Source organism: Heterodontus francisci, chromosome 6 (assembly GCF_036365525.1).
Source record: "Heterodontus francisci isolate sHetFra1 chromosome 6, sHetFra1.hap1, whole genome shotgun sequence".
Classification (NCBI taxonomy): domain Eukaryota; kingdom Metazoa; phylum Chordata; class Chondrichthyes; order Heterodontiformes; family Heterodontidae; genus Heterodontus; species Heterodontus francisci.
The window spans coordinates 107,917,503-107,989,591 of record NC_090376.1 but is presented as its reverse complement, the minus strand read 5'-3'; the positions used below and the strand labels follow the sequence as shown (position 1 = coordinate 107,989,591).

General features: G+C 45.2%; 1 long non-coding RNA gene across 1 annotated transcript; it reads left to right on the top strand.

The window, feature by feature from the left end:
• Positions 1-16,002: 16,002 nt before the first annotated feature.
• On the top strand, positions 16,003-41,592 carry LOC137371003 (uncharacterized). Its single transcript, XR_010975161.1, has 3 exons — positions 16,003-16,371; positions 37,855-38,009; positions 39,390-41,592. It is a non-coding gene; the product is annotated as an uncharacterized lncRNA (long non-coding RNA).
• Positions 41,593-72,089: the final 30,497 nt, after the last annotated feature.

Below are 72,089 nucleotides of genomic sequence, written 5' to 3'. Positions count from 1 at the left end.
TTCCTGTTGTTGTAGGTGGCTGGCTGCTTCGTGGGAGCCTTGATGGCCATATGCATGCAGTCTGTCACACATTGCACCTGGGGGAATACAGCGATGGCCCCAAATCCATTTGCCTTTTTGGCCTGACATCCAGGGTCGGTCCAGCAGCGCACATTAGTCGCCAACCCTCTTGAAGCAGCATTTATCGCCTTATGGATGCAGCAGTGGGCAGCTGTCTGCGATATGCCACACATGTCCCCGGTGGATCCTTGGAATGTTCCAAAATATGTAAAGGTTGAGTGCTACAGTGATCTTCAAGGCCACAGGTATAGGGTGACCACCAAATCCCACAGGTCCCAACACGTCCTGCAGCATGGTGCATAAGTCAGTGATCGCCTCTCTGGAAAGCCGTAGTCTTCACTGATGGGGCTGCTCAGACATTTGGAGATAGCTGCCCAGGATTTTTTTGAACTCATGGCGATCAAGCCTTTTAGGTTATGTAACACTGATGTCCTAGGAGTGGTTCTAGCACTTAAACAGCAGGTACACTTTTACCCATGGTGAGCATAATTACAACATATGCTATGGAGGCTAGACAAAATAACAGCCTCGAGTTTGCACAGTAAAGGTCACTAATGGATAGCAGTCTTTTCATCTGTACTTGAGCACTTCAGTACAAGATGTGAAGTGCTGAGTAAAACACCTTGTGAGGACTCAGGGTAGGCACATGACCAGCACTGCATTGGGGAAGAGGGATGATCGGAGGTCATTGTTGGATGAGTCCGGTACTCTCTCTGGCGCAGATGAGCCATTCTTGTCATGGCCAGCTGCTGTCGCTCTCATCGTGGAGCTTCACAGGCAGGCACTGCTACCTTTTGACCCTCCCTCCATCAGAGGCGCTGCATCATGCTGGGGGGGTCCAAAAAGACAGGGTGTATGAAACCCATGCCAAGGGATCAGTAGGCCTCCAGAGTGTTGTCCCTGCAGAGAGGACCCTGTCTTGACAGCTTTTCCTTTGCTACTTCTCTCAACAGACTCGCTATTGGCCCTGATAGCCAACCCTTTCACCCAGCAGTATGGGCACCCGATCCTCTCATCCAATAGTTTGGGCACCTGATACTGCCATGCAACATTATGGGCAACCGGTACTGTCACCCAAAATGCAGCCCACCCAGTCAGAACACCTAAGCTGAAGGTCACCTAGTACTGCCACCCGAAACCCAACTCACCCAGCACTGCCATCCGAAACCCAACTCGCCCAGCACTGCCATCCGAAACCCAACTCGCCCAGCACTGCCATCCGAAACCCAACTCACCCAGTACTGCCACCTGAAACCCAACTCACCCATGCAGACCACACAGCACGACAGTCCAACAATGGCGTCCGATCACCCCTCTTCCCCATGCAGCGCTGGTCATGGCTGCACTGAGTCCTCACCAGTTGTTTTACTCAGCACTTCACATCTTGTACTGAAGTGCTCAAGTACAGATGAAAAGACTGCTATCCATTAGTGACCTTTACTGTGCAAACTCGAGGCTGTTATTTTGCCCAGCCTCCATAGCATATGTTGTAATTATGCTCGCCATGGGTAAAAGTGTACCTGCTGTTTAAGTGCTAGAACCACTCCTAAGACATCAGTTTTAAGTAGCCTAAAAGGCTTGATCGCCATGAGTTCAAAAAGGTTCTGGGCAGCCGTTTTCAGGAAATGATCCCAATGCTAGCTTCATAAAATGTAATTGATGACTTATCTATCATTAAGTTCAATTAAGTCTCGGGGAAAAAATAAAATTCCATCTGCATGCAGGGAAAGGAGGGGTGGGATTGGTGGGGGGCGGTGGGGTGGTGACAATCAGCCTTTGATTGTTTGTTGTCTACTTTGGAGAAACACATTGTTTTTGCAATATTTCAATCTGAAGCACTTTAAATTATGGCAGAGCACAATAATGGCCAGAATTTAACGTTGGGCGGGAGGCCATGCCCAACAGCCGAAAAGTTGGTGGCAAGTCCACCTCCGCTGGATCTGGAGAGCCAGACCGGGATTGAGCTGGCAGCTCACTGGGAATGGTGGCCACTGCTGGGACTACAGCCAGCCATCGGATGCTAGAGGAGGGATGGCCCCAGAACTCAGGTAAATATTTTGGGGTCTCGCTGGGGACAATTGGCTGGGCCCCAGCGAGGCAAGGGGTTTGGTTGAAGGTTGGTGAGTGTTATGCGTTGGAGGTGGTTGGGGCTTCGGGTGCGGCCCTCTGTGGGGCACAGGGTGCCCGATCATGTGGGTCACCCCTCCCCAGCCTGCAGGAACGCTGCCAGCTTTTACCTGCCGTTGTTCTAGGGGCCTTTGCTGCTCACCCACCGTGGGTAAAGTGCCTGTGGCAGCAGGAGGAGGCCCTTAACTGGCAGCTAATTGGCTACTTAAGGGCTTTGATTGGCCTGGGGCGGGCGGGCGGTTTCTTGCCTCCGCCGCCTCGTGTAAAATTGCAGCTGAGACGGGAAGGTATCAGGAACGGCAGCCCCCGCCTCCCACTCAAATATTCAGCACCCCCATAGACCCCTCCTCCCCCCCACCACCACCAGCTCACTCATTTGGGGGTCATAAAATTCCAGCCAAAGTTAGCAAAAAATAGGAAATAGTATAATGAGATACTGACTGCAAGTTCACTCCAGTTATGTGTTTTGTAATTATTTCAGTATATGTTGGATTTGCATTCCTGTGGAGCTGAGATACAACTGCAGAAGCAATCGTCAGATGACCATTTTGAGCCCCATTAATGCATAGATTAGCAGAGGGCCGATTTTACGGAGGCATTAACAGCAGGGAACCATGCCCGTTGTCTGTACATCATGGGAAATTACACTTTTACGTCCATTAAGAACCAGCTCTAATCAATGGGAGCAAATGCTGAAAGGCAGAACTTGGCTGAAAGTGGAAAATATCTTTTGGCTTGGCTGTCTGGATTTGATTACAGGGAAAGATGTGATTTTAATTTTTGAAGTCAGAAATTAGAGCATCATTTTAAATGAGAATGAAAGCCGAGCCAAAAAGAATACATTTTGGTAGTTTCACGAGTTGTGCAGCAATACTGCAGGCGATTTTAAATGGATTGTTTATTGGCTGAAAAATGGGCAGCCAGCAAGTGACAACTGGGTGGGGGGCGGTGGATGGGTGCCAGCTGATTTCTCATCTTTCTAGAACTGGCGAGCTGCCATGAGCACCCATTTTGTGCTTATAGCTTGTTGGCAGCCTATTAATGAGGCACTGGCCTGATGTTGGCACCAATGGGTGGGTGGAACAGTTGCTCTGCTGACTTCGTTCCCAGTTTGAATGATGCATGAAAATCACCCTCCACCCCCTTTTTTTATACTCCTCCTTCATTAAACAACTATAATGATATCATCTTATCCTATCCTTTGTTGTACAGGTACTTATTTATTAAAAATTACCAATTGAAAAAGGAACCAATGAAATTTTAATACATTCTAGAATACAATTAATGGATAAACGAAGGAATGTTTAGTAATTTTGAATAAACAGGTTAATTCTGCAATTAAAATAGCATCCCAATGTATCAAATGCAGAATCAGCTTGACATTCACTCTTAAACATCAGCACTTGTCTATGAAATTCAAATGAATAATGCATTTCTGCATGCTATTTGGTGCTTCAATAGAGAATACATGAACGACTCATCCAGAATACGTTACCAAGTGGCTCCTACAGATAACTGACGTGGAGACCAGTGTGAGCTATAGATCAAGGGTGTAATTTTAGGAGTGCCATGCCGTTCCCGATGGCAGGACCGGAAGTTGTCGTAACTTCTGCTTCCAATTCACGTTTCCCACGCGATTTTGTATGTAAAACAGCTGCACAGCGACGGGCACGGGGCACACGTGGGATCATGCAGCTGAGGTGGCCTTTCATTGGTGGAACCCGCCGTCACTGCCCCAAGCACCATGAACGCCACAGATATAAAACATTCTGTGCTTTCAGCCTCAAGGATCAGCAGCCTTCCTTTCATGTAAGTAAGTTCAGATTGACAAATTGAAGCTTTTACATAAATCAAAATGTTTTTGCCTCCCTTATTTTGTGAAACTCACCACCAACTTCACATCATTTATTTTACCTGAAGCCAAAGTGAATGACATGGCAGCCAGCAGGCAGCGACCCACCCCACGGTTCAGTGATGCCTCTCTGCAGGTTCTACTCCAGGCTGCCATGGAAAGGTGGGAGGTCCTCTTCCCTGCAAGTGGAGTGCAAAGACCCTCCCGCTTCACCCAGGCAGCCTGGATGGAGGTCACGGAAGAGATCTCGAACTGTGGAGTAACTTGAAGAACATGGGTGCAGTGCCGCAAGTGCATCAATGACTTGCTCAGATCAGCGATAGTAAGTGGTTCTGGTGAAGCAGCTCTATTGTTTTCTTCCATGGCTCCATGTCTTTAAGGCAGAGGGTACTCAAGGAATGCAGCAGCCTTGGTGCCATTCACTAAATTATGTTGTGCCATGATGAAGATTGGCATTGTTGATGTGATTGGATGTGTCGTGCGAAAGCCAGTGCAGAATTAGTGATGTTGATGCATGTATGCAATGGTTGTGATACATCATTTGCCATGTCATTCAATCGGCACTGCCTGCTGCAGGATAAACGAAGCCACAACCAGCGTTTGTGAGCATGCTAGAACGGGAGAAGGGGTCCCTGACATAAAGCTGCTGACCACGGCTGAGGAGGAGGCATCTGAGATCACGAGAGAGGAGGAAGGCAGGATGAGAGGAGATGGTGAGGCAGGAGCCACAAGGCATAACAGTGAAGTGTCAGCTCTACTCCTGCAGCGAAATGTGGAAACTAAAGGAAATTGTGTGATTTCATGTGAAGCCCATGCTTAGAGTGCCTGTTTGTGTCTTCACTGTAGGTGCCCAAACTCAACTCACAGAATAGCAGGTGGTCCAAGAATCATTTTCTGGGAAGGAAGAAGAAGCCAATGCCCCAGAGGGCGCTCCAACACCCGCCTCTTCTTCCATCTCCACCAGTGCAGATACATCCGCATGCTCCACGGGGGGTTTAAGATTAGAATCTGGGTCATACTCTGGTGGGTACAACACAGACATGTTCCAACAGCTGAGTGAGCATGTGCCAGCCAGGTCCCTTGACAATCGGAGGACTGCTGGAGGAGTCCATGCAAGCCATGATGTCAGGCATTTGAGCATATGGCTTCCTCAGTTGAGAGCTTGGTGAGCTCCGTGGCGAGTCTGGTTGAGCATTCAAGCCATATGCGATCTGACCTGCACTCCATCGCTGTTGCTGTGGGCTCCATGCAGCAGAGTCTAAGTGAGAGGGGGCTGAGGAACCTGAACCTCCCTCCAGGTGCTCCTTCCCCTCAGGGAGACAGGAAGGTGTCATCTTGCACAAGATAGAGGAAGAGCGTGTGACAGCTGCCCCGGGGCCTTCCTCTCATGACAGCAGCTCCCCACCCCCGCCAGGGGTAAGTGGTGTCTCGTCCTCCCCAGCAACGTTGACCTCCTTACCTCCAGCAGATAAGTGCACGAGAGATACTCATATACCATTGCTGCAGCCCCCCAGTAGGATGGAGCCATTAAGACCCGTTCCTCCAGAGGATGCCCACCACGGTCATCCATGTTAGGGTCTGTCAATGAATGTTAATTCTAGATAATAGGATGAACAGGTATTGGATGTTAATTAGTCAGTTGTATTCAATTATGTATATATAAAGAAGAGCCAGCCAGCACTGGCTGGTAGGTGTTGTTTGGAGAGCTGAAGTAAGCCCTGTGGCAAGCAATAAACAATCTCCACCAAAGCATCCTAGTCTCAGTGTTTTCTTCACAAACAGGCTTGGAAGTTTCTCTAACATTGGTAGCAGTGAAGTGAAGATTGGAGACTAAGCTTTGTTTTCAGACAAGAGATTAGGATTGGAGTTTTTTTTTTGAGAAAGCTGTATTTGGAGTGTCTTTTTTTAAGAAAGATGACTGAAACCAAGTTTAAGGTGTCAGGATATGATTTACCACTGTTGTTTTGTGAAGCCGAGCCTTATGATCAATGGAAGAATGAAGTTGCTATTTGGACACGGGTTACGTCCTTACCTAAAAGGAAGCAAGGAATGGCCCTTGCACTTTAACTTCCCATCAGAAGCAGGATCAGGAGCATCTGATGGGTTCTGATGAAGGGTCACTGACCTGAAACGTTAACTCTGCTTCTTTCTCCATAGATGCTGCCAGACCTGCTGAGTGTTTCCAGAATTTCTTGTTTTTATTTTGGGCGCAAAGTGTTCTCAAAGCTCAAGGTTCATCATTTGGACAATGAGGAAGGTTTGGACAATCTCTTACAATTTATGAATAAAATTTATATGAAAGATGACTTATTGAGTGCCTATAAGGCGTGGTCAGACTTTGATAGATTTAGAAAAATGGATGGTTTTTCCATAAAAGAATATATTATGGAGTTTAACAGACTATATGCAAGGTTGCAACAATTCTGCTTGGAAATTCCTAGTTCAGTACTTACCTTCAAATTGTTGGATTGTGCTAGAATATCGATCATGGATAGGCTCTTGGTATTAGCCGGAGTTAGAGTCAACAAAAAAGATACGCTGTTTGATCAGATGTCTGATGCCCTAAAAAACTTTTGGGAAAACATTCCTTTCTGGCCATTTTCATGGCGCAGATGGGCTCTTTAGCGGTGACACCGAAGGTGGAGGATACAATGCTGGCAGCATTTTGAGGTTAAAGTATGGGACCCAAGCGTCAGTACGAAAGGAGAAACATACACAAAATGAATGAGGATAGAGACCCTTATGGCAGTTATAACAGACAGCAGGAATTGGGCAATTATGGCAGAAGGATGAACCCCAGGAATAAGCAAGGAGTGGTCAACAGGCGTTTCCAATGTGATTCAAAGGATCATTATGCGTTGCATTGTCCAAAAAGGAACATCAGGATTTTTGAGATGACACATGATGTGGAAGGTTTGGAAGGCAAGGATGATGCTACCGATCAATAAGAAGGAATCGTACTGGTCATGAGAAGCTTCAGTCCAGTAATGAGTGCCCTAGTCGCAGATTCGTTCAGTTGTGCAGTACTAGACAGTGGGTGTATGTCCACAGTATGTGGAGTGCACTGGTTAAGGTGTTACATGGATTCTTTAAGTAAGGAAGACTGAAATGAGGTTAAAGAATACAACAGTTCTACCTGTTTCAGGTTTAGGGATAACCACATGTTGAAATCACTAAAAGGAGTGTTAATTCCATATAAAATAGCATAGGTAAACCATTTTGTTCGTACGGATGTAGTATCCAGTGACATACCTTTGCTGTTAAGGAAACCGTCTATGAAAAAGGCTCAAATAAAATTAGATATGGAACATGATAAGATGATTGTCTTTGGGAAATCTGTAGCTTTGCAGTTTACACAGTCGGGACATTATTGTATTCCTTTAGCGAGATCTAACATCTCTAAGTAGCATATTAAAGAAGCATTAATGGCATCCGGGGTAGGGATTTAAAGGAGAAAAGGCAAATTATTTCAAAACTACATCGACAGTTTGCACATCCATCTTGTCATAGGTTGAAGATTCTGGTACAAGATGTGGAGGTAATAGATGATGACTACAGTAAACTTATCAAAGATTTCAATGAAAAATGTGATATCTGTAAAAAATACAGGAGGACGCCATTGCAACCCATAGTGAGTCTCCCATTAGCAAGGGACTTTAATGAAACCGTAGCGATGGACATTAAAGTATGGGATAAAGAAAAAAACATTTTTTTTCTACACTTTATAGATGTGGCGGCTAGATTCAGTCTGTTGATAGTAATTTATAGTAAAGACAAAAAGGTAATAGAGGGGACCCCATGGCAACACCATCTATTTGGGCATACATACAAAAGCAAGTTACAAAAATGCTTGTTGGATTTGTGTAAGGGTTCACATTGTGGCTCACTTATATTTGCTAGAAGTTACATTTATTCATGCGCAGGGACCTGCCCTCTGCAGGCAAAAGGAACATGTCCAGGCACTATGTCTTTTATGAATTTAACAAAAGCTTGGAGGACAGTAGTTCCTTGGTGCAGTCTCCATGGCAATGTCTCGACCAATCAGAGTTGACTTGCCATCCAATCAGCACCCTCTTCTCATGCAGTATAAATTATTTCTCCCTTTGCAATTTGGAATTCTTGCATTTGTCCTGATGTGTGCAAGATGAAAATCTTTGACAGCAGGTAATTTCTTTCGGCAATGCAAGTACTAACAAGTACATCTGCCATACTTACAACAGCATGGAAGTCTCTGTGTGAGTGATTCTGCCACAGTGTAGGCATTGTCATGCCGGCTCCCACCAGCCAAGAATGAGGCACACAGATATTTTACCACATGGACATTAAATTTTAAAATTTTTGCTGGGAAGAATAGAAGGCTTTTCTACAAGGGGTTGCCAAGTCCCTGACGGGAAAGACATTTGCATAGTAACAGACAGTACTTGGAACCGACAAAGGGGCCACTCCCTGCTCCAATTTAATCCACAGTGGACTTTTGATTACCAGACGTTGAAGGTGGAGATGCTAGCATTCCTGAACTCAAAGCTGTTTGCTCCTCTACTGAAAAGACCTCTCTCCTGTCTGCTCTCATCTCACTCTCACCAGCTTTGGAAACCATTCAAGACACATGAACCCCAAGAGAGAAAAGTTTCCTACAGTGAACAAGGTTTAAGAAGAATACTGGGCACCAACGAAAAGCAAGATACCCACAAGCAAGGACTACAGTGAGCTCGAAGTACAGTAACAAGAAACTCGTCAGATATTGCCTCAAATCTCTCTACTTTATTTTTCTTCTGCTATTTTCTGTCTCTATTTGCATGTGTGTATCGTGTATGCATGCGAGTGTGGGGTACGGCATGTATCTGTAGGCATTTACCGAATTAGAGTTTAAGTTTTAATAAATTTCTTTTTTCTTCTTTAAACCTAAGAAAGCCTGTTTGTGCTCATTTCTTGCCTTATAATTGCAAAGCAGTGAACAAGGATTCACCAAGGGGGAGTTCAAAACACAGTGTGTTTAAAAACATAAAGCTTGTTGCAGTAAGCCCAGGTGAAGGCTAAAAGGGACCTCCAGACACCTTTCTCACCTGGTCATAACAGCATCCATTACAAAGCAGATCTGTGTGGTCGGGACACTACACCTTGTTTCAATAGGCAGGCGTCGGGTCCCAGTAAAACAACTGCAAATCAGGGGACCGTAAGTCTGAGTCTAACTGCTGCAGCAGCTTGCGCAGCAAGAATTGTTGGAGAACAGACTCCGTGAGGTGTGGCACAGGGCAGGGCCCCATTAACGGGAGCAACTACTTCTCTCACTGGCCACCAGATTGGGAGCACGTGGGGAGGGTGGGGTGGGGGCGACCAAGCGTTCGTGATAGCGCCAGGCAAAAGAGTCCGTCAAGCAGAAGCCTCCAACAGCTTCAAGAAGGCTGAACAAGATCTTCATCACCATTAAACAATTCCTTTCGGCGTCAGGCCAAGAGGAAGGCTTACTAGGCCACCCATGTGTGGGAGCAAGTTATTTGTGAAGAAACTTTGAAGTCAATAGGTAGCTACTTCAGCACCCAACCTACCACTCCCTGTAGAGAAGTAAAACTTGAAACAACTATCAAATGCACCCATAGGGCTGAATTTTATAAGCCCCCTGATGTTGGGGGTCATGGTGGGGGCCCAGAAAATACTTCCGGGAGAAGCATGCCACGAGCCCCGACGCCGGGAAGGTCCCGCCGCATTTTACCGGTGGCAGTGAGGCCTCGAGTGGTCCCCCCCACCACACGGTGGTGGAGCCTTCATTTAAATATTTAAATAAATCTAAATACATGCGAAAGCACTTATCTTGTCTCGACGGCCATCCCATGCCGATATTCCGGCCAGTGGCCAGAACTCCCGTGCCTTTGGATGTCCGTTCGGAGATCCGTGGCGTGACACTGGTGGGGAGGGAGAGGAGTCAATTTTTCAAGGTGGGTGGGGGGAGCAACTAAAACAAATGTGATTTGTTGCTCGGATAGTGGGAAGGGGTTGAGGGTCAAAGGGAATAAAGCTCGGCGGGGGGGTGGATAGTTCAGGATATGAATAAAAGATTTTCTGGGGGATAGGGAAATTCATGCAGAGATCACTCATTGGGGAGTGGGAGATGAGAGTCAAATTTGTAATAAAATGTAATTTTTATTTCCCGGAGACTGGGACTGTTAAAAATTAAATTGTCGCTGAGGGGCTTTAAGGGGCCTTTAAAAATGGTGACAGCACCTGTGTGGTGGCGCTAGATGCCGTTGTCAGGGATGGAGTAGCTGCCCCCTCTACGTCATTGGGGCAGTTGTTCCACCCCCTCCGTGTAAATGAGCCGCCAAGCGAAATAACGCGGCGGCTCAGCGGCGCACAAGTCAGGCGTGCACCACGCCTTTTTTTGATCGAGCTTTCAAAATTCATCCCATAATGTGTAAAATTGCAGAATCAGCCAGAAGAAATAAACCAGCAACTAACCTGTAGATAGTTCATGTTCCTTTTAAATAGCACTGACCCTGTGTGTGCATGTGTGTGTGTTTGTCTGTAGAGGGGTGGTGCAGGGAAGGGTCCTTCTTGCTGCTTAAAGCCCTGTTGAGCTGTATGAGGTTAAGAGAAGGTGTTGGCAGGAGCATGTCGTTCCAAAATGGCAATGCTGTCATTATATCAGTATTGCACACTGATTATCATTTACTGCCTGCTTTGCATGCTGTTGGCAGATATAATGGGCTCATGTGCTAACTCCCTTAGCAATATGACATCTAGCACACTTTGCACCAGAGGTGTGCATGCTTGCCCAAAACAGCATTTTGGAACCTTAAAGGTACCAGTGGGCACTACTTTCAATAAAGATGTGCAGCCTTCCCCTAAACCTAAGTATTCCCCATGAAATGACCCAATATCTGACTTACTCTAAGCAATGTCACTGTATAAGATATATACAACTCTTTGTTTTTTGCCAGAAATTTATTTTGCATAAACAAATGATCCTTGGTATTTATTCTGTGAGTGGAATGTATGTGATCTAACATTTATACTTTGTAATTCAAAGTAGTATCCAGCATATTAGTAAGCAGTAATGAGCAGTAAGTGCTTCCAGTGCACAACAAATTGAATGGTGGGGTATTGCATTTTTCTGGAGTTGCAGTTTTGAGGTGGAGCATGGAATATGAGACTACCTCAAATGTTTTCTAAATATCTGCCAATAATGATTTTATCTTTTTGTGAGAGTTTACATTGCAAGTTATTCGAAACCCAATAACAATGCAAATTATGCAAATTGCAACAAAAGGTTGAGCAGTTTAAGGTTTGGCAGGTGTTGTACTTTTACATGAAACAGCAGTTATACCAACAGGTGGGAAATTGTTTAAAGAAAAAACACAATTCTGCCAGTAGCTCTTTCCAGGCACTATAAACTCAACACTTATTTTACAATAATTCTTTATTCACATTCCACATTTTTTTGTCTGACTCCTTGTCATTAAACACTCCCCTGTGGCACTCGTTGCCTTTCTCTCACAGCTGAATGGAATGCTTTGCTCTGCTCCCTGGTAGTTATATTTGTGTACCAATAAATAGGTTCCAGGTGAATGGTATTAGTCAAAGTACTCAGCGACCAAATACTTTTAAAGATAATGAGACAGAATAATTTTGGCTAATGTTTCCCACCTGGAAACTATTTATTGCTCACAAATATGGCAATTAAAGAGCAAAACTTTTCCTGCACTATTAATTCAGCCTATTTGTGGAAAGACAAACAAATCAGAGGGAAATACCAGTTCATTGATATAGGATAGTAAATCAGATGCTAAGTAGGGAGATTAAACTTATAGGGTTGTATTTTAAAGCCTCTCTGACGCTGGGAACGGTGGCAAGGGGGCAATGAAGGAGGCCCGCCACTGACCGCGATGCCAGCAGGCCCCGTGCCGATCTCAGTGGCGGTGAGGGCTCATGCGGCCGCCCTGCCGCTTGGCCACAGGACCCATATTAAAATATGTAATTGGCTAGTTTACCATGCAGGCTGCAGCAATTCTGCCAGCAGATTGGTATCTTAGTTCTGGCGGCCTTCGAATCCTCGTTTGGGGAAATGAGGCGCAACATCTGTGGGGAGGGGGGAGGAGGTTATTTTCTCTGCGCAGGAGGGAGCGAACAGGAAGACAACGCTTCGGACTGGTTAAGGGAAGCGGTGATGGGAAGGGGTAAAGGACAAAGGTTCCGAACTTTGGGCAGGGCAACAATCCAATTTTCAAGGTAGGTATTCCAGGGGTGAAAAGGGCAGGAATGATGTGTAACGCCATTGGGGGGGGGTGGGGTGGGAGAGTGCATGGAAAGGTTATTTTATTCATTTTTGGAATCTTTAACGTAACTGTCCCTTTAAAATCTAAACGCTCAGTGATGGCTCTAATTAAAAATGGCGGCGTCGCCTGCGCCTTGGTGCCTGATGCCATTGCCAGTGACGGCGCGCCTGCCCCCTCGATGTCATCGACGTGGGCCCGGTGCATGAGGGTCACATTTTTTCCGCCCGTTGCCTATTCCAGCGGTGGGCTGCTAAAATGCAGCCCAAAGTTTTTGTCTATCAGTCTAACTATTTTTCCAGCTGCTAATCTGTCTGTCTGTCTGTCTGTCTATCTGTCTAGCTCATCCATCTGTCTGTCTGGTATACTCTGGATAACGGTGATCAATGACTACTGCTTCATGTGCTCTTTGGTTTGATTGACATCTTTCGGCAAAATACTTTTTATTGGGATGGATTTAATTTTTTGTTCCTATCGCTATGAATGATATCAATTGCTGGGAACAGAGTATTTTTCAAATTTTTTTATGCACCTAAAGTCATCTTAAACGAGTTCCAGGTCAGCTTTAGCACAGGTTATGTATATATGTATCTCCCTATTTATCTCTCTATCCATCTTTCTATCTATGTATATATTTATATTTCTCCCTCCTTCTCCCTAACTAATCCATCCATTGATCCACATTCATCTCTCTAGCGATCGAAAGGGTACTTGAAGGACTGATGTGTTAGAAAAGCAATAAGACCACAAGGACCGACAGTAATGGAAATAGAAGTATAATGCTGATACAACTATTAGGCACATTGTTTGTGTAGTTTAGATGATTATTTATCTAATGCTGAGCTTGTGACCTAGGACTTCTTCAAGGTAATATTAAATAAACAGAAATTGGAAAATACTCTGATCCCAGGAATGGCCATTGCTAACAGTAATATGAACAAAAAATTAAAACCATCTCATAAAATCCATTTTGCAGCAATGTGTTTTTTTTATTCTTTCCTGGGATGTGGGCATCACCGGCAAGGCCAGGATTTGTTGCCCATCCCTAACTTCCCGTGAACTGAGTGACTTGCTAGGCCATTTCAGAGAGCATTTATGAGTCAACCACATTGCTGTGGGTTTGGAGTCACATGTAAGCCACACCAGAAAAGGACCACAGATTTCCTTCCCTAAAGGACATTAGTGAACCTGATGGGTTTTTACAACAATCATTGATAATTTCATGGCTCCATTACTAAGTCTAGCTTTCAATTCCAGATTTTTATTAATTAATTGAATTTAAATTCCACCAGCTGTTGTGGTGGGATTTGACCCAATATCCCCATAACATTAGCTTGACCCTTTGCATCACTAATCCAGTGACATTACCACTACATCACCATCTCCCCAAGCTAAAGCAGCTATGATTAGTCACTGTTCGCTATCACCCAAACAACACTAGATAGAGGTAAAGCATTGGCATTTAAGTGCAGTAAACTGGGTTATTTCCAATGCAGCCAAAGGGTTGTGTAAACTATTATAAATATAACAATTATTTAAATACAAAGGAGATTAAACACTCATTGAGATAGGGATTATAGTCACTAGATGGCTGCTTTTTAATTTGTATGTTGTTATCTTAAGGGTACTCAATCATGCAAGCCTCTGATGAGCCTAGTTAAATGACATGTATCGATATAAGTAGTAAACATTGATTAATAGTGACTGCACTATATAAGCATATACTTCAGCGGTACAAAATAATTGCAGTGACTTTATAAGCATTTGAAATAATACAGAATTGATGATTTCAACCACAAGTTGGGTGGTAAGAGTTCTGAGTTGTATAAACTTGCATAGAGAGACAAATATACTTCAATGCTTGTTTAACTAGGGAACGAATGGAACTATGCCTGGCAATTATTTAAAGAAACACATAAGTTTGATATGCTGCTGGTATGTACCTTCATGTTGAGTTGAACTTGTCACACCTACTATGCAGTGTTCACAAGTCATGGGTGGACTGAAAATAATATAGAGGTGACCACTGCTGATGCTGCAAAGCAAAGGAGAGGGTGCCTTCATGTTGAGGCATCCTCGAAGGGTGGGTGAGAATTTGTTTTCAATGTTCTGGGGCCAGGCAGGCAGGCCCCAGCCATCAGAGGGGTGAACCCTCCAGCAGCGGTGCCAGAGCCATAGGGGTGGCCATTGGCATCGGGGGCAGGTCCCTCCAGGGGCTATGGAGTGGCCAGAAAGGAAAGCCCCCACCCAGGAAGCTGTTGGGATGCCGCCTCGATGTGCTTGGTGACCTCTCACATGGCAGGGGGCCCATCCTGAGGCTGGTAAATTGCCGGTGGGGGCAGAAAGTGGCTGCTAATTTGCCAATTAATTGAATTAATTGGCTGCCCGCCTCCAGTTGGCTTCCTTCCTGATGCCTTCCACTGCCATTTTACGAGCTCTCCCACCTCCAAGTTCGTCTTCAGAGGGCTGGTAAGATTCCAGCCGTGCTGTCTCAACCATTGTTAAAAGAGACTTTCTGTGGAAGTGCATAGTCTGTACCACAAATCAGTACTTTCTGTTCTGAAATCTGAGCTAGGAAAGATGATGAGATTTGCTCAGTAAGAAAGAGACACCATGATATTCATGCAGGTGGTTCTCACAGAAGGAGGCTAACTCATTGCAATTCAAGAATGCAGAAGCTTGGGGGATACTTAGCAATTCATCACAGTGGGGGTGTGTTTGCATTTTCTCCTCCGAAAAAGATATTGGGCTTGTATAACCTTTTGCACTTTTCAAATTCTACTTATACGCTGCACTTCTTCATTGCTTTTATGATCTGTGGACTAACACTTCAATGTTCTATTTGCACTGCAGTGTAAGGTCAACCATGGAATGTTATATTCTTTGTGTAAAATGTGTAAAATTCCCATTGTCAATGCCACTGCTTATGATCTGATCCTGATGTCTTTTACCTGGGAGAAGGTCAGAAGCTCTGTGATTTGATTGATGACCATGCCGGTTGGCTCAACATCCATCCATGTTTTTAATTGCTTACAGAGGTATTGAGCTCAGAACAGACAGCGGGTTGGTGTAACAAGGCTGCACATTTTGCTGAGGAATAATTGAAAAAGCTTTCCATGAAAACAGACAACACTAAGATGCAATCCAGTGTGCCTTGCTTAGAAAGAATACAATATAATTTTACAGCAAAGATGGGTCACACATCCTCACATTCTGTTCAATTTTATTAAAGCACAACACAACTGAAGGAGCAGACTTGCTCCACATTTAAACATGTCAAAATAATTTTATAAAATACTCTGAGCAAGGCTGAACAAGCTCTACACGTTTATTTTTCTTTAAATAAATGCAGCCATTACTTCCAATTTCAACAATTACAGTATAGGTTGGGGTATGAGGATTTCCAGCCTGGACCGTGTGCACATTCTCGAGTCTGTAGATTTCAATCACATTGCAGCTCAGCAACAGAGGGGAGAAAAACTTATTTCCGAGCAGTTGTAACACTTGACGCCCACACTTTTCCTGCAAAGAAAAAGACTCTCTGGTGATTTACACCCGCAGAAAAGTTTTTGCATAAGAAATTATTTGTAATTGGGAATCAGGGACTGTAATATCTTCATTAACACCTTGCACATAAGTAATTTATGTGAATCGACCAGCTCCATTGCGAGGTGGCAGCATGAGAATTATGTTATAGAGAATGCTTGGTAAAGATTGCAGTGGCTAATAAAGGTCTAGTCTGAGGAGAGCAAGACATGCGATACATGCAGGATGTGGCTGATTACTGTTGTCAGATCACTTTTTCTTTGAAGAGCAGAACCGTTTGCTGCGGCTGTCAAGCACCAGGTTTTTCATCTCCAAAATGGAGTCAAGTGCCATTTCTGTTCCTGCTGTCAAAGGAACAGTTTCACTGCACAGCTACTCATCATTATCTACCATCTGTGCGACTGCTCCTCATAATTACTTACATACAGTGCGTTTGATCTGCTTTATTCCTGATAAATAGAAAATAAAATTAAGCCATCAAAGTCTATCAGTCACAAAGGAGATTGGAGTCTTAGTGAGGTAATAATTTTTTTCTTTATGTGTATCCTTTAAGAACTTGCTAAACATTTCCTGTTACAAATGGAAATCTGTTTGATGGTTCTTTTATTAAAACTTGATAAAGAATCAAAATGATGCTAAGCATGGCACACTATTTTTATGATAAGTTAGTGGCAAATTATTATTCTGAATATAAAAGATCATTTCGGCAAACCTGTTGTGAAAACATTGTGAAAATGTCACGAGAAAAATATTTTAGTTGTTATATTATTTAACATGATTACTTTCAATTTTGAAAAAAAAACATTGATTTGCAGATTCTTTAACACTTAAGTAATAGTTTCAAATACTTTATAAAAGAGGAATTCACTTTTCATTCAGAAGCATCAACTGTGAAATTGCACCAAGGGACAGAGTGTACAAATTTTTGTGTGAAATTATTGTGTCTGCTCTCTTAGTATCGATATTAAGCCATTTATTTTAAACAAGTTAACACCTTTGTCAAAATGGTGGAGGAAAGAATTTTATTAGAATATTTGTTTGTTCATATCACACAGTGAATTTTTAAGGTCATTGTGAATAAACCAATTTTTTTTGTAAAGTGATCACAATACTCACTAAAATTATATCTTAGGAAGTCAAAACTCTTTAAAATGATGGAATGAACTGCTAACATAGCAGATATCAGGATCTGTCACACACTTATCATTGAACCACTTTCAAGTGTCCTTTCATGATCTCACTATAAATATGCTCAGATATTCACAATTTACTGAAAGCTTCAGAACAAACTGAACATTGCAGAACATTGGGATCTCTGGAGACTGCACAGAAAACGTTCTTTAACAGACTGTGTTAAGCAGGACTGCTCTTTGTGACACAAGATGATTGAGGAAATATCTACTAGATAGTGAAAGAAAGCACATTAACCTATTTCTCACAGTTTCAAATTGGACATTTAGCTTCTGACGTTTTAGGCTTTTGTTTTGAACAGACTGTTTTCAGTATTCTTGTGCTTTATTGTTCCTCTGACAAGAAATTAAACGGGTTCTGTCAACCCTTGGTACACAAAGCCATAGACGATTACAGCACAGAAGGAGGCCATTTGGCCCATTGTGTCTGTGCTGCCTTTTTGCTGTAGCAATCCAGAACAAATCTCACGATCCTAATCTCTCCCCACGTCTTCCCCTGGTTAAAATATTTATCAGTTTTTCCTTTAAAAGATCTAATGTTGTCTGCCTCAACTAATCCTGTGAGCAATTTGTCCATTCTACAACACTCTCCATTAAAAAAGTATCAGCTTTAGCTCAGTGGGCAGCACTTTCATCCCGTGTTGAGAAAGTTGTTTGTTCAAGTTCCACTCTGCAAACTTGAGCACATAACCTTGGCTAACACTCCAGTTCAATACAGCTCCTATCAAAGTTACAAATAACATCCTATGTAACTGTGCCAAAGGTAAATATTTCCTTCTCGACCTGTCTGCAGCCTTTGACATAGTTGACACCGTCCTTCTCCAGCTGCTCTCGAAAATCGTCCAGCTGGGTGGGATTGCTCTCACCATTCATATCTATCTAATCGTAGTCAGAGAATCACTTGCAATGGCTTATCTTCCTGCTCCCGCACCGTTACTTCTGGTGTCCTCCAAGGATCTGTCCTTGGCCGCCTACTATTTCTCATCTACATGCTGCCCCTCAGCAACAGCATCTGAAAGCATGGTATTAGTTTTCAAATGTACGCTGGCAGTGCTCAGCTCTACCTCATCACCACCTCTCTCGATTCTTCCACTGTTGCTGAATTATCAGCCAATTTATCTGACATCCAGTACTGGATGAGTAGAAATGTCCTCCAATTAATTTGGGAAGATTGAAGCCATTGTTTTCAGTCTCTGCTGCAAACTCCATTCCCTAGCTACCAATGCCATCCCTCTCCCTGGCAACAGTCTGAGATTATGTCAGTCTGTTTGCAAACTTTGTATCACATTTGACCCGGAGATGAGCTTCCGCCCTTATATTGGTGCCAACACTAAGACTGCTTATTTCCACCTCTGTAACATCACTCAACTTTGTCCCTGTCTCAGTTCATCTGCTGCTGAAATCCTCATTCATGCCTTTATTATCTCTAAACTTGATTATTCCACTGCACTCCTGGCTGCTCTCCCACATTCTACTCTCCCTAAACTTGATCATCCAAAACGTTGCTGCCCATGTTTTAACTCGCACCAAGTTCCATTCCCCTATCACCCCTTTGCTCGCTGACCTACATTAGCTCCCAGTCAAGCAACATCTTGATTTTAAAGTTCTTATCCTTGTTTTCAAATCCCTCCATGGCTTCACTCCTTTCTATCTCTGTAATTTCCTCCAGCCCGACAACCCTCCTAGGTATCTGCACTCCTCTTCTGACCTCTTGTGCATCCCTGATTTCAATAACTCCACCATTGGTGGCCGCGTCTTCAGTTGCTTAGACAAAAAGCAACAAACTAAACATCAGATACTCAATTTTAAGTGTTGGTTGAGGGATAAATGTTGGCTAGGAAACTGGGAAGAACACTCCTGCTGTTCTTCAAATAGTGCCATGGAAACTTTTACATCCACCTGAGAGGGAAGCCACAGCTTCAGGTTCACATCTCATCTGAAAGATAGCACGTCCAACAGTGCAGGACTCAGCAACATGAAGAGGTTATGTTTATATGGTGCCTTTAAGGTAATATAATGTCCCAATACACTCAGACTTTTGTGTTCCGTGTCAGTGCACCATTTTCCTACACTCTTTTGGCCAGTCTGGACATAGCAGTGGAAGCCTTTCCCAAGTGCTTGTTGATTTCTGCATCGAGACACAGGTTACTGGTGTGTGGGAAAATGGCGCACTGACACGGAACACAAACGTCCGAGTGCATCAAGCCTGTGTCCTCAGTACCTTGCTCTACGGCAGCGAGGCCTGGACAACGTATGTCAGCCAACAGCAACGTCTCAATTCATTGCATCTTGGCTGCCTCCGGAGAACCCTTGGCATCAGGTGGCAGGACCATATCTCCAACACAGAAGTCCTTGAGGTGGCCAACATCCCCAGCATATACACCCTACTGAGCCAGCGGCGCTTGAGATGGCTTGGCCATGTGAGCCGCATGGAAGATGGCAGGATCCACAAGGACAAATTGTACAGCGAGCTCGTCACTGGTATCAGACCCACCGGCCATCCATGTTGCCGCTTTAAAGACGTCTGCAAACACGACATGAAGTCCTGTGACATTGATCACAAGTCGTGGGAGTCAGTTGCCAGCGATCGCCAGAACTGGCGGATGGCCATAAGGGCGGGGCTAAAGTGTAGCGAGTCAAAGAGACTTAGCAGTTGGCAGGAAAAAAGACAGAAGTGCAAGGGGAGAGCCAACTGTGTAACAGCCCCGACAACCAATTTTATCTGCAGCACCTGTGAAAGAGTCTGTCACTCTAGAATTGGCCTTTATAGCCACTCCAGGCGCTGCTCCACAAACCACTGACCACCTCCAGGCACTTACCCATTGTCTCTCGAGACAAAGAGGCCAAAGAAGAAGAAGAATGCCCCGAGGTGCTTCACAGGAGCATTATAAACAAAGTGTGACACTGAGCCACAAAATGAGATATTGGGCTGAATTTTATTAGTGTGCTGCACATCGCGGCAGTGCCCTTCGAAATCGGCAGCCTGCCAGCGCACATCGGCTGCCGTTGAGTCCCCACCATAGTACGCGCGTGGGGGCTCATTTAAATGGAGGTGGCAGAGCATCCATCCCCAATGACGTAGAGGGGGCGACTGCTCCATCCCCGGCAGCAGCGTCCGGCGCCACCACGCAGGCGCCAGTAACATTTTTAAAGGGCTTCAAGCCCTTAGAAGTAATTTTAATTTTAAAAGTGAAATTGTGGTGAATTGTGTGTAAAAATTAAATAAATGCTGGAGGCCCTTTCTCACCGCCCCCACCCCCACAATGTTTGTTTACAGGGTCCTGATAGTTTAGGTCCTCCCCACTCCCCACCAGTGTCTTGCCTTGGAAATCCAAACTGCGTTCCTAAGGCGCACGAGTTGCGGCTGGCGGCCGTAAAATCGGTGTGGGGCAGTCGCTGGGACCAGGTAGGTTTATTTGCATCTTGTTCAAATTGATTTTAATATTCAAATGAAGGCCCCGCCGCCAAGCAGTTGGGGGGGGCCGCACCGAGACCTCACCGCCGCCAATAAAATTAGCCAGGGCCTTCTCGGTGTCATGAGTTGTGGGAGACCTGTCCCACAAGTATTTTATTGGCCCCCAGCCACGAGCCCCAACAACGAGGGGCTGGTAAAATTCAGCCCATTAGGTCAGATCACTAAAAGCTTTAAGGTTTTAAGGAGCATGTTAAAGGAGGAAAGTGAGGAGGAGAGGTGGAAGGAGGGTATCAGGAAAAGTCTTTCTTTAAATTGAGAGAAAATAGAATCCCTTTGGGCGTGTCATCTACCCTGTTCAATGTTCCTCTATCCAACTACACCCAAAATGATTCAACAGTTAAATCTGCCCACTGGACCTGAGTGCAAAATTTAGGTTGGTCCCGCAATGAGAGAGTGCTGCATTGTTAGCAGTGCTGATACTAACTTGCCTGTCAGCTCAAGAGGGCATACCCATGACACTATTTGAAGGACAATGAGGTTGCATTATGTTCTGAACAAAATTCCTCCCTGAACCAAAAACAGATTAACTGGTTCTTCATCTCATTTACTACTTCTGGGATCTCACAGATTGGTTGCTGTGTTCACATTCCTAATAATGATGCTTGCACTTCAGAAATAATGCATTGGGGTGGTGTGGGGATGTGATTAGCCACAATAGAAATGCAAGTTAATTCCTTGACTAAATATTCTGTTTGAAATCTTTTTAGACTGCAAAATATTATCTTATAAAGCTAGTCCTCCTTCAATCTTCCCCAATTTACTTATTTGTTTCTTTTAATGGAAGTTAATTTATTCTGTTCAAATAATTTTAACTAAAAGAAAGATTGCAATGTAAGAGTGACTAATACAGAATTATTTTTATCCAGAATTAAATTCCATTCACATTCTGCCATATTCACTTTATCCTAATGAGCCAAAGATAATTCAAGTCTTGCTAACATTGTCGTCTAAGTGCAAAAAATGGTTACAAGTAGACATGATTTCCATTTTAAATTAGCACGCTGCATTAAGAGTGGTCATATTTTAAATGCAGCTGTCAGGTATAAACAATAATGGATCCAGAATCTATGATGAGTACAGAGGTGAGGCTAGCCGTGTTATTCTCATTGCAAATTCTGGACCATTGTTGTTTATATCTAACAGCTGCATTTAAAATGAGTGAAAAAGTTAGGGCTGGTGCATTCAGGAGTAAATTAATTTTAATGGCAGGATAGGTGATAATTATTGCTGAATAACCTCTCTGTCTTTGGAAAATTAATTCTACAAATGTGGAGTCTCATTCCCTCTGATGAAAATTACTGTTGGAGATTTTTTAAAAATATATATTAGTTAAACATTTTCTGTTCTTTTATCTCTCTCACTTAATCTCATCTGTCTTTTCCACTCTTTATTTTCCTTACTCTACATCATTTAAATATAATTCCTGCTTTATCCTTCTTGGTTTGAACTGTGTGTCTCAATGAGAATTCTTCAATCTGATTGGTTGAAGAGCCTTGCTGTTGAGTGTCCTGCTGACATTCCACACATCCCCTGTAGAAGCGCCACACTAAAAAAAAAACAGATTAGAGAAAATCTTCACTGACAAGCCTGGGAAAAGTCTGTGGGCAGCTGTCAGCAAGGTGAATGGCGAGCACTGTTCCTTTGCACAGAGAGCAAAATCCAGGTCAGGGTAAATGTGTTTTAGCGTTATACATAATTCATTGATGTGTTGTACAGAAGCTGTAATCTTTAAGGACCATCTCACCCCATTAATGATATCAATTGTGGATATTGGTGTGCAGACCGTGAGGGAAAATTACTTGTTGAGTCCACTATTAATTTTTCTAATGTTCAGGAATTTATAAAATGAGCATCTGCTTGGCTCAAGTGGTTGCACGCTTGCTTCCAAATCAGAATGTCTTGGGTTGGAGCCTCACTCAAGAGCTTGTGCACCTATTTCAGCTGACACTCTTGCCCAGTACCAAAAGTGTGATACCCTGTCAGAGGTGCTATCGCTCAGATGGGACGAACCTAAAGGCCTGTCTGCCTGTTCAGGTGGACGTAAACAATTTCAGAGCTCTTTTTGAAGAATAACTGCACATTCATCATGTCCTGGCTTGGCAGCACCAGCCAAAAGCAAATCCTCTGGTCATTAATTAATTCATTGCTTGTGGGATCTTGCTTTGCATTCCCCTAATGTGTGTAGACTTCAAAAAGTAATTAATTACCTGTAAAGCACTTTTGGATATTGTGAGGCTGTAAAAAGAATCTACATAAATGGAATTTTGTTCATTTTTTTTCTTTATTTTATTGCATGTTAAGTGCTGTGAGCTGCATATTAAGCAGTATTAATGCAAATCTTTTTTTCCCTTCTATTATTCAGTAACCACTGCACAGAAATGTTTCCACTCATAAAATTATGGTCATTGAGATACCTGTCTACATGAACCTATTTCTGGGAGGAAAGTCAGAATCAGTAGCATGAAGCAATTTTTTTTTTTAATTGAGAACCCTTGTCAAAAGTCCTGAATGCAGGAGACCATCAAGATTAAAAACAGTAAATGGTGCATACAAAGTGAGTCAGGAGGTAATGATTAGGTAAAACCAAGCTAGTTTTCCTAAAGCCTATAGGTTATAGAACAAATGGAAAACTGAGTGCCATTGTTTTAAGGTTCTGGAGTAGGATACGTTAGATAAGGAGATGGAGCTGTAAGTCTTCATTTCAAAATAGTAAGGATGCAAGAAGGAGGAAGAGTGTGGAACTGTAGTTCTGCTCTAATGGTGAAATGTCATCTGGACTGACTGACATTTTAATCTCGGAATCAATAAAACGGCTTCAAATTCTTTGACATATTCAGATGAATAATCAAATGATATTCTAAATAAGCTGTTTTCATAAACTAAATTTCTTGCAAAAAAAGGCTACTCTGTATGTAAATTTAGACAGGTAGTGCATAATTAAGATGTAGTCTCTTGGTCTGTTTTTTATCAGTTGATAGAATGAGGTCTGCCAAGTTCAATAAACAATTGCATGTATTTAATCCTGTGTGTTTTGAACAGATCAACATTTTTATAAGTGCAGCAACATAATAATAAATGGTTAAACTGTGTTTCGGGAATGCGGGCAGACCCGATGTACCCCAAGATCTGTCATCAATGTACCTGATGTCCCTAAACACAGTAGAATTATAATCATATATTTATGACATATTCTATTATTAATATTTTCAACTTTTCAGTTGTAAAATTACTTGCTTCAAAAATAATTATTTGATTGTTCGATGAAAGAGTTGCAAGGGAGGGGGTGGGTATAGTATTATTTTATTTTTGCATTGAAACTAGGATTGTGAATACACTATGGAGAATGAAAAAAAAAGAAAAAATGTCTATTTTTTCCTGTGGCTTCATGCTGCTCTAGTTTGTTCATAACAAAATATGTTTTAATTCTTACAGCTTTTTCTTATTTAGTTTGATTGCTGTTGCCAAGCCACAAGGGTGCAACTGGCTATAGTAACACTGCTCCTCGTGGCTTTTCCAGAGTTATGACTCAAGTGAATTAGATGTAAATAGCTCTTTGTCTATGAGGTAGAGTATGTTGAAGTTGTTTTCTAGTGGTGCCAACAGTTACAGATCAAATAAAAAATATAGCCATTTAATTTCTGAGGTAGATGTGACTTGGATCCAACGTGGGTGCATGGGGAACATTTGTTTCATTCGAATTTCATAGAAATTCCAACATCGAAATGGACCAGTGTGCCCAACATGTTTGTGTTGCAGTTTATACCTTACATAGTTCGTGGTCCTAATCTCATGTGCCCATTCCATTCCCATATTCCTTGATTCCTCATTCTTTCAACTGCCTTTCTCACCTGTTCTTAAATGATGACATGGGCTGTGCTTCAATCACTAACTTGGAATGTGCATTCCAGAATGACTATTTTCTTTTCCTGCTCCCAGTCCTACGTCTCTAACATTTAATCTTAAATCTATATGCCCTCACTTCAGAACCCTGTTTCCATCTACTCTGACCCATCCCTTCACAATGTTGTGTTTTCTTCTCCTTGTTTTAGTGTTGACTATACACAAGTACCAACTACGCATAAATTGGTTAAACAGAACATGGGTTCCTTATTGATGACTATTCTGCACATGTACAATTAATTAGAAGTAATCTCACATAGGTCTGGTCTGGATGACTACTCTCTACAGACTCACACATAGAGTAGAAATCATATGGTACACTACATCATTTCCCTTACACTGCTGTACATCGAAAACATAACCACACCTTTTGAAAGGTGTACCTCAACACATAATTTTGAACACTTCTATCAAATCAGCCCATAATGTCCCCCGTTCAAGCAAAAACAAACTCAACTTTTTAAGTCTTTTTTTGTATATTTTCCTTATACCTGGTGGCCCATCTTCACTGTATCCTGTCCACTGGGCTAGATTTTACTGTGGGCTTGGGGACCCAGACATTGGCATAAAATAGGGGTCCCGAGTCCACACTTGCCTGAAGCAAGCCAGCTGGTGCAATCATCTGGGAGTCAGCCTCCTAATCGGCCACCTCCGCACGAACCATTCTATTAAGGACAGCAGGTGGACTCTCAATGCTGTTGGCTAGCACCTGTTAAGGTGGGAGCTTCTGAGGCAGGTGGGGGCACCCTTGGAGGCATTCATAAAATTAAAAACTGAGGTGGATCGAGGCTGGTAAGGCCCCTCCGAGTGGAGGATTAGTTTGGACGTATGTGTGCCCTTTCATGCCTGCAGCCCTGTCTATGGGGCAAGGAGCTTCCATCTCTAATGACCCCCAGCCTGCTGCAGGGAATCTGCCTCCATTGAGCTGGCAGCTTCCGCACGGCGGTTGGGGGGGGTTGCCCCCCTGGTGGCAAAATGCTGGCAAGGCCACAAAATTGCCCCTACCTGGGGCCTTAACCATCTTAATTGGCTATCTGCCTCTGTGGTGCAGGCAGCTGATCCAATTCCACTCCCAAATCTAGCCCATTGTGTCTGTGTTTATCTGAAGTATTAGATTAGATTGTTGTCATCTATCCTCAGTGACCTATCAACCATCTAGTAGGAAGGTAGCAGTGAAAAGGGGGAACTATATTTCCACTTGTATGGTGTTACCTCAGAAATCCGAACCCATTCCAAATCAATAAACCTACCATTTTCTTGGCAGAAAAAAAATCAACAAGTATTAAACTTACTACAGGTACGTATAAATAGAAGACAACGTTCCTTGGACTGCTGTTCCCGTCGCACCCTGAGATCCACACTCAGTGCTATGCGCCGCCACATCTACACACTGGACCTCTCTTTCCAGAAGCACCGCCTCACCTTACCTCAAAGCTGTTTCTACTCATTTTCATTTCATTTCATCCTTCGTCTTATCCAACGCATTAACAAAAAACTTTTTTTCTTCATGTGTTAAGGAACACAAATTCCAGCAGTTGATGAGGACTAATGCCCCTCCAGATCCTTCTTCCCCTTCACTTCCCTCTTACACTACCCCTTCTGATCTGACCCTTGCCGTATATTCACTATACTCTCTGACAAAGAACAAAGAACAAAGAATAGTACAGCACAGGAACAGGCCATTCGGCCCTCCAAGCCTGTGCCGATCTTGATGCCTGGCTAAACTAACATCTTCTGCACTTCCGGGGCCCATATCCCTCTATTCCCATCCTATTCATATATTTGTCAAGATGTCTCTTAAACGTCGCTATCGTATCTGCTTCCACCACCTCCCCTGGCAGCAAGTTCCAGGCACTCACCACCCTCTGTGTAAAGAACTTGCCTCGCACATCCCCTCTAAACTTTGCCCCTCGCACCTCAAACCTATGTCCCCTAGTAACTGACTCTTCCACCCTGGGAAAAAGCTTCTGACTATCCACTCTGTCCATGCCACTCATAACTTTGTAAACCTCTATCATGTCGCCCCTCTACCTCCATCGTTCCAGTGAAAACAATCTGAGTTTTTCCAACCTCTCCTCATAGCTAATGCCCTCCAGACCAGGCAACATCCTGGTAAACCTCCTCTGCACCCTCTCCAAAGCCTCCACGCCCTTCTGGTAGTGTGGCGACCAGAATTGCACGCAATATTCTAAGTGTGGCCTAATTAAGGTTCTGTACAGCTGCAACATGACTTGCCAATTTTTATACTCTATGCCCCGACCGATGAAGGTACGCATGCCGGATGCCCTCTTGACTACCTTATCCACCTGCGTTGCCACTTTCAGTGACCTGTGGACCTGTACACCCAGATCTCTCTGCCTGTCAATACTCCTGAGGGTTCTGCCATTTACTGTATACCTCCCACCTGCATTAGACCATCCAAAATGCATTACCTCACATTTGTCCGGATTAAACTCCATCTGCCATTTCTCCGCCCAAGTCTCCAACCAATCTATATCCTGCTGTATCCTCTGACAATCCTCATCATTATCCGCAACTCCACCAACCTTTGTGTCGTCCGCAAACTTACTAATCAGACCTGCTACATTTTCCTCCAAATCATTTAGATATACTACAAACAGCAAAGGTCCCAGCACTGATCCCTGTGGAACACCACTAGTCACATCCCTCCTTTCAGAAAAACACCCATCCACTGATACCCTCTGTCTTCTATGACCGAGCCAGTTCTGTATCCATCTTGCCAGCTCACCTCTGATCCCGTGTGACTTCACCTTTTGTACCAGTCTGCCATGCGGGACCTTGTCAAAGGCTTTACTAAAGTCCATATAGATAACATCCACTGCCCTTCCTTCATCAATCATCTTTGTCACTTCCTCAAAAAACTCAATCAAATTAGTAAGACACGACCTCCCCTTCACAAAACCATGCTGTCTCTCGCTAATAAGTTCATTTGTTTCCAAATGGGAGTAAATCCTGTCCCGAATAATCCTCTCTAATAGTTTCCCTACCACTGACGTAAGGCTCACCAGCCTATAATTTCCTGGATTATCCCTGCCACCCTTCTTAAACAAAGGCACAACATTGGCTATCTATCTCTGACGCTGAATGTTCTGTACTGCAGCAAAGGTCTCAGTTTTTTCCCCTTACACCCCCACCTCAATGAATTTTGCGCTCAGCATGACGTTGAGCTCTTCTTCTGTCGCCTTTGCCTCCGGGTTCACTTCTTTGATCAGGAGTCCTCCCCCCGACCAGCAGACTCATTCACCCGCCTCCAGCATTCTCTCTCCACCTGGACACCTCCCTCTGCCATATTACCCACTTTTGATCTTTTCATTGAAAACTGTTGGCGAGATATTGGCCGTCTCAATTTCTCCACCCCCCCCCCCTCCCCACCCCCTCCCACTCACTCTAATCTGTCCCCCTCTGAACTTGCTACACTCTGTTCTCTCAGGTCTAAACCCAACATGGTCATAAAACCTGCAGACAAGGGTGGTGCTGTTTTCGCCTGGCGTACCGACATCTACCTTGCAGCGGCTCAGCGCCAGCTCTCAGACTCTTCTTCCTATCTCCCCCTGGACCATGACCCCACCACCAAACATCAAGCTACTGTCCACAGGACTGTCACTAACCTCATCTCCTCTGGAGATCTTCCCTCTTCCAGCTTCATAGTCCCGCAACCCTGGACAGCCCGCTTCTACCTCCTTCCTAAAATCCACAACCAGGAATGTCCTGACAGACCCATTGTTTCAGCCTGTTCCTGCCCCATGGAACTTATTTCTTCCTATCTTGATGCTATCTTGTCTCCCCTGGTCCAGTCTCTTCCCAACTACATCCGTGACACTTCTGACGCCCTACATCATTTTGACAATTTCCAGTTTCCTGGCTCCAACCACCTCCTCTTCACAATGGACGTCCAATCTTTGTACAGCTCCATCCCCCACCAGGACGGTTTGAGGGCTCTCCGCTTCTTCCTTGAACAGAGAACCAACCAGTCCCCATCCACCACCACCCTCCTCTGCCTGGATGAATTTGTTCTCACAGTGAACAACTTCTCCTTCAACTCCACTCACTTCCTTCAAGTAAAAGGTGTTGCTATGGGAACCTGTATGGGTCCTAGTTATGCCTGTTTTTCTGTGGGATAAGTCGAACATTCCTTGTTCCTGTCCAACTCAGGGCCCCTCCCCCAGCTCTTTTTCGGTACATTGATGACTGTATCAGTGCCGTTTCCTGCTCCCACCCCAAACTGGAAAACTTTATCAACTTTGCTTCCAATTTCCACCCTTCACTCACCTTTACATAGTTCATCTCCGACACTTCCCTTCCCTTCCTTGACTTCTCTGTCTCCATCTCTGGTGATAGGCTGTCTACTAATATTCATTATAAGCCCACCAACTCCCACAGCTACCTCAACTACACTTCTTCACACCCTGCCTCCTTTAAGGACTCCATTCCATTCTCCCAGTTTCTCTGTCTCCGATGCATCTGCTCTGATGATGCTACCTTCCACAACAGCACTTCTGATATGTCTTCCTTTTTCCTCAACTGAGGATCCCCCCTCACTATGGTTGACAGGGCCCTCAACAGTGTCCAGCCCATTTCCCACACCTCTACACTCACCCCTTCCCCTCCCTCCCAGAACCACGACAGGGTTCCCCTTGTCCTCACTTTCCACCCCATCCACCTCCACATGCAGAGGATCATCCTCTGCCATTTCTGCCACCTCCAGCGTGATGCCACTATCAAACGCATCTACCCCTCCCCTCCCCTGTCAGCATTCTGAAGGGATCGTTCCCTCTGCGACACCCTGGTCTATTCCTCTATTACCTCCAACACCTCATCCCCTTCCCATGTCACCTTCGTATGTAGTTGCAGGAGGTGTAACACCTGCCCTTTTACCTCACCTCCTCTCTCCTCACTATCCAGGACCTCAAACACTCCTTTCAGGTGAAGCAGCGATTTACTTGTACTTCTTTCAATTTAATATACAGTATTCGCTGCTCACAATGTGGTCTCCTCTACATTGGGGAGACCAAACGCAGATTGGGTGACCACTTTGCAGAACCCCTCCATTCAGTCCAAAAGCATGACCCCGAGCTTCCAGTTGCTTGCCATTTCAACACACCCCTCTGCTCTCATGGCCACATATCTGTCCTGGATTGCTGCAGTGTTCCAGTGAACATCAACGCAAGCTCAAGGCTCATTTACCAATTAGGCATACTACAGCCTGCCGGACTGAACACTGAGTTCAATAACTTCAGAGGATGATGGGGCCCCCCTTTTTATTTTCAGTTATTTTTTTTTATTTTTTTATTTTTTTCTTTGTTTATTTTACTTTAGTTTGTTTCGTCATTCATTTTTTGTTGTCACTTTTTTTCATGTTTGTGCTTTGGGCTAGGGCTGTTCAGTTTTCTGTCAATTAACACCCTCTCTGTACTAAAACAAGAAATGCTGGATTCACTCAGCAGGTCTGGCAGCATCTGTGGAAAGAGAAGCAGAGTTAACGTTTCGGGTCAGTGACCCTTCTTCGGAACTGGGGTGGAAATTGGAAGCAAAGTTGATAAAGTTTTCGAGTTCGGGGCGGGAGCAGGAAACGGCACCGATACAGTCATCAATGTACCGGAAAAAGAGTTGGGGGAGGGGGCCTGAGTAGGACTGGAACAAAGAATGCTCGACATATCCCACAAAAAGACAGGCATAACTAGGACCCATGCGGGTACCCATAGCGACACCTTTTACTTGAAGGAAGTGCGTGGAGTTGAAGGAGAAGTTGTTCAATGTGAGAACAGGTTCAGCCAGGCGGAGGAGGGTGGTGGTGGATGGGGACTGGTTGGGCCTCTGTTCCAGGAAGAAGCGGAGAGCCCTCAAACCATCCTGGTGGGGGATGGAGGTGTAGAGCGATTGGACGTCCATAGTGAAGAGGAGGCGGTTGGGACCAGGAAACTGGAAATTGTCAAAATGACGTAGGGCGTCAGAAGAGTCACGGATGTAGGTGGGAAGAGACTGGACCAGCGGAGAAAAGATAGAGTCTAGATAGGAAGAAATAAGTTCAGTTGGGCAGGAGCAGGCTGACACAATGGGTCTGCCGGGACAGTCCCGTTTGTGGATTTTGGGAAGGAGATAGAAGCGGGCTGTCCGGGGTTGCGGGACTATGAGGTTGGAAGCTGTAGAGGGAAGATCTCCAGAGGAGATGAGGTCAGTGACAGTCCTTTGGATGGTGGCTTGATGTTCGGTGGTGGGGTCATGGTCCAGAGGGAGGTAGGAAGAGGTGTCTGTGAGTTGGCGTTGAGCTTCTGCAAGGTAGAGGTCGGTACGCCATACAACAACAGCACCACCCTTGTCTGCAGGTTTGATGACCATGTCGGGGTTGGACCTGAGAGAACGGAGTGCCTCAAGTTCAGAGGGGGACAGGTTAGAGTGAGTGAGGGGGGCAGAGAAATTGAGACGACCAATGTCTCGCCGACAGTTTTCAATGAAGAGATCAAGAGCGGGTAAGAGGCCAGGGTGAGGGGTCCAGGTAGAGGGAGAATGCTGGAGGCGGGTGAATGGGTCTGCTGGTCAGGGGGAGGACTCCTGGTCAAAGAAGTGAGCCCGGAGGCGGAGGCGACGGAAGAAGAGCTCAACGTCATGCCGAGCGCGAAATTCATTGAGGTGGGGGCGTAAGGGGATAAAACTGAGTCCTTTGCTGAGTACAGAACGCTCAGCATCAGAGAGGGGGAGGTCAGAGGGTATAGTGAATACACGGCAAGGGGTCAGATCAGAAGGGGTGGGGTCAGAGGGAAGTGAAGCGGAAGGAGGATCTGGAGGGGCATTAGTCCCCATCAGCTGCTGGAGCTTGCGTTCCTTAACACCTGAAAGGAAGAAAAAAAGTTTTTTGTTAATGCGTCGGATGAGACGTAAGATGAGATGAAACTGCGGAGTAGAACAGCTTTGAGATAAGGTGAGACGGTGCTGCTGGAGAGAGAGGTCCAGTGTGTGCATATGGCGGCGCATAGCACTGAGTGTAGATCTCAGGATGCGGCGAGAGTAGCAGTCCGAGGAACTTTGTATTTCTCGGAGATACCTGTGATCCAGGGTGGTTTCAAAGCATGATGGGTGAAACTGCAGTTGGAATCCACGTGGAATCAGTCGGAGCCGGAGACAGTCACTGAGGAAGGAGATGTGGCTGTGAAAACGAGTTTTGGTAGATACCTTATCAAACACCAGGAGGGAAATAGAAAGCAATGAAGGTGAACAAGGTAAAAGAGACAAACGAAAATCCCGTCGGAGAGAAGAGCAGAACTTCTTCAAGGTAGGCATTCCTGGAAGAGAAGTGGCAGTGAATTAAACACTAAAATAAAAGCAAAATACTGCGGATGCTGGAAATCTGAAACAAAAACAAGAAATGCTGGATTCACTCAGCAGGTCTGGCAGCATCTGTGGAAAGAGAAGCAGAGTTAACGTTTCGGGTCAGTGACCCTTCTTCGGAACTGTACTAATGCTTTGTCTTTCAGCACACCATTAACACAACATTTGCCTTTGCTCCATGACCTTCTGGTCAGTTATTCTCTGTGACCCTATCCTATCAACACCTTGCCTTGTGTTATCTCTTGCCCCATTCCTGCTTTATTTACTTAAAACCTTTTACATTTCTAATCTTTGCCAGTTCTGATGAAAGGTCATTGACCTGAAACGTTAACTCTGCTTCTCTCTCCACAGATGCTGCCGGACCTGCTGAGTATTTCCAGCATTTCTTGTTTTTATTTCAGATTTCCAGCGTCTGCAGTATTTTGCTTTTATTATATAAATAGAATATGTCTCTTTAGATAAGGCATTAAATTGAGGCCCTGTCTGCCCTCTCAACTGGACATAAAATATGCCACATCTCTATTCAAAGAAGATAGAGAGAATTGACAGAGTATTTGGGCCTATATTTATCCCTGGACAGGACATTTGTACATTTGTTGTTATAGAACATGGAACATAGAACATTACAGCGCAGTACAGGCCCTTCAGCCCTCGATGTTCCGCCGACCTGTGAAACCATCTGACCTACACTATTCCATTTTCATCCATATGTCTATCCAATGACCACTTAAATGCCCTTAAAGTTGGCGAGTCTACTACTGTTGCAGGCAGGGCGTTCCACGCCCCTAATACTCTCTGTGTAAAGAAACTACCTCTGATATCTGTCCTATATCTATCACCCCTCAACTTAAAGCTATGTCCCCTCGTGTTTGCCATCACCATCCGAGGAAAAAGGCTCTCACTATCCACCCTGTCCAACCCTCTGATTATCTTATATGTCTCTATTAAGTCACCTCTTCTCCTCCTTCTCACTAATGAAAACAACCTCAAGTCCCTCAGCCTTTCCTCGTAAGACCTTCCCTCCATACCAGGCAAAATCCTAGTAAATCTCCTCTGCACTTTTTCCAAAGCTTCCACATCCTTCCTATAATGCGGTGACCAGAACTTCACGCAATACTCCAGGTGCGGCCGCACCAGAGTTCTGTACAGCTGCAGCATGACCTCGTGGCTCCTAAACTCGATCCCCCTATTAATAAAAGCTAACACACCATATGCCTTCTTAACAGCTCTATTAACCTGGGTGGCAACTTTCAGGGATTTATGTACCTGGACACCAAGATCTCTCTGCTCATCTACACTACCAAGAATCTTCCCATTAGCCCAGTATTCTGCAATCCTGTTACTCCTTCCGAAGTGAATCACCTCACACTTTTCCGCATTAAACTCCATTTGCCATCTCTCAGCCCAGCTCTGCAGCCTATCTATGTCCCTCTGTAACCTACAACATCCTGCGGCACTATCCACAACTCCACCGACCTTCGTGTCATCCGCAAATTTACTAACCCACCCTTCTACACCCTCATCCAGGTTATTTATAAAAATGACAAACAGCAGTGGCCCCAAAACAGATCCTTGCGGTACACCACTAGAAACTATACTCCAGGATGAACATTTACCATCAACCACCACCCTCTGTCTTCTATCAGCTAGCCAATTTCTGATCCAAAGCACTAATTTACCTTCAATCCCATACTTCTGTATTTTCTGCAATAGCCTACCGTGGGGAACTTTATCAAACGCCTTACTGAAATCCATATAGACAACATCCACGGCTTTACCCTCATCCACCTGTTTGGTCACCTTGTCAAAAAACTCAATGAGGTTTGTGAGGCACGACCTACCCTTCACAAAACCGTGCTGACTATCTCTAATGAACTTATTCTTTTCAAGATGATTATAAATCCTATCTCTTATAACCTTTTCCAACATTTTACCCACAACCAAAGTAAGGCTCACAGGTCTATAATTACCAGGGCTGTCTCTACTCCCCTTCTTGAACAAGGGGACAACATTTGCTATCCTCCAGTCTTCCGGCACTATTCCTGTCGACAATGACGACATAAAAATCAAGGACAAAGGCTCTGCAATCTCCTCCCTGGCTTCCCAGAGAATCCTAGGATAAATCCCATCTGGCCCAGGGGACTTATCTATTTTCACACTTTCCAAAATTGCTAACACCTCCTCCTTGTGAACCTCAATCCCATCTAGCCTAGTAGTCTGTATCTCAGTATTCTCCTCGACAACATTTTCTTTCTCCACTGTAAATACTGACGAAAAATATTCATTTAACACTTCCCCTATCTCCTCCGATTCCACACACAACTTCCCACTACTATCCTTGATTGGCCCTAACCTATCTCTAGTCATTCTTTTATTCCTGATATACCAATAGAAAGCCTTAGGGTTTTCTTTGATCCTATCCGCCAATGACTTCTCGTGTCCTCTCCTTGCTCTTCTTATCTCTCCCTTTAGATCCTTCCTGGCTAGCTTGTAACTCTCAAGCGCCCTAACTGAGCCTTCACGTCTCATCCTAACATAAGCCTTCTTCTTCCTCTTGACAAGCTCTTCAACTTCTTTAGTAAACCACGGCTCCCTTGCTCGACAACTTCCTCCCTGCCTGACAGGTACATACTTAACAAGGACACGCAGTAGCTGTTCCTTGAATAAGCTCCACATTTCGATTGTGCCCATCCCCTGCAGTTTCCTTCCCCATCCTACGCATCCTAAATCTTGCCTAATCGCATCATAATTTCCTTTCCCCCAGCTATAATTCTTGCCCTGCTGTATATGCCTGTCCCTGCCCATCGCTAAGGTAAACCTAACCGAATTGTGATCACTATCACCAAAGTGCTCACCAACTTCTAAATCTAACACCTAGCCGGGTTCATTACCCAGTACCAAATCCAATGTGGCATCGCCCCTGGTTGGCCTGTCTACATACTGTGTCAGAAAACCCTCCTGCACACACTGGACAAAAACAGACCCTTCTAAAGTACTTGAACTATAGTATTTCCAGTCAATATTTGGAAAGTTAAAGTCCCCCATAACCACTACCCTGTTACTCTCGCTCCTGTCAAGAATCATCTTTGCTATCCTTTCCTCTACATCTCTGGAACTATTTGGAGGTCTATAGAAGACTCCCAACAGGGTGACCTCTCCTCTCCTGTTTCTAACCTCGGCCCAGACTACCTCAGTAGACAAGTCCTCAAACGTCCTTTCTGCCGCTGTAATACTTTCCTTGATTAACAATGCCACACCACCCCCTCTTTTACCATCTTCTCTGTTCTTAGTGAAACATCTAAATCTCGGAACCCGCAACATCCATTCCTGTCCCTGCTCTACCCATGTCTCTGAAATGGCCACAACATCGAGATCCCAGGTACCAACCCATGCTGCAAGCTCACCCACCTTATTCCGGATGCTCATGGCGTTGAAGTAGACACATTTTAAACCAAGCTCTTGCTTGCCTGTGCCCTCTTGTGTCCTTATAACCTTATCCCTGACCTCACTTCTCTCAACATCCTGTACACTGGAACTACAATTTGGGTTCCCATCCCCCTGCTGAATTAGTTTAAACCCCCCCGAAGAGCACTAGCAAATCTCCCCCCCAGGATATTGGTACCCCTCTGGTTCAGGTGAAGACCATCCTGTTTGTAGAGGTCCCACCTACCCCAGAAAGAGCCCCAATTATCCAGGAAACCAAAACCCTCCCTCCTACACCATCCCTGCAGCCACGTGTTCAGCTCCTCTCTCTCCCTATTCCTCACTTCGCTAGCACGTGGCACGGGCAACAACCCAGAGATAACAACTCTGTTTGTTCTCGCTCTAAGATTCCACCCTAGCTCCCTGAATTTCTGCCTTAAATCCCCATCTGTCTTCCTACCTATGTCGTTGGTGCCTATGTGTACCACGACTTGGGGCTGCTCCCCCTCCCCCTTGAGGATCCCAAAAACACGATCCGAGACATCACGTACCCTGGCACCTGGGAGGCAACACACCAACCGTGAGTCTCTCTCGTTCCCACAAAACCTCCTATCTGTTCCCCTAACTATGGAGTCCCCAATGACTAATGCTCTGCTCCTCTTACCCCTTCCCTTCTGAGCAACAGGGACAGACTCTGCGCCAGAGACCTGTATCCCATTGCCTACCCCTGGTAAGTCGTCTCCCTCTCAACAGTATCCAAAACGGTATACCTGTTGTTGAGGGAAACGGCCACAGGGGATCCCTGCACTGCCTGCTGGTTCCCTCTCCTTCCCCTGACGGCAACCCATCTACCTTCTTCTTTTACCTGAGGTGTGACTGCCTCCCGATAACTCCTCTCAATAATCCCCTCCGCCTCCCGAATGATCCGAAGTTCCTCCAGCTCCAGCTCCAGTTCCCTAACGCGGTCCTCGAGCAGCTGGAGCTGGGTGCACTTCCTGCAGATGCAGTCAGCAGGGACACCCTTGGCGACCCTTACCTCCCACATTCTGCAGGAGGAACATTCAACTGCCTTAACCTCCATTCCCACTATTCTAAATTCCCAAGTTTTTAACCAATCACACGATGAAACAAGAAGAGAAATAGAAAAAGCTTTACCTTACCTACACACAACCGAGTCCTTTTTTTTGGTAAGAGGAGGAGGGCGGGTGGGAGACACTACAAGAGTAGTGTCTCGGGTTCAGAAACAGCCCAAATATATAGGTTTCTACTTACCCAGCAGTCCCTGCTCCACCGAAACTCCCGATGAAATTGACTTCCCAGCTGTTCACTCCTCGCTCGCAATGCCTGTGCTCCTGGAAAAGCCAGCAGTCCCTGCTCCACCGAAACTCCCGATGAAATTGACTTCCCAGCTGTTCACTCCTCGCTCGCAATGCCTGTGCTCCTGGAAAAGCTGCACAACGAAAAAAAAAATGTTCTGTTGTGGGTCATGTCCTAATTGAACTCTTGCATGTGATATTCTTGTGCCACATACTAGGACAGACTAGGCAAGGTGCATTATCTCACAACCAACACAACAAAAAAAACAGTTTATTTGGTCACCTCTACTGGTGAGACTGCTATGACTCACTCATAAATATTTCTGAAGAGTTTTATTCATCATGCATCATATCCCACCTTGATATGAGCCAGTTCGAATGAAACTATGGCCAGGATTTCATGAGACCTGGTAGGAAAGGGAAGGCGGATGTGGAAGTGCTTGGTGAAGGCCCTCCCGCTCCTATTCTTATTCCCATAGAAACCTTGCGCATTTGGCCAATTAACAGCCGATAGACAGGGTGGCTGGCCGCACAGTGGCTGGAGGCAGGATTTCAGGTGGCAGCTGCTTGTCATCTGGCACTGAAGGAAGTGCTGGTGCCATGTTTGAAAGGTCGCCACACCCGAGCCCTGATGCTCATGTCCATTGCTGCAACTCTCATCCCTGCAAACATTCTCCAAGAACACAGGCCTGCCAGCATCCAGCTTCCAGTGACCCCATCCAGCATCCAGCTGTCAGTGACCCCTCAAGCGTCCATCTGTGAGTGACCCCATCCAGCATCCTCCGAACAAACGCACAGGAGGAACGCACCTGTAGGCATGGCAGAAGCAAAATCCCGGTGGCCCCACGGTTCAGTGATGACTCCCTGCATGTTCTCCTCCACGCTACTTGGGCAAGGAGTGAGGTCCTCTTTCCCAGGGATAGAAGGAGGAGACCTCCCTGCCTAACGAAGAAAGCCTGGACGGAGGTCGCAGACGAGGTCAGCAGTCATGGGGTTGTCCAGAAAATGTGGCTGTATTGCCGCATGCGCGTCAATGACCTTCTCCGCACTGCAAGGCTGAGTATCACAACTCAGGCAGAAAATGGCTAAATGTGAGGATGTGGATGGTGGGGATGCAGAGCCCACCATGTTGGTGGCAATGAGTGGAGGCTGCAGCATCTCCTTCATAAGTAATGGATGCAGTTCTCTCAAAGGGAGTGAGCCTCACATTGTTAACCCTCGCCAGGTGGCTCAGGAGAGATCTAATGGCACATGCAGGCCATTGGCCCCTGACACAGCAGCAAGCATGTAATATGATTAAGCATTGTGTTTGCTCTAGTGTGACAACTAACATTCTTCTTCTGTGTTCCCACAGCAGAAGAGGGCCCAGAATGCCAAGGAGAAAGTTGGGACCAGTGGCAGTCTCCCACTCCTCGTCAGCCTGATGCCCATGGAAAAGGAGGCTCTACAGCTGGCAAGTTTTCATTGCAGCCGTTCCATCATGGACGATGAGCCAGAGTGCACTTGCAGGTGGGTGAGTTGCCTCATCAGCGGACATGAGGGAAGCCTCAGGCGAGCACGAAGGACGGTATTCATATGCCCTCTAAAATACAGATATCGATGTGAGATGAAGGCCACTCTGTGGGCTCCTTTCTGGAAAGGTGAAGAGTATTGATCATTCTCTGAGGAAGTGGAGGGGACCTTAGTGGTCACAGCATCACAACGTTCCCCTGTACACTCCACCAGTGCAGATATTTGCACCTCACTGGATATGCACTCTTGAGTAGAATTGGGGTCACAACCTGGTGAAAGCACCACACATACGCCTGATTAGCTGTTGGAGGCTGTGACAGCTGAGGCCACAGACACTCAGAGGAGTATGTGTAGCCAGGCATATGCTGAGCCCCAAGCTGATGATGTGCCTCTGGAGTCATCCGTGAGGTGGCAGATGCTGGAAGTCAAGCGTGAAGATCTGGCGGGGATTCTAGAGTGTATGTGCACCCTGATTCGAACAGTGGAAGGGTCCAGCCAGGCCATGAGTGCTGTGATCTCCCTCTCATCTGAGTGCATGGCCTCCTCCATTGAGAATCTGTTGGAGAGTCACTTCCAGCAGGTCAATCAGTGGATGCAGAAGATGCCTGCAGACCTACATGGCATTGCCTTGTCCATGAGCTCTATCCAGCAGGTCCTCGTTCTTCTCAGCTCAGCAGGGAGGTGTAAGTGTGCCTTACAAGGGAGAAGGAGCAGCTTCCTTCTAAGTCTAGGGACTTCTCTCAGGGCGCTCATGGAGTAGACAGCAGTTCCTCAGCCCCTCTGCCAGTCACATCAGTGCCTCAATTTACAGTGACAACAGAGGAGGCTGCTGCATCTGTGCAGGAGCTCCTCAGCATTCCAGGGTCCACCAGGCCTCAGACAGCCAGAGGATGGCTGCCAAGGCCATTCCAGGCCATGGGGCGAGAAGGTCAGCAGCTTCGCTTCACCACAGCTGGCACCAAATGGGAGCACCACGTATGAGCATTCATAAAATAATTAAGAAAAAGCATTAGATACATTTGGGCCTCATGGGTGAAGGGACAGTGAAAGACTCTCTGCTTGTGTGAGATGATTTTCATAATAAATGTTGGATTTGGTTTATGTACGTTTCCATTCATTGTCGGTGACCCTCTGTCAATTCAAGAATGGCATGGGTCGATCCAAGGGCTGGCTTTGAGCGACCAGGGCTTGTGTGTTCATCCTTTGTACATTGTGGAAGCATCTGGTGCTAATGGCTGAGGGGTTCTGGGCTAAGAGCAAAGGTAAGTGGCATTAGTGTGGTAGGGATCAGGCGAAACAATTGAGTATAAGAGCCTCCTGAGCCTCCCTTGAACCTATGTCATTGTGCCCTCCTTGTAACCTCCTCATGTCTTTCAGGATGCTGCAGCTGGTCATCAGATTCCTCATCTTCCTCCTCGTCTGAGGATTCCTCACGCTTCACTAAGTCTTCAGCAATCAAGGCCTCCTCTCTCTGCAACATCAAGTTGTGTAAAGCACAGCAGACCAGCATTATCTGAGAGACCCTTGCTGGGCATATTGAAGTGTCCCACTGGAATGATCCAGGGACCTGAAACTCATCTTGAGGAGACTGATGGTCTGCTCAGTGGTAGCACAGATCACCATGTGGCTCACGTTGTAGCATTCCACAGCCTCTGTCGTAGGGTTCCTCACAGGTGCCTGCAGCCATCTTTTCAATGGGAATCCCTTGTCAGCATGTATCCATCCTTGAATGCGCGTGGGGGTGTGTAAAGCTGTGGCACGTGGGAGTGCCGGAGAATGCAAGAGTCGTATATGCTCCTCGGTTACGGTGCACACACCTGCAGGATCCGTTGAGGGTGGTCACAGAGGAGTTGCACGCTGAGGGAATTAAATCCTTTTTAGTTAGTGAAGGCCACTGGCTGCCCTGCAGGAGCCTTGTTGGCCACATACATGCAGTCTATCACTCTTTGTACCTGAGGGAGCCCTGTCAAGGCAGTGAATCCTCTGTCTCTCTGAGCCTGACTATCCACAACAGTTTGGTAATGAATGTACTGGCGCCCTCCTGAAGAGGACATCTGTGACCACCTTGATGCAGTGATGTGCAGCTGACTGGGACATGCCACACACATCTCCAGTAGGCCCCTGGAATGATTCTGAGGCATCAAAATTCAGGGCCACAGTGACCTTGATGGCCACTAGTATCAAATGACCACCACTGCAATCAGAGCTTACCTCCTCCACCATCACGGCACACAGAGTGGTCACAGCCTCTCAGGAGAGACACAGTCTATGGCGACTGACTCTCTGACATCTGGAGGTTGCTCCTTCTCTGATTGTATACTCTTGCTGCAGGGTACCTTTGTCTCTGAGCTGATGCCTGCTCGTGGTCCCCTCTACAGCCTTCTGACACTTTCCCATAGGAGGCTGCCCCTGCAGCTGCCCAGGAGGTCTCTGCTGTCCTAATGTGTGAGCCCAGACCTCTCCCCTCAAAGGTTCCCCTCCTCGTTGGAGACCCTTCCTCCCAAACAAACGATGCCACTCTGACTTGCATACCCTGCTAGTTGCTCCAACTCCCCCACCTCTCCAGCCCCTCTCTCGTGAAGCATGATCTCATCAAAGGTGCTTTGACTCCAAATCAATGGCTGCCCAACTCCTTTCAGCTGTATAAGGAGAAAAGCCTTATTTTATGTTTGCCAAGTGCCGCAATGGCAACGAGCTGCTGCCTTGTTGCCACCCCTCAATGGCTGCCTAGTCTCCAATGCCCCGTGTCTCCTGTGCAGTTACTGTTAAATCTGAACAGGCCCAGTAACAAACTCACGTGCTTGTCAATTGCTCATTTTTAAAACATGAGCAGCGTCCCCACGTGTCATCCTGTCTGTCACTTTTAAAATTCGGCCAAGGCGAGATGACGTCGGGGAGCTGTGCCGACACCATCCGAATCAATTTTACACCCTGCCTCCATTGCCATCCACTTCTGCTTCGTTAAATCCTGACCATTGTTATAGAACAACAAAAAGAGGTCATTTACTTCATTATCAGCCTGTGATATAACAGTCTAATAATGCATTCCACAAAAATGTTTTTGCTCCATATATAAGCATTACAATACACATGAACGTTTTCATTCAGACTTAAGCCTAGAATGACTGTTAGTAATATCAGTATGGTTCTATATTTCTTTGTCTGCTATTTTAATACAACTGTCAACCTGTTTACTTTAAATGGATTAAACCTCTGCTAAAAAATGGACATACACCTCAAATATTTGGTTACAAAAATCAGCAACAGTCATTTCCAGACAGTGAGTCTTCTGTGAAAATTGGACATTACCAATTGTCAAATCATGCTCAGTCCACCTGTCATTTACTTTGACATTTTTATCAGTCAAAATTTATTACATGCACACACAACACAAATATACCTATTGGATCAATATCACATCCTCTCTCTACAACATTTATGTGGACAAGTAGTTGAATTACTGCATGGAATCCTAGTGTATAAAAACTAAATGTGTCTGGCTAAAAATCTAACTGCTATTTTAGTAGAGCCATTAAACTGTTAAAGATATCTGGGTTTACACCTCTGCTAAAATAAGAGAGAGAGGAATTTGTCATGTTTCTACTGATGTGAAAGAATCATCAATAAATTTATTTTTGTTTCCATTGGAAATACATATGTGTAATTAATAGAATGTGTCTCGGCCCGGAATGTGATCTGACAAATAATGGTACACGTGAGCTTGGCAGTAACCTTCACGTGACTTTGTGACGAGTGTACACTTCTGTTAGTCTCACGAGTGGAGAATTTATCACACTAGAATGCTGCTCATCATGTTCCGTCATGTATCAATTCAAACAATACGAACAACTATTTAATTTTACAATCTTCATTGTTCTCATTGTACCAAAGTCACTGGTAAACTCCTTGGCCGGTTTCAATGAAACAGCAGGCTCAGATACATACGTTGCAAGTTTCATTCTTTTACCAGTCAATTCATGTACAGGGTTACTCCGAATACAACCATCCTTCCCAATAGTTAACATTCAAATTAATGCCAATGAAAGTCAGGCAGCATTGGTTTCATTATTAGAAACAATTATCAGAACAAATCTCTATCTGTAGTTTACTGTCTATCATTTTAATAGGTTTTACAGTGAGAGAACTGACATCCATTAAATCTTTTGGTGTCACTGATCCATTTTAAGTTGCTTCATGTTGCTATCACCAACAAATTATTACTTTCTTTATTTAATCATTTTTTAAACATTCTAGCTACTTCATGGTATTAGTATTAGGAATGTTTTACTGCTAAAGTTGAATAATCAGAGATCCAAATATAGGTTGAAACAATAGACTGATTGATGTGCCTTCAGCTGAGGGCAAAACTCCATCCGACTGGTTGCAAATGAGTTGTCAGTATTGACCTGCAGGAAGGAGACACAGACAAAAGTCTGACCTTGGTTGAACGAAAATGATAGAAACTAGATGTTCTTGTTATCTGCTATTGATTTGAATGTAAATATCTATTGCTTGCTGTAAGCATTAACTTTCAAAACAGAAACTTGAGAATGAATTACGACAGCCACTTTAGTGAATAATTTACTTGAAAAAAATCTAGTGATACAGGGCGACTGCTGTAGCTGGATACCAGGAACAGAGTTAATCAATGAGGAGAAACAATGCACTTAACCAAGAAGAAAGGAGAGAATTGTCAGCTGCTCCCAATGGACATTACATTCACAGCAGACACTACAGTCACAGACCTAAAAATTGTATCATGCCTGGATCAGGTAATGAATCCGGTTGCTGAGCATGCTGCATGTAACAAGGCCAACCGAAAGGCCCATGGCAAATTGATCCATCAGCTTTATTTGGCTATTACCAGCAAGCTGCGGGCATCAGTTGCAGCCCAGAGGTTGCTTGCTGACCACTTGGGAACAGTGGAATCAGCTGGTTAGTGTATTAGCCAAGGTTCACAGCAGAATACTGGAGGGGAGAGGCAGTCGGGAGTTGAATGAGCAGTGGCTGGCTGTGGACTGGGGATTTAACGTGGAGCTGGAAGTAGCAGGAGTTACCACAATGAGATAAAAAAAAACTTAACACTTACATTCTGGACAGCGCCCTTCATGGTGTTTTTAACGCTCGCTGACTCGGCTTTTAAGTACCTGAAGAAATTGATGGCAACATGGTACATGCTGTGATAAATTGCAATCAGGTTTTTCAAAGAGATCTTTAATTAGTCTTGAGGTCCCTGATTTCCATGTGCAAAGGCCTTAATTCTAGTTTGACGTGAGAGCTATAGATGCCGACAGAGACAAGCTCACCAATATGGTTATACGGATGACACAAAACTTGGAACTATTGTGAACTGAGAAGGATAGTGATAAACTTCAAGAGGACGTAGACAGGCTGGTGGAATGGGTGGATATATGGCAGATGAAATTTAATGCAGGAAAGTGTGAAGTGATTCAGTTTGGTAGGACGAATGAGAAGAGGCAATATAAATTAAAGGGTACAATTCTAAAGGGGGTGCAGAAGCAGAAGGACATGGGAGTATATGTACACAAATCATTGAAGGCGGCAGGGCAGATTGAAAAAGTGGTTAATAAAGCATATAGGATCCTGGGTTTTATAAAACACTGGTTCAGCCTCAGCTGAAGTATTGTGTCCAGTTCTGGGCACCACACTTTAGGAAGGATGCGAAGGCATTAGAGAGGTTGCAGAAAAGATTCACAAAAAATGGTCCCAGGGATGAGGAACTTCAGTTATTCGAACATTACAGCGCAGTACAGGCCCTTCGGCCCTCGATGTTGCGCCGACCTGTGAAACCATCTGACCTACACTATTCCATTTTCATCCATATGTCTATCCAATGACCACTTAAATGCCCTTAAAGTTGGCGAGTCTACTACTGTTGCAGGCAGGGCGTTCCACGCCCCTACTACTCTCTGAGTAAAGAAACTACCTCTAACATCTGTCCTATATCTATCACCCCTCAACTTAAAGCTATGTCCCCTCGTGTTTGCCATCACCATCCGAGGAAAAAGACTCTCACTATCCACCCTATCTAACCCTCTGATTATCTTATATGTCTCTATTAAGTCACCTCTCCTCCTCCTTCTCTCCAACGAAAACAACCTCAAGTCCCTCAGCCTTTCCTCGTAAGACCTTCCCTCCATACCAGGCAACATCCTAGTAAATCTCCTCTGCACCCTTTCCAAAGCTTCCACATCCTTCCTATAATGCGGTGACCAGAACTGCACGCAATACTCCAGGTGCGGTCTCACCAGAGTTTTGTACAGCTGCAGCATGACCTCGTGGCTCCGAAACTCGATCCCCCTATTAATAAAAGCTAACACACCTTCTTAACAGCCCTATTAACCTGGGTAGCAACTTTCAGGGATTTATGTACCTGGACACCAAGATCTCTCTGTTCATCTACACGACCAAGAATCTTCCCATTAGCCCAGTACTCTGCATTCCTGTTACTCCTTCCAAAGTGAATCACCTCACGCTTTTCCGCATTAAACTCCATTAATCATCTCTCAGCCCAGCTCTGCAGCCTATCCATGTCCCTCTGTACAATACAACATCCTTCGGCACTATCCACAACTCCACCGTTATGTGGATAGATTGAAGAAGCTGGGGCTATTCTCTTTGGAGAAGAGAAAATTAACAGGAGATTTGATAGAGGTGTTCAAAATCATGAGGGGTCTGGATAGAGTAGATAGGGAGAAACTGTTGGCGGAAGGATCAAGAACCAGAGGATACCAATTTAAGGTGATTGGCAAAAATAGCAACACCGACATGAGGATAATCTTTTTTGTGCAGCGAGTGGTTAGAATCTGGAATGCATGCCTGAGAATATGATGAAGGCAGATAAATTTGTAGCTTTCAAAAGGGAATTGGATAATTATCTGAAGAGAAAAAAATATGGGAAATAAGCGGGGGAGTGGGGTTAGGTGAGTTACTTTGCAGAGAGCGGCACAACCTCAATGGGCCAAATGGTCTCCTTCTGCACTGTAACCATTCTATGACTCTGTGGTGGACTGCGTATTTCTGGTGCAGAATGAGCATGCTCACAAAGCCTGTCATGTTGGAGCCTTACACATTCATTTTACACCTGTTATAATGGGAGCATCACCGTCCTATTTCTGGGCCATTATAATTGCAACAGACAAAGAAACACACAGAAAGCTGTGAGCGCAAAGTAGCACAGATTCTCCAACCAATGCAATGTTCAAATGGAGCTCCCTGCTGTGAACACAATTGGTGATTTGACACTATTATTTATATACACAATGGGGTAGAGTTTAACTTGAGATGCAATTGGCAAAACAAGCACAAATTGCACCCAAAATTGTGTTGGTTTTGAAAAGTGCTTTATTTCTTGAGTTTCAGCTCAAACTCATTTGCATATTGCCAAACTTAAAACCAGCCCTGAACCAGAGCAGTGTTTTGAAATGCAATTTAAAAAAAATTGCTTTAAGAATATTCCTTGATATGTTTAAGAGTGGTAACTAGAGGCAGTTTGTTCATACAGCTGAAAATGGGTTTATTACAAAATAATAAGAATTTTTAATCAGTATCAATCCAGCACCTGTGAGAATTGGATTTTATATTCCTGACAATTACTTTTAAAAACTATGCAGAACCATCTGGATGTTATATTGGGCTACAGTAGTCAGTTGCTTAGCAAATAAAAAGAATGATATTTAAAAGCTCTTTAAAACATTCTTATTCACGTTCTGGGGCATAATTTTTGCAGCCTCCTCAAAAACCAAAGCTCAATTAACGGAAAGAGTGATCAATTTACCCTGGGGGTGCTGTTGGTTTTGTGGGTGGCACCAGCTTCAAGCATAATGTTTTTAAATGAGCACAGAAGATCGGGGAGCCTCTACTTGCACTGAATATAATTTGCATTTATAATTCCACAATATTTTGCACCGGTTACACCAATTTCAGGTGAATTTCATTGACTAAACCAAAACACCCAAGTGGAAGTTCCAAGCTGCCATATTTTAAGACAGTACACATCTTGGGCTGGATTTTGTTCAGCTCCCGGCATCAGGCTCTGTGGCGGAGGTAACCGGAAGATTGGAGCGGCAGCGGCCCACCATGGAGCCCGATGCCGGGCTCGATCTTCCCAGCAGTGGGGAAGCTCTGTAGTGGCACATCTGCCGCTTTGCTGCAGGATACGGATTTCAATATTAAAATCACCTATTTAAATACATTTAAATGGAAGCTGGAACGATCTTATGACAGTTATGTATCTTCGGAGCGACGTGAGGCACTCCCGTGCCTTCACTTTACTGCCCAGGGAAAGCTGGCACCATCGAGGTGGGGAAGGGGGCAACACAGCATTGTCAGTGTAGTGCAGGTGGGAAGCGTTGAACTCTGCACTTAGGTCAGTTGTGGGGGTGAAGGGGCATTTGGGATGGAAAAGGGATAATCAGAGCTTTTCTGGTGTAGTTGAGAGGGGTGAAACTTTATTTTTTGTTGCAGTTGTGGAAGGGGGATGGGGTCAACTTTCATCTGTCTATGCAGGCCTAGCAGCCCCTTTAAAAATGGTGCTACACCTGCGCAGAAAGAGGTGGTGCAGTTGACAGCATTGCCGAGGCCATTCCCACCATGTGATGGGGGGGAGGCGGCCACCCTGCATATTATAACGAGCCGCCACGTGCTAGATCACCGCGGCATGTCGACGCATGGCTTGCACGTGCGGGCCACCATTTTGTTCGCTCCTGGTGGTGGGAAACTAAAACCAGCCCCTTATTTTTGCTAGAATAATGAGAGATTATGTTGTCATGCCAACTTGCTTCATTGAATGATAATTTTCTTTAATCCACTGACTGGAGATCTGAATTTATTTTGTTTGAAGGAATTTAAAAGGAACAGATAAAAAAAGAGATGACTTTGCTGGTAGCTTAGGATGGCTACCTAATTTGCAACAATGTATCCTATATTGTAAGGCCTGTGAGGAGGGAGACAAATGTCTGCTCATTTCCCAGCAAGAGCCAAAACCCAGGAAGTTTAAGGGAACTACCTGTTCTTTTAGCAAAAAGTAATACTGCTAACTGCTATGTTTGAATCACTGAGTGACTGTCATGTGACAAGCCCCTCCATCTGTGGTTTTAAGCTTGTGTTTCTCTGCAGCCGAAGAAGAACCTCCTGACTCTGACACGTGCAGACCTATGTGGGGGTCATTCTCTCTCGCTGTCCATTTCAACTTAAAACCTTCAAACTTTGCCTGTTGACTGACCACCTTTGTATACCCCAGTTGCGATCAGAAACCCCGAGGAAATCATCCGCATCGCTGTCTCCAAGAGAACCACTGAACCAGTCATATATCTCTTCAAACCAGAAGCCTCAGGACCACTGAATTCAGCTAGAAGCCAGCTGAATCACCAAATGCCACAGACTGTATACCCCTTTTTTCTCTGGACTCTTACTCAACCAATCAAACTTTCCCCACTCCGTAACCTATTTATGTGTGTGTAACCCTCTAGTGTGTGTGTATGTGAGTGAAAGTTAGCACATAGTTTATTATTTTCATTAGTTCAATTTAGGTACAATAAAGTTAACCTCTTTCTTTATTAAATTCAAGAAAATCTGTCTGATTGGTTCTTGTTATGATCATAGCATTTGAGTAATAAAACACCTGATGAATTGGCCAGTACATCCACTTCTGAAGAAGGGTCACTGACCTGAAACATTAATTCTGCTTCTCTCTCCACAGATGCTGCCAGACCTGCTGAATATTTCCAGCATTTCTTGTTTTTATATCAGATTTCCAGCATCTGCAGTATTTTGCTTTTTTTAAAAAAAAGAATTAAACCTGTTGTTAACAAACAAGGAGAGGGAAAAGAGGGAAGCCCTTCAAACCCTCCTCACTTGACTGTAACAATGTCCAAGAGTCATTGTCAGTCAATGAAAAATGTACAGGCTGGATTCTGCTGAGATTGTCGAGACTCAGCGTTAGGCTCAATTCTAGGGTAACCCAGAAGTGGCCACTGTGGGACATCACTCACAATCTTCCCAGAGGTGGCCAATTAAGTAGCCCCCTCCAATTAAGGATGGCGGGCAAACCAGTGATGTGGGAGGCCCAATCAAAGGGCCTGCTGTGATGTCTGTCCGGCGGGCCCACAGGAGAGATGGGTGCTGCTAAGACAGGGAAGAGACCCCAAGGGCACCTCAAAATGGAAGCGCTTTCTTCAGGATTGTAGAAGATTAAGAATGCCTCATGGCCACAGCTGTCAGGCCATTGGTGTGGCGGAGAAGCGCCTCCACGGAATGGCCTGCAGCCACAGTTTTGGCAGTCACATCCCAACGGGTCCATGCTGGGGTGATGTAGAAGAGGTGCCAATAGATCCCCCTCCTGGCCTGCTGCCAGGAGGCCACCTCCAGTTCATATGTAGGCTCCAGCCTCAGCAGGGAGTCCGGCCGCCATCACAAACGTCCCAGCAGCATCTCTCCACCAACTGGTCCAAAAATGTTGTTCTTTGTTACACTGGTATATGGAGGGGATAAATTTGTTCTATTTCCAACCACTTGGGACAGTAGGTTACAGACATTTCTCCTCAGTGCTGCGGACTCAGTTTCAATTCAGTTCACATTGATAGAGTGAAAATTTCACCCCTCTGACAGCTATAAAGTGAAAATAGTTTAGGATGACTTAATCCAACTATTTAATTCTACAGAATAACTGTCCCTGATATTAATTAACTTTACATTTTCAGCATTAATGAGAGCAAGTGAGAGGTATGTTTATTTTGCACCCAACACTGCAGGTATTTAAGCAGAGATTTAAATCAGTGGAAGGAAAACCAGGCAGGTTCTTTTACAGGCATACATATCAACCAGCCCAGTTTTCTAATATTCTCTGTACCCAAGTGCTTGCACAGGGAAGCTTGTCGGGCCTGGACAAAACAATCCCACGCCTCCTGACCCACAAGTTGTGCTGAGACCAGCTTGGTCGCCTTCTCCCCTGTCCCACCTCCGTTAAAGCTGAAAGTGGGCAGGTACAAGCAGTTTTTTTTAATTTTAACTTCCATCCAACCCAAACCCACCCATTATTGAGGGTTAAAATGATCCCCCAGTTGTTTTTACTTCAATGATGTTTTTCAGGCAATCAGCATATCTGCAGATGTTCATTGATTTTGCAAATATCAGAATAAAATGAGAAAAGGCAACAAGAGACATACTTGTAATGAATTTTAAAGCCAGTATGTAACTAGCAGCATGAAAAAGAAGAGGCGGGAGATGTGCATTTTGTCTGCTGGGATTAAATTTTGCATCAAAGAAACTATTTTCAATTCATGGAGTACATTGTGGAATTGCTTTTGTGAGTTAATTAGATACATCAGTCTCTAACATGTGCAACTATTTTACGTCTTTGTTATTTTGTAAAATATCAGACCAGGTTTATTGTTTCCATATTTTTTTTTCTTGCATCTTAACTTGTGTGGGTGTGAGGAAAAAGCAGAGACAAAACATCAAGGATCCACAGAAAGAAAAAGAAATATCAGACAATGAAAGTCTGGTCATGAACTGTGAGCACATCTACCATTGCAGAACTTGCCCATAAGAGAAATGGAAGGAAGCAGTCTCAAAGAACAAAGAACAAAGAAAATTACAGCACAGGAACAGGCCCATCGGCCCTCCAAGCCTACGCCGATCCAAATCCTCTATCTAAACCTGGCGCCTATTTTCTAAGGGTCGGTATCTCTTTACTTCCTGCCCATTCATGTATCTGTCTAGATACATCTTAAAAGACGCTATCGTGCCCGCGTCTACCACCTCCGCTGGCAAAGCGTTCCATGCACCCACCACCCTCTGCATAAAGAACTTTCCACTCATATCCCCCCTAAACTTTTCCCCTTTCACTTTGAACTCGTGTTCCCTTGTAATTGAATCCCCCATTCTGGGAAAAAGCTTCTTGCTATCCACCCTGTCTATACCTCCCATGATTTTGTACACCTCAATCAGGTCCCCCCTCAACCTCCGTCTTTCTAATGAAAATAATCCTAATCTACTCAACCTCTCTTCATAGCTAGCGCCCTCCATACCAGGCAACATCCTGGTGAACCTCCTCTGCACCCTCTCCAAAGCATCCACATCCTTTTGGTAATGTGGCGACCAGAACTGCACGCAGTATTCCAAATGTGGCCGAACCAAAGTCCTATACAACTGTAACATGACCTGCCAACTCTTGTACTCAATACCCCGTCCGATGAAGGAAAGCATGCCGTATGCCTTCTTGACCACTCTATTGACCTGCGTTGCCACCTTCAGGGAACAATGGACCTGAACACCCAAATCTCTCTGTACATCAATTTTCCCCAGGACTTTTCCATTTACTGTATAGTTCACTCTTGAATTGGATCTTCCAAAATGCATCACCTCGCATTTGCCCTGATTGAACTCCATCTGCCATTTCTCTGCCCAACTCTCCAGTCTATCTATATTCTGCTGTATTCTCTGACAGTCCCCTTCAGTATCTGCTACTCCACCAATCTTAGTGTCGTCTGCAAACTTGCTAATCAGACCACCTATACTTTCCTCCAAATCATTTATGTATATCACAAACAACAGTAGTCCCAGCACGGATCCCTGTGGAACACCACTGGTCACACGTCTCCATTTTGAGAAACTCCCCTCCACTGCTACTCTCTGTCTCCTGTTGCCCAGCCAGTTCTTTATCCATCTAGCTAGTACACCTTGGACCCCATGCGACTTCACTTTCTCCATCAGCCTACCATGGGGAACCTTATCAAATGCTTTACTGAAGTCCATGTATATGACATCTACAGCCCTTCCCTCATCAATCAACTTTGTCACTTCCTCAAAGAATTCTATTAAGTTGGTAAGACATGACCTTCCCTGCACAAAACCATGTTGCCTATCACTGATAAGCCCATTTTCTTCCAGATCGGAATAAATCCTATCCCTCAGTATCTTCTCCAGCAGTTTCCCTACCACTGACGTCAGGCTCACCGGTCTATAATTACCTGGATTTTCCCTGCTACCCTTCTTAAACAAGGGGACAACATTAGCAATTTTCCAGTCCTCCGGGACCTCACCCGTGTTTAAGGATGTTGCAAAGATATCTGTTAAGGCCCCAACTATTTCCTCTCTCGCTTCCCTCAGTAACCTGGGATAGATCCCATCCGGACCTGAGGACTTGTCCACCTTAATGCCCTTTAGAATACCCAACACTTCCTCCCTCCTTATGCCGACTTGACCTAGTGTAATCAAACATCTGTTCCTAACCTCAACATCCGTCATGTCCCTCTCCTCGGTGAATACCGATGCAAAGTACTCGTTTAGAATCTCACCCATTTTCTCTGACTCCACGCATAACTTTCCTCCTTTGTCCTTGAGTGGGCCAATCCTTTCTCTAGTTACCCTCTTGCTCCTTATATATGAATAAAAGGCTTTGGGATTTTCCTTAACCCTGTTTGCTAAAGATATTTCATGACCCCTTTTAGCCCTCTTAATTCCTCGTTTCAGATTGCGCCTACAATCCCGATATTCTTTCAAAGCTTCGTCTTTCTTCAGCCGCCTAGACCTTATGTGTGCTTCCTTTTTCCTCTTAGCTAGTCTCACAATTTCACCTGTCATCCATGGTTCCCTAATCTTGCCATTTCTACCCCTCATTTTCACAGGAACATGTCTCTCCTGCACGCTAATCAACCTCTCTTTAAAAGCCTCCCACATATCAAATGTGGATTTATCTTCAAACAGCTGCTCCCAATCTGCATTCCCCAGCTCCTGCCGAATTTTGGTATAGTTGGCCTTCCCCCAATTTAGCACTCTTCCTTTAGGATCACTCTCGTCTTTGTCCATGAGTATTCTAAAACTTACGGAATTGTGATCACTATTCCCAAAGTAGTCCCCTACTGAAACGTCAACCACCTGGCCCGGCTCATTTCCCAACACCAGGTCCAGTATGGCCCCTTCCCGAGTTGGACTATTTACATACTCTGTAGAGTAAAGTTTTAATCTGGGAAATAGATTTGCACAGGGATTTTTTTTTGTTGCTGTCGAGATTGGAAACAATCATTATTTTTTAATGAATTTGCACAGTGATCGGAAACGGAGTCTGTCTTTTTTTCTTCTTTATTCGTGTCTAAATTTCAGATATTTCAAAAGTGTACGTAGATAAGAACTGATTTAGGAACTTACTTGTTGTTGCTGCCCAGGAGAAACTGGAATTATGTGTCAGCCGTGGCTCAGTGGCAGCAGTCTTGTCTCTGAGTCAGAATGTTTTGTGTTTGTCCCACTCCAGAGTCTTGAGCACAAAATCTAGCGTGAGACCCCTGAGGGAGTTATATGTGCTACACTGTCAAAGGTGCTTTCTTTCAGATGAAATGTTAAACTGAGACCCCATCTGTTCTCTCAGGTGGATGTTAAAATATCCCATAGCACTATTTCTTAGAAGAATGGTTGAGTTCTACCCAGTACCCTGGCACATATTTATCCCTCAAGCAACAGTATAAAAATAAATTATCTGGTTGTTGGCTCATTGTCGTTCATGGGAGCTTGCTGTTTGCAAATTAGCTATGTGTTTCCTATGACTATACTTCAAATTACTTAATTGCCTGTAAATAACTTTGGGACATCCTGAGGTTGTGACAGACAGAATATAAACACAAGTCTCTCTATTTCTTTTTACTGGGAACCCAAAGCCCCAATCCTTGGCAGATCATATTCTAAGGGCATCCATTGGCATTCTCCCCTGGGAAACTTTGAGTTCTATATTCAACATTGTGTATTTTGGATAATCCACAAAGACTTAGTTATTTTGCAGGTATTATGAATTCAGATCTGCAACAGATTCTTACTTGGAGCCAACCACTCCTCTAAATAGTCTAACTAACACACTCTAATGGAATATAACATACATTGCCCTGTACCTAACTGTACAACAATGTAACCCAAACATGTACTAATAATAACCAATTATGGACTTGAGTTAGATGTCCATGGACCATGGAAACATTGTTTCTGATTGGTTGGCCCAGGGGAAGTATGGAATGCACTTGCTGTTAGAAGTTTCAGGTCTGGGTAATTTTAACTCCCAGGACTCATTTAAATACCACCAATTCACTTGATGCCCGGGACCTGAGAGAAGAGTAGAGCAGCTGTCAGCAGGTGAAGATTGGGTAGCACTTGTTCCCCCCCCCCCACCCCACACCACCCTAAACCAATGCTCCTCCACCCCCTATAGCTTCCCAGTAAATAGGAGGGAGCTTTGGGAGGGTCTTGCAGGACAGAAGGGTAAAATCTGGGGTAGGGAAGGCTGCTATTCTCCTTTGGGGTCTGGAATTCTCCTACTTGTGGCACTACAAGGAACTCTTTCAACTTACCAGGAAAGCCTCCTCATCCTTCCTACCTGCTTCAGCCTGGCAGAAATGCTGCAGTGGCTTCCCAGCTGAGGCCCCGGTTAAAATGCCAAAGGGTTTCTATTGATGTCAGGGGTGTCTGATTAGCATTCCAGCACAAGGCTCCTGGCTGGTCAATCATGCACTGCCAAAATCAGTGATGTTAAAATCAGAAGTCCATGGGAAAAAACCTGGAAATGGAGCCACTCCATTTTAACTGCTCTACACCACCATTTTCTCCAAGCAGGGAGAATTAAAATTGCTATCCATGTTTTTCATGGTATATGTAGAAATACATAAAAATAGCAACACATTAGCAGACCATTTGGCACATCCAATCCAAGTCAGCATTCACTCTTTGCGTGAGTAAATTGTCCCAATCCCATATTCCTTTATCCATATTTCCTTCATCCACCTATCAAATCTAATGATGAATGTTGACATCGGGGCCGATCCAAATCCTAGCCACTCTGTGAAAATCAGATGAATGGGGAGTTAAATAGGTGCAAGTTACTTACCTAGTTGGAACTTGACATGTTCCTGCCATCTTTGAGAGTTACCTGGAAGGTTTTGCAGGTGGTTGAGATTCCCAGTGAAAGCAGCTGGGACCTTCATGAACTTATGTAAATTGAGGTCCTGTGATGCTTTTCTATCAGGCTGTAGCAGAATTTTGTTGAGACATGATTGATACGAAGCATTAAGCTATTTAATTTTGCCATGTTTTTGTGCATGATATGGGCATTCCACTTACCAATTTTGTGTTGGGATGTCCTGCACCATGAATGTGAATAAATGGAAAGCATCACCATATCGATTAAGGCGCTTCTTAGGCATCCCTGGCAGTAACCTGAAATAAATACTGACCTCATTAAAATATTAAAATTGGATCTGTTACAGACAGGTCGTAAGGGATGTGGGTGGTTCCTACTGTTCACCTCCCAATTGACCGTAATTATGTTTTGTTCAAAATGATGAGTTAGCCCCTGAGTGTTTTTAGGGTCAAATAAACAAATAGTGACAGGTTTTCTTGTAGGTTTAAAACAGTAGATTAACTATTTATTAAACAATATTTATTCATGAAATGGTCACAACCTCACTCATGCATGCATTTACTCATACACGCATACATAAGAATAGAGAGATAGAGAGGAAAAGGGTACGTGTTTTAAAGTGAGGTAGGTGTTCATGGTTCATGGTCAATCTGTTGAATCTTCTCAGAAGGACAGTCTTTTTTAAAGGTGCAGGCCTGGATGTTTGTAGTCTTGAACTTGTTGAGGTGTTGTCCATATCTGGTGGTTAAGACTTCAGACTGGAGGTTGTGATCACTTTAAGTTCTTTCTGTGATATCATTGTGATCTCCCTTCTCTCTCCAGTTGGCTACTTTTAAATGTCAAAATCCATCACTTTAGCATTTCTGTTAGTTAGACACATGGCCTTCTCCCCTAGTGTGACCAGACAATGGACCAGGGTGTGGAATCTATGGTTACCTATTGATGTCTGGATGGGTACCATTCTGTTATGATGTGGCTATTTCACACCTTCTTTGTCTCAGAAGAACTTATTCAATTTAGGAATGTCTCTTGATGGTTTCAGGATGGATGTAGTTGACACCTCTTAGTCTGGAAGGTATCCTTTTGTCCTTTCAAGACAGCGAGGCAGTTTTTGAATACATAGGCCAGGTCATTTGACCTTTGGTGGCCATCTTTACAGCACATTATCCATTCTTTTAAAGAAAAATAAATTTCAAAGAGTCCACATTGAATAAAGTTTTGTCTTAAAAGTTAGGAATATGATATGTCTTTACTGGGCATGACAGAGCCTACACTTACATACAACAGTGATTACACTTCAAGGATAATTTATTGGCTGTAAAATGCTTTGGGATGCGCAAAGTTTGTTAAAGGCAAGTTCAGGTTTTTTTAAAAGCCAGCCAGAAAACCCCAAATCTGTCCAAAGTTCAGAAGCTGCTGTTCCTGATGTCAGGATCTGTCAGCTGTGAGACTGACTTGAGATTTAAGAAAAACTAATCAACCATCTGCTGAGCATTCCTACTCACTCTCTGCAACTGTCAGAGATAGAGAGAGAAAGGGGGACAGATAGAGAGAGAGGGCAGAGAGAGAGAGGTACAGAGAGGGAGGAAGAGTGTGAGATCAAAATCACTCCTGACAGAATGACGTCTATCCAGAATACTTTGCATTGCTACAAGTGTGCGGGCAAATATAAATTACTTGTGCAAGCAAAGAAATACCAGGTATCTCATTAAATCAGTGTTCAGTATAGAGAGCAGAAAATAGTCAATAAATTAGTCTTCTCATTTAAAGCTTCTTCACTAAAATGCACCTTTGTTGTTGTTTTGATTAGTAGTAAGATAAATTTTAATGCCTTTATCTTTCCAAAATTGTCTCACCAGCCCCCATGTCAGATAAAAATTGTAATGTGGGCGCCACGTGAAAAGATTGGACAACCCTGGTATAGAATAATGAGGGCCAATCCTGTTTTCCTGACAAGGTTCATGATGTGTATTTATATTCAGACAATTGACAATGCCTCTATTATTTGTGTGAGTTTGAAGAATATAAAATTAGCTGTGAGGTGGCTAAAGCTATGACTCATGACACCTCTCAGAGAGTTCCAAATATCAGTGGAGCACAAGTACAATGAGGTGCACGCAACGAGGAAGATTATAATAAAACATAAAATAAATATCCTGAAGTCGCACAAAGCACCAGTAAATTATGCAAATTGCCTCTCTTTGCTTTATGTGATGAGGTCAGTCCATTTCAGAAGAAGGATTGGGATATCTTCCAGAAAATGACTGTGGTGAATTGTTCACACAATATCACGGCCCGCAGGAAGCCAGTTGCAGAAGTCTGCTTTCTGTTCCAAGCATAACTGTAGGCCACTTGCAGCATAATGGCAATGGCAATCAAGGTCCTTAGCACCTCGATTTTAAAAAAAAATTTCCACCTTCCTCCAGGCAAACTGCTTGGCTATCCTCTGGGCACATGTCCTAGAGTTTCACACAGAATAACCCGCCTTGCGGTCATTTTATGGCACAGAACCTCCACTTTGCCAGGCACCAAAATGGGATTTGAGAACGGTGTGACTCCATTAACTGTACGTATTCATGAAGTCTCTATTTCCTGCCTCCACATTTATTACAAAAGTTTTTCCAAGTGATGTTTTGTTGAGGCCTTTTGTAGAGGCTTAAATAAGCACTTGCAAGATTTGTTGGAATAGATTTTCTCAATTAGTGGGCTGAATTTTATCCAACCAGCAGGAATGGGATTGGAAGTGTGGGGGCCGAAAAATTTGGAGGGGACCTGCTCGCCTAAAAGCCTGAAAGATCTACGGCTATGTTTCCATTAAAACACGCTGGGACTGCAATTACAATTGCTGAACAGGTACTTATCATGTATTTTCATCGGCCTGACTCGGATTTAGTGGGGAGTTTCCAAATTAGGGAATGGTGCAAAGGGATAACATGCCTTCAGATCCCTGGCCATTTAAAGGTGGCAGCAGCAAGGCGAGGCCTCAGTGCCACAGTGGGAAGACAGCCATGGGGAGCATTGGGTGAATGCAGGGGGTGCAGTGGCCTTTGCCTGATAGTGGTGCTCGAGGCAAGAGTGGGCACAGAGGAGTTGCAGCCCTCACAGCAAGACTGGGCTTTGTCTCAGGTGGTAGGCTTTTTGCAAGGGTGGGTGCCAGGAGCCCATGCTCAGAGGGGAGTGGCAAGAGGAAAGTTCCAAAGGCAAGGTCTTCTCTCCAGGGACAGTGCACAGGAGGGGGAGTGACCAGTTGGCATGGGTCTCATACACCCAGTATTTGTAGATACCCTTTCTGTGCAGCAGAGATTCAGAGATAGAGACAGCATCAGGCAGCGCTTGGGAAAGCTGGTGACGATCGACTGGGCAACCACCGCAGCCAGCCACACCAGGAAGGACCTATCCACAGCAAAGAGTTAACTGGACTTGCCTCAGCTACCTCCAAATGTCTGAGCGGCAGTTCAGCGAAGACTGTAGCTCTCCAGGGAGGCCATCATTGACTTATGCACCATGTTGCAGGATGAGGTACGACATTTGGGCTTTGGTGGACATCCAATGTCTGTGGGCCTGATGATCACCGTGACACTCAACTTCTACACATCCAGCTCTTTCCAGGGATCCGTGGGGACGTGTGTGGTTTGTCCCAGGCAGCAGCCCATCGCTGCATCAAGGAGGTTCAAGACAGCCAGCGACTACGTACGGTTCCAGACTGACCCTGACAGTCAGGCGGAGAGCATCATCAGATTCGGAGCATCTCTGGATTCCCCCAGGTGCAAGGTGTCATCAATTACATGCATGTGGCCATCAAGGCTTCGACAGACAAGCCAGTTGCTATCATCAATGGGAAGGGCTTGGATTACATTAACATACAACTGGTCTGATGCTATGAGCTATGGTCTGCGACAACTGAAGAGTTTCAGGCGAGTGTGCGCCCGCTTCCAGGAAAGCAGCCACTATGCCGATATACTTCAACAGTCCCAGGTACCACAACCTTTCTGGACCTCATTCTCCTTCAGGGATGATTTCTCGGGAACAAGAGCTACCCATTGAAGACAGGGCTAGTGACACCTGTGAGGAACTCTTGCACTGTAGCAAAGGAGAGGTAGAACACCTGTCATGGGTCCACCTGAACAACCTTCGAGCAAGCCATTGGGGCTGAAGGTGCGATTCTGGTAGCAAGATTGCTTTGGTGGAGCCCTACAGTATGTCCCAGCGAGGGTCTTGTGTATCGTGGTGGTCTGCTGTGCTCTGCACAATCTAGCACTGCAGAGGTGGGAGGTCTTGTATGAAGAGGACATGATTGATCGCCATTCCTCATCCGACGAGGAGGATGTGGAGGTGGATGACAAGCAGGCAGCGCAGGATGATGAAGCCCTTGTACCAGAGGCCAGGGCCATTGAGAGATGCACAAGGGAGGCTCAGGACAATCTCGTACATACCCAGTTTCTGTCACTATGATGCCTGTTCCGGGTGAACTCAATAAATATTCACCACTCTGAATTCCACGTGTCGCCTCTTTCCTATTGCACTCCTGCGCCTTGCACCCAGGCTCACCAGGCACATGTTCAAAGCTGAGCAGGTGACCGTATACCACCTGCTCCTGCACTGGCAGCCCACTGAGGGACCAGGTGTGAAGGTGACATCTGACAGGGCATCAGGAAAAGCATGAGAGATTCTCAACAATGAAGTGATCTCCATTTATTTAAATATTCACAATACCAAATAACAAGACCAAGTTTCACACACCTGTGAAATCCCAAGTGCATCTAGGTGCTCTCCCTCACACACTTCCATGAGCTTCTACAAAGTGCTCCCCCTGTGCTGGCAGCTGAGGTGAAGGCAGGCTACCCTGTAGCCTCGGATGACTTTGGTGTGTGTCCTCTGGCTGCTTGAGGCCTAGGGTGCCTAGGGTGCCTAGGGTGCCTTAGCTGGCTTATTGGGACCCTCCTCAATCATCGCGGCTATGTGCTGAGGTTCTATCTATCCCCGGTGCTACGAAGGATGGGTCTGGCCACATTGTCACAGAACACACCATCTAGTTGGACTGTGCTGTACCACCTATCCTTTGTGGAAAAGTTTGTGCAGAAAAACACCTTTGACCACCAATCCATCAGGCAGTGGTCTGTACAGAATGTCCTCAAGGCCCTACGGGAAAAGGAGATAATGGATGCTGTTGGATGGTTCCCTGAGCAGACTGCCAAAGTCATTTGTCAGAACGCCTCATCACCAGAACTTTCAAACAAGCACCAAGATGTAGCTTGGCAGGTGGTGATTTGAAGGTCAAATCCTTCCTGCACACCCAGAATCTCACCACCTCTGCACGCTGTGGTGGGGAACAGACTGTTGTCCACCTCCTTCTGGAATGTGCCTTTGCAAAGCAGGTGTGGAAAGAGATGCAGTGGCTTTTGTCGCGGTTCATTCGGAACAGCTCAGTAATGCAGGACTCTGTAACGCAAGACTCTGTGCTCTACGGTCTGTTCCCAGGGCGCACACTGAGATAAACATCGACTGCTGCTGGAGGACCATCAACTCGGTGAAGGACACACTTTGGTCTGCCTGAATCTTGCTGGTCTTCCAGAACAAAGAGTTGTCCACAACCAAGTGTTGCAGATTGACACATTCCAAGGTCCAGGACTACGTGCTGAGGGATTCACCAAAACTTGGGGTAGCCGCCGCAAAGGCTCATTGGGGAAAGGCCACTGTGTTAGGTCTTCCCGCTATAGTATACCAAGGGGCTGGAACCTGTGTAAAACCCCTTGAGCTGTATGCATCAAAATATGGTTTTGCTGTGTAATGCAAATGTACATTGCATGTAAAATGGAATGGCAAGGGTTGTGAGGAATGTCAAATTGGAACTGGTTTGTAAATTTTTTTTTTTACAGATTTTTATGAATAAAATATATTTTTGGGGAAAAAAGGTGGCTACTGGAGCTGGGGTCACTGGCAGAGAGGCTGAGGAGCTCCTGTCTATATTCAGAACGCCTTGATGGGAGCCCCCAGATGTCGAGGTCAGCCTCTCCTCTTCCCTTTCAAGGCTCTCTTGAACGACCCTGTTGACCAGAGAAGGATGAGGACTGGAAAAGACACCAGGTGCCTCATCCTCCTCTTGTCTTGCCACTGCTGCGTTAAGCTCATGGCCAAGACAAGGGTTTACAGGCCTGTGTGCATCTCTGGGATCTGGTTCTCCAGGAGGGTGGCCAACCTCTTAGTGGAGGGGACCATGCGCTCACATACCTGAGACATGGCAACACTCATGGCATGGATGGATACGTCATTGTCTGCGCATTGCCTCTGCCAACTCTGCCAGACGTTGCTTACCTCTGTCTACAACTCCAGTATGTTTTGTGCTGCCAAAGGCTCGTAATCAGCTAGGGGCTCAGCATGGGCCAGGCCTCCAACAGTTGTCCAACTTTCAGTGGCTTCACCTGTCACAGCCTTTGTCAGCTGCTCAGATGCATATGTAGTGCTCTCACCTGCTTGCAACCCTACATCTAAGCCCGAGTGCATACCCACTGAGGTGAGAGTAGATGCACTGGCGGAGGGTGCAGGGGAACAGTATGATGGTGCACCCTATGAGAATTCTTCCTCCCCGTTCTCAAAGGACGACAGGATTCCAGTGGCACCAGCAGACGATCTTCCCTCTGAGATGCCACTACCTGCCTGAGAAAATACAAACATTTAGGGGTTCTGCAACATGGATGTGCCCATGCCAACCATGCGTGATGTGGTTCTCTAGAAGAGTAGTCGTCGCCACATGAACACAATGCCTCCTCACTCTCCTGGGTGGATACTCTCCGTCTGCTATGGAATGGCTGCTCTGGGAGCCCGAACATCCTCCTCTGCTGGGTTCAGTTCTCGGATGTCCGGGATCCCACCTCCAGTCTTTACCCTTTCCCTAGCTTTGGGCCGCTTTCTCCTGTAAGCAGAAACAGGGACACTGTTAGTCTTCCCACGGAGACCATCAGGACACCTGTTCTGGTGGCGGCTCTTTACCACCTGATTGGGTCTCCCAAATGCCTCTTTCTCACACCCGTTCTCAAGGGATGTTCAGTGGGACAAGCTTGGACAGAAGGCTGGCTGTCTTTGAGATGTAGCCATGTACCTGACATGATCAGCTGTTGCCTCAGCCCCTTGCCACCCACTCCCTGACCATATAACGCTTTGTTACACATAGCCACTTGTGAGCCCCAATGATGAGATGGTTATGAAGGGGTCATCTTGGTAGAGCAAAGGAGGTACTGACCCTCTTTTGGCACAGGACCCAAGTTCAGACGGTGACCCCATGGCTGCTGAAATCCTCTGCGATCTCCACCCAGGCTTGCTAGGTCAGGCGGGAGGGCAAAGAGGATCTCCCACCTTTCCCTTACAGCCTGGGGAAGAATCCGTAGAGAGGCATTGCTGAACCGTGGGGCCACCCAATGTCTTCTGCCTGACATGGTCACTCTTAGCTCCCAGTCAGCTGCTGGCCTTATGAGGCCTCCAGCCGGGGGGTTCAGCAGCACAGCAGCACAGGGAGTCTATCCAGGGGGATCAGCAGCACAGGGTCTCCTGCTGGGGGTGGGGGATCAGCAGCACAGCAACACAGCAGCACAAAGGCAAAGCAGCAACAAACTCACTGAGTGAAACAGCAGTTCAAGCAGGATTGGCATAGCTTTAAATATGGAGCCAGAACCTGCGTTCATCTCAGCTGACGACGCCATCGGCACTTTGTCGCCCACCCCTGTCCTCTAATGGGATGGGCCCCACATCTCCTGCATTCCAATGTGCCAGCCACCGCATCATTGCGGTCAACAGGCCGTACACATGACATGCAGCGATGCCACCCTCATTCAATGCCACAACTGTGACCTGCGACAGGCTGATAAAATTCAGTCCAGTAATCTCAGCGCATTGATACATGTGGCAAGAGCAATTATTCATAAAATCTACTTGCTAACCTTTTCAAAGTTTCCAGTATTTTTGCATCTTTATGCTTCCAACTCCCTTGAAGTGGCAATTTCCTTTTAAATTTTCCCAGCAACCTGGAAGAAATGCAGATTACAAGCTTTCCTGCACTTCCTCGGGCAAGCTCCTCACATCAAGCCCAACACAGGCCAGGAGCAGACCAATCTCACTACAATTAGGCTGATCCTGGAAACTTCAACAACATTAACACTGCTGTAATCAGATGGCATACAACTTGCTACATCTTCCTCTTTTTGGTTTTCACATGGATAGATCTTGGATGTTCCAATTCTAAGAAGCCGTTTTTAAAGGGCATACAGCCCGAAATATCATTTAAATTTTTAAAGACATCGTTAATGTAAAGTTTATAAAAATTAATTTAAAAAATTTCCATGCCCTCTCCCAAATCCCCAATGGCATTAGACATCATTCCTACCCTTTCCCCCCCCATCACCCTGGAATATCTACCACTAATATTTGGCCTTGCCTCCCCTCCGCAAAGTTCGGAACCTTTGTCCTTTACCCCTTCCCATCACCCCCTCGACCAATGCGAAGATTTTGACCTTGCTCCACCACCCCCCCGCACTGAGAAAATCACCTCCTCACCCCTCCCACAGGTGTGACGCCTTGTTTCCCCGAATGGGGATTTGAAGGCGTGGCACTGTCAGCCGCTGGAATGAAGATCCCAACCTGCTGGCAGACTAGCTGAGGCCTGCATATTAATGAAGGTAAGTACCCACTTGCATGTTATAATGCAGGTCCTGTCTCCATGCGGCAGGGTGGCCACCACGAGGCCTCACCGCTGCTGAGATCGGGACAGGCCCTGTCAGCTTCGGGGTCAATGGCGGGCCTCATCCATTGTGATCTTCATTCCCCCCGCTACCACTTTTCCTGGCGTTTAAAATCTTTTAAAATCCAGCCCATAATGCCTCTCACTTTAAAATTCAAATTCAATGTAAGGGCTTGAAGCCCTTTAAAAATGGCGCCAGATGCCATTGCCGTAGAGGGAGCATGCGCCCCCTTCCGTGTCATTGGTGGGGTGGGGGGGGGGGTGAAGATGCGGTCCGTCCCGGCCATGTAAATGAGTGGCGGCCGCTCCGCGGAGCAAATCCCACGCCATGCCGCCATCTTTGAAGCTCGCTGTCATGAAACCATCGTCGATTGTTGTAAAAACGCATCTAGTTCACTAATGTTCTTTAGGGAAGGAAATTTGCTGTCCGTACCTGGTCTGGCCTACATGTGACTCCAGACCCACAGCAATGTGCTGACTCTTAAATGCGCTCTGAAATCACCTAGCAAGCCACTCTGTTCAAGGGCAATTAGGGATGAGCAATAAATGCTGGCCTAACCAGTGATGCCCACATCCCATAAATGAAAAAAAAGCGGGTGCTACCAGTGGGCAGGATGGGGAGAAAATGAACATATTGGCAGTGATTGTTCATTAAGATTAGTGGATGAGAAGTCAAGGATAGTGGGCCTATGATTTCCTAGTACATGCAGCTGGTATTGTAGATTGGCCATCTATTTATAGAAACCATTGGCTCTTCCTCTCTATTTTCCCAAATGAGATGGCATCAGAAAATGCACAATGTAAGTATGTAATCACTTGAATTGAAAAAGGTTGGTGAATCCGATTGTAGTTAGAGTGAGGGACAAATTGTTAGCTTTTTACATATCTACTGACCAATTTATAATTCAAAAGGTTGCTCCAGGATTTGAAAAATGCACACAAAGGAGATATTTTTTCAATTGAGCAATGGCATAAAATGGGCAATATTGATTCAGCCACTTGTTATACATTCCTCCTGTTTTTCATTTCCATTGAGGACAATATCCAATGGGTAACTGATCTGATATCACATAAAGGCCAGAATTTTACATTGGGTGGTGGCTTCGCTGACCAACTAAAAAGTCAGGGGAGAGCCCTCCTACGCCAGGTCAGGAAGCCACGCTGCAATTTTGCACACCCAGGCCCTTAATCGGCCGTGGTCTGGACTTCTGCCCCACTGAGGCAAGAAGTTCCGCCTCTGAGAGCTGCCAGCCAATCAGAGGGCCAGCAGCTCCTCAGTCCCAGCAGCACCATCAGGAGCGATGGCCACTACTGGGACTGCACCAAGGGAGAAGAGGATGATGGACGTCGCCTTTCAAAAAAGGTAAGTTGGGGTCGGGCATTGCGGGGGACAATCAACCGAGCCCCGGTGAGGCGGGAGGGGGTCGGAATTTAGGGCGGGGGGATAATTTTAGTAGGGCATGCCCATGCTGCTAGGGGGCCCCTCTGTGGGGCACAGCGTGCCCGATCAGGAGAGCCCTCCCAGCCCGCAAGGAGACCGCCGACTTTTACTGGGTGGCCTTCTCAGGTGCTGAAGTGCCTATCCACCACTGGTAAAATACCAGCAGTGGCGGGAGAAGGTCCTTAAGTGGCGATTAATTGGCCACTTAAGGGCCTCAATTGGCCTGGGTCAGGCAGGCTGTTTGCTGCCTCCCCCGCCACTGGGAAAATAGCAGCAGGAGTGGGTAGGCAACGGAAACGGTGGGGGGCATAAAATTCTGGCCAAAGCCAAAATTACCACTTGAGTGTCTCAAACATAGGGGTAGGGATACATAGTTGACATGTAGAATCTTTTAAACATCCTGGAATTGAGATCTTGACATATTTCTTTTGGGCCTCCTTATCTCGAGAGACAATGGATACGCGCCTGGAGGTGGTCAGTGGTTTGTGAAGCAGCGCCTGGAGTGGCTATAAAGGCCAATTCTGGAGTGACAGGCTCTTCCCTCACCAAAACAGCATAGAACCATAAAATCTTACAATATAGAAGGAGGCTATTTGGCCTATCTTGACTGTGCTAGCTCTTTGAAAGGGCTGTCCAATTTAGCTCTATACCCCAGCTTTTTCCATATAACCCAGCAAATTAGTTCTCTTCAAGTACCAATTCCTTTTCCAATTCCCAATTGCCTTTTGAACAGTGCTATAGAATTTAAATCCACCACACTTTCAGGTCATGTGTTCCAGATCTTAGTGTGATGACATTTCTCCTAATTTTCCCCTCTATTTCTTTTGTTAATTATTTTAAATATAGACCTCTGGTTATCAACCCACTTGCCAGAAGAAATAGTTTCTCCACACTTTCTCTGTCAAAACCCCTGATAATATTGAATACTTATGTTAAGTCTACCCTTAACTTCTCTGCTTTATCAATCACACCTTCTCCAATCTCTCAACATAACTGAACAATATAACATAACAATCCCACCTTCTCCAATCTCTCAACATAACTGAACAATCTTTCTTTTTCTTTTGGGCCTCCTTATCTCGAGAGACAATGGATACGCGCCTGGAGGTGGTCAGTGGTTTGTGAAGCAGCGCCTGGAGTGGCTATAAAGGCCAATTCTGGAGTGACAGGCTCTTCCACAGGTGCTGCAGAGAAATTTGTTTGTTGGGGCTGTTGCACAGTTGGCTCTCCCCTTGCGCCTCTGTCTTTTTTCCTGCCAACTACTAAGTCTCTTCGACTCGCCACAATTTAGCCCTGTCTTTATGGCTGCCCGCCAGCTCTGGCGAATGCTGGCAACTGACTCCCACGACTTGTGATCAATGTCACACGATTTCATGTCGCGTTTGCAGACGTCTTTATAACGGAGACATGGACGGCCGGTGGGTCTGATACCAGTGGCGAGCTCGCTGTACAATGTGTCTTTGGGGATCCTGCCATCTTCCATGCGGCTCACATGGCCAAGCCATCTCAAGCGCCGCTGACTCAGTAGTGTGTATAAGCTGGGGGTGTTGGCCGCTTCAAGGACTTCTGTGTTGGAGATATAGTCCTGCCACCTGATGCCAAGTATTCTCCGAAGGCAGCGAAGATGGAATGAATTGAGACGTCGCTCTTGGCTGGCATACGTTGTCCAGGCCTCGCTGCCGTAGAGCAAGGTACTGAGGACACAGGCCTGATACACTCGGACTTTTGTGTTCCGTGTCAGTGCGCCATTTTCCCACACTCTCTTGGCCAGTCTGAACATAGCAGTGGAAGCCTTACCCATGCGCTTGTTGATTTCTGCATCTAGAGACAGGTTACTGGTGATAGTTGAGCCTAGGTAGGTGAACTCTTGAAACCTACACCCTACAGCAGGGTGTAGGCTTTGTTATCTACATGACATGATTTTCTTCCCTGAAGAGGTTAGGGTGGGACAAATTTTACAAAATGAATGCTTCAAGTCAACTTCTAGCATATCTCATGCTGACATGTAGAATCCTTTGCATGTTGCCACACAATCAAAATGCCCTTGCCTAATTGCCAGAGAATCATCGACAATGGGTTCTCTTCCCATTCCAACCTCATTATCTCTGGGGTGCTCAAAGGATCCATCAATAACCCCTCCTATTTCTCATCAACATGCTGCCCCTCGATGACATCATCAGAAAATTCAATATTAAGTTTCACATATTTGATGACAACACTCAGCTCTTCCTCACCTCCCTCAACCCCTCCACTGCCTTTGTTTTCATCACACTGCTTGTCAGATATCCAGTATTGGATGAGCAGAAATTTCATCCAATTAAATATTGGGAACACTGAAGCCGCTGGCCCCAATATTTATGGGGAAGGAACAGGCGACTACAGTTGTTGGGAAGGTGAGAATGAAACTCGGAAGTCCATGAGATGTGGAGGCCCTGCTGAATCTAACACCAGAACATTATCAATTTTGTTATTTGGTTTCCTGCCTGGTAGCTGGCCAGATTGGAGATCCCTCTATAGCCTGTTCCCTCCCCATCTCTGTAATCTCCTCTAGCCCCACAACCCTCAGAGATATCTGTGCTTATTTATTTCCAAGCTCGAGCATTCATAGAGTCATGGAGATACATATGGAAGCCATTCGGCCAATCGAGTCTATGCTGGCTCTCCACGGAGCTATCCAGTCAGTCCCACTCCCCTGCTCAAGCCCCATAGCTATGCAAGTTTATTTCCTTCAAGCGGCCATCCAATTTCCTTTTGAAATCATTGATTGCCCCTGCTTCCACCACCCTTATGGGCAGCGGGTTCCAGGTCATTACCACCCACCATATAAAAAAAAACTTCTTCTCATAATCCCCTGCATCTCTTGTCCAAAACCTTCAATCTGTGTCCTCGAGTCCTTGTGCCATTTGTTAATAGGAACAGTTTTTCCTTGTCTAACTTATCTAAGCCCGTCATAATCTTGTACACTTCTATCAAATCTCCCCTCAATCTCCTTTGTTCTAAAGAGAACAAATCCAGCTTTTTCAACCTAACCTTGCAAGTAAAATCCCCCATCCCTGGAACCATTCTGGTAAATCTCCTCTGCACACCCTCAAGGACCCTCACATCCTTCCTAAATTGTGGTGACCAGAATTGGACGCAATACTCCAGTTGAGCCCTGCCTAACCAGCTTTATAAAGGTTCAACATAACTTCCCTGCTCTTATACTCAATGCCTCTATTTAGAAAACCCAAGATCCCATATGGTTTACTAACCGCTCTCTCAATATGTCCCGTCACTTTCAAAGATCTATGCTGAAGCACTCCCAGATCACCCTGTTCCTGCACACTCTTTAGAACTGTGCTATTAAGTGTATATTGCCTAGCATTTCCGCCGAAATGCATCAGCTCACACTTGTCAGTATTAAATTCCATCTGCCATCTGTCTGCCCATTCTGCTAGCCTATCTATGTCCTGTTGCAGGCAGTTCATATCATCCTCACTATTTGCCACAGCACCAAGTTTGGTATTATCGGCAAATTTTGAGATTCTATTCTGTATTCCAAGGTACAAGTCATTTATATATAGCAAAAAAAAAGCAGTGGTCCCAATACTGACCCTTGGGGAACACCACTCTCTATCATCCTCCAGTCTGAAAAACAACTCGCTGTTATCTGTTCTTAAGCCAATGTTTTAACCAATTGGACACTGGCCTTCCTATTCCATGAGCCTGAATTTTGTTAACCAGCCTTTTATGTGGTACCTTATCAAATGCTTTCTTAAAATCCATTAAAACAACATACCCTGCATTCCCTTCATCAACCTTCTCTGTTACTTCATCAAAAAATTTAATTAGATTAGTCAAGCATGATTTGTCTTTTACAAATCTGTGCTGGCTATCCTTAATTAACTCAAACCTTTAAATGTCTGTTGATTTTTTTCCTGATTGTTTCTAAAACCTTACCCACCACTGATGTTAAACGAACTGGTCTATAGTTGCTAGGACTGCCCTAACACTCTTTCTTGAATAAGGGTATCACATTTGCCACTCTCCAATCCTTTGGTATCTCCTCTGTATCCAGGAAAGATTGAAAGATTATGGCAAGCCCTTCCACTATCTCCATCCCCACTTCCTTCAGCAAGCCATCTGGACAAGGTCTACCCTAAGTATAGCCAGACTTTTTAGTACCCCCACCCACACCCACCACCCCCCACTCCCCACCCCCCGGCTCAGTTTTTTTAACCTATAAATTGCCTCTACTCTCTCCGCTTCTCCCAATATTTTCTCAGATTCCACTTCCTTAGTGAACACTGATACAAAATACTTATTAAATACAATAAAAAGCAAAATACTGTAGATGCTGGAAATCTGAAACAAAAACAAAAAATGCTGAAAATACTCAGCAGGTCTGGCAGCATCGGTGGAGAGAGAAGCAAAGTTAACGTTTCAGATCTGTGACCTTACATCAGAACTGGCAAAGGTTAGAAAAGAATTAGGTTTTAAGCAAGTGAAGGGGAGGGGGCTGTGGGAAAGAACAAAGGGGAAGGTGTTTGATAGAGCAGGAGAGATTAAATAACAAAGCTGTCCTGGGACAAAGGCAAAGCATGTGTTAATGCTCATTAAGCCTAGCCCTGCGCCTCTAAGCATATATTACTCTCTTTGTCCCTAATAGGCCCCCCTCATCCTCTCACTACCCACTTACTATTTACATGCCAGTAGAAGATTTTGGGTTCCCTTTTATGTTGACTGCAATTCTATTCTCATGTTCTCTCTTTGCCAGTCTTTTCTCCCTCTTCACCTCTGTATTTTAATTGCTCCACCATTGGTGACTGTACCTTCAGCTGCCGTAGCGCTAAGGTGTGGAATTACTGCCCTAGACCTCTCTACCTCTGTACCTCGCTTTTCTCCTTTAAGCTACTACTTAAAACCTACCTCTGATCAAGATTTTGGTCAGCTGCCCTAATGTGGGTTGGTGTCATATTTTGTTTTATAATGCCTCTGTGAAGCACCTTGAGACATGTTATTACATTAAAGGCACTATATAAGTTCAAGTTGTTGTTGGGAATGGTCCCCAGCAATAAGGGAAGTTAGGGGGTTCGTGAATGTGTGTTGGAACAAAACAATCAGGAGTGAGGCAAAGGTGGGAGCATAATTGAGAGGGTCAGAGTCCGGCAATCGAGAGGGAAGGATCAGAGGTTGGAGTCGGGATGGAGCGGGTGGACGGTCAACTGATTATGGCAGTGAGGAAAGGACACAATTGGCAGTAGGTTTACTTCAGGTTTAGGGGAGCAACTGGAGAGTGTGGAGCACAGAGTGACTGCAGAACTGAGTGCATCATTAACAGAGTGCTAAAGTCAGGAATTTGGTGCAGGTGGGAATTTGGTTCAGAGATGGAAGGATATGCTGCTTTTACTTTGCTGAATTAGTAACTTAAACTAGATAAACCAAATAATTAATAAAATGAAAATAATAAATGCACTTAATTTAGCTAATTAACTGATCAAATAAATAAATAAGTTTAGATTGATATGGTGGGGCAAGAAAAGCGCCAGAACTGCAGCATTTGGGAGTTTGTGGAAAACATTGCGATCCCGGATAACCATATCTTCAGTAAGTGTCTGCAGTTTGAGGAACCTCAGCTTAGAATTGTTGAGCTGATATCCAAGTTGCAGGCATTGCAAGGAATCAGGCAGAGGGAGAGTTACCTGGACACAGTCACAGGAGGCAGGTTAAGTAGAACTTTGGAGTTGGTCAATGTCAGGGACAGGAGGGTGTGACTGCAAGTCAGGCAGGCATGTGGAAATGGGATGGAGTGATGGAGGAGCCTTGGCCCATGACTTTGACCAACAGGTATGAGGTACTTGCAGCCTGGATGGATGAGAACAAGGACTGACCACAGCATCATGGTGCAGGAGGCCATTCAAGTGGGAGGATGAAAAGGAATGTGGTAGTGATAGGGGACAGTATAGTCATGGGAATAGATACTGTTCTCTGCAGTTCCAACCGGAAGTTCTGAAGGTTGTGTTGCCTGCCCATTGCAGGGGTTAGAGACATTTCCTCGTGGCTGGAGAGGAATGTGGGAGTGAGATGGGGAGGATCTAGTTGTCGTGGTCCACGATGGAACCAATGGCATAGGTAGAACTAGGAATGATGTTCTTCTGAGAGAGTTTGAGGAATTAGGGTCCAAATTAAAAAGCAGAACTTCAAAAAATCTTTGGATTCTTACCAGGCTCAAATTGGCAGAGGGATAAACAGATTAGAAAATTAGCTGTGTGGCTGAAATATTGGTGTGGGAGGCAGGGGTTTCACTTCAAATACTGTCACCAGTATTGGGGAAAGAGAGAGCTCTTCCATTGGGACAGGCTTCACTTAAATTGGGCTACGACCAGTGTCCTGGCAAATCAAATAACTAGGGCAGTAGGCAGGGCTTTAAACTAATAAAGGAGGGATGGGAGGATTCAGGAAAGTATAAATTCAAAAGAGCAGGGAAATGTTAAGGCTCTAGATCGGAGTAGCATTTTGGATAATACTAAGCACAGTGCATCAATAAGGGACAGTGAGTGTAACAAAGGTAACAGGGCGTGAATGACTAAGGTGACCTCAGGGAATATTTTTAAAAAGTCAAAACTAAAGGCACTATATCTGAATGCATAAGGCACTTGCAACAAATTAAATGAATTAATACCACAGACAGAAATTAATAAATTTGATCTAAAGCCATCACAGAAACGTGAGGCTGAATTTTTATCAGATTTGGGGGCGAATACAAAAGTGGGTGGTCATATAATTTTGTGCTGCTAGCCAGCATGCTAGTTTGCTGGCACCATCCTGCCCCTGAGCCATTTTCCCAAAGAAGGGATTGGGGCAAAAGGGCTACCCTACCCTCCCACAAGTAGCGGGTTGTCAATTAACTTAAGTAGAATGCCAATTATAGCCAATTATCAGAGGCTGACTGGAATTTGTTTAGATGGCTTGTGGGCACCCCAGGTGTTTAGAAACAGGCCAGCTGCCTGGAGGTGGCCTCCCAGCAGCTGACAGGAGGCCAGCGCACCAGGCCCTCTCCCATATCTTGGCTACAGTTACGGCCACAGGCCGCCCAGTGGAGGGACTCCCACTCCACAATGGTGGCTCAGCAGCTACGGCCATGTTTTAATTCAAAACTTTCATAAGTGCTGAGAGGGGCCCTCTCTCTCCCATACTTGCAATGACAGGCTGCAACTCCTTCCATGCTGGAGGGTCTCCTATTGGCTTTCCAACTTCAAGAGCTCTCATGCTGTCTTTAATTGGTCAGCCCTCTGGCCACTACTTAGCCAATTCATAGAAAATCACTATCGAGTGATTATTTTGGACATGGTGTGGCATTGGGACAACCCCCAACCACCCCCCCACCCCCCCCCCCCCCCCCCACTCTCTCAATGTGATACTGACGTTGGAGCCCAGGCCCCAAACACAAAATCCTGTCTGTGGTTGCAAAGTGACCAAAGTTGGGAAATAAATATTCCAGGATACGTAACTATGAGAAGAGATAGGCAAAATGGGAAAGGAGGACGAGGGGTAGACTTTGTAATAAAAGATGGGATAAAGACAGTAGAAAGGATCTTAGCTCAAAAAAAATTAAGAAATAAGTCACTTTGGGAGGAGCTAAGAAACAGCAAGGGGCAGAAAACATTGGTAGCAGTTGTTTTATGGGCCCCATAACAGTAGTTGTAATGTGGGGCAGAGTGTAAATCAGGAAATTAGAAGCGCATATAATAAGGCTAATAGAGTAATCATGGGGGGCTTCAATCTTCATGTAGACTGGGCAAAACCAAGTTTGCAGTACGAGAGTGGAGGATGAGTCTACGAAATGTATACAAGATAGTTTACTAGATCAGTATATTGAGGGACCAATGAGAGAAGAGGCTATTTTGGATCTAGTGTTGTGCAATGATCTCGTAGTAAAGGGGCCTCTAGATGAGAGATAAAATTTAATGCAGAGAAGTGTGAAGTGGTATATTTTGGAGAAAGAATGAG